The sequence below is a fragment of the Myodes glareolus genome, chromosome 9 (genome assembly GCF_982192425.1).
Source record: "Myodes glareolus chromosome 9, mMyoGla1.1, whole genome shotgun sequence".
Lineage (NCBI taxonomy): Eukaryota > Metazoa > Chordata > Mammalia > Rodentia > Cricetidae > Myodes > Myodes glareolus.
In genome coordinates, this window is record NC_142034.1 from 70689021 (window position 1) to 70743207 (window position 54187).

The window sequence follows — 54187 nt, forward strand, 5'->3', positions numbered from 1 at the left end:
GGAATACCACCCTTGATGCTGGAATGCAGGGCCTTCGAAGTAAACAATTCAGGCCCCTTGCTGTAAGGGAGGGGAAGGGGGCCTTTTGTCCTGTGACAGGATATGAGTCAGGGTATTTACAGCCAGCCATCGGGTCTCCAGCTAGGGAAGGAGGAAGAGATAAGAAAAACAGAAAGCCCCTAGACAACCCCCTCCTTGGTATTTAGGTGAAAGGTCAAGAATTTGCCACTCAGCGTGCGCTCTTAGCTTTATTTGAATTGTCCAATGGAATGAATCCCCATAACCACGCCTTTCGCTTCTGTACCTGCGCTTTTGCTCTCCTATAAGAACCCCTCACCCCAACCTGGGGGCGCGCAAGTCTTCCGAGAGACTTTGTTGCCCCAGGTACCTGTGTATCCGAATAAACCTCTTGCTGTTTGCATCCGTACGAGTGGTTTCGACTGGTCCGTGGGGCACGGGGTCTCTCCTGAAGGAAGACATCTCTCGGGAGTCTTTCATTTGGTGCATTGGCCGGGAAATTGAGACCCCCACCCAGGGACCACCGACCCACCATCGGGAGGTAAGCTGGCCTTTATATGTCTTATGTCTTTTGTTGTCTAAGTGTTGCGCTGCGAATCTATAATTCTGTTCGATTCAGCTGAGTCAGTCTGTATCTGGCGGGCCTCAGAAGGGAGTGACAGGTCCGAACTTCTCCCCTGCGACCCTGGAAGACGTTCCAAGGGTGTCTGGAGCCCGATCTTTCGGGGCTCATCTGTCTAGAGCCCGATTTTTCGGGGCTCATCTGTCGGAACCCACGACCAAAGTCGGACTCTTTGGGTCGCCGCCCTTGTCCGAGGGGTACATGGTTCTTCTGGGAGGCGAGGGATCCGGACCCTCTCCGAAGCCTCCATCCGAATTTTTTGCTTTTGGTTTTTCGCTGAAGCCGCGCAGCATGTCTGATTGTCGGTCTGTTCGTTCTATTGTTTATTTTTGTGGTTTGTCTGTTCGTTTATTGAAATACTAACATGAGACAGTCTCTAACTACCCCTTTAAGCCTTACTCTAGATCGGCACCTGGGAGAGTTTGGCTTATGATCCCCCCCCCGGTGGCCCCCTTTACCTCCTATCCGAAGATCCTCCTCCCTATAATCCCCAGGAGGAGCCCGGAGATCATGAAGCTGACCCTGTGGCAACCTCATCACAGGCCCCCCTGCCCCGCCTGTTGCCTCCCCCGTCGCGAGCAGGCTCCGGGGGGAAAATGTGAACCGTCCCCCCCCAGACTCAACCTCCCAAGCACTTCCCTTGGGACAGGGAAATAGCGGCCAACTTCAATACTGGCCCTTCTCCGCCTCTGCTGTGCCAATTGAATTCAGGTTCTGTATTTTCGGTTTTGCAGTCGCCCGTGTCTCGGGAGGAGACAGAGAGGGTGATCAGTAGCGCCTGGGAGATTCCCGTCTGGGTGCTGGTGAGGATGTGGAAGTTCTCCTGGATTGGAGGAACTATGTCCTCTCAGCCGTCTGTATTTCTGGAATGATTTTGTCTGTCTCAGTGGAGACGGACATCTGTTTGCGTGTCTTGTGTGCCTTTTTGTCTTACTTGTGACTTTGATGATTGGGACAGACTGTGACATTGACTCTTGAATCAGTGGTTTTGTCTTTCTAAAGCTTTGTTAGCCTTTGTGTATCTTCGGTCTCTGTTTTGTCCTACATGCAGGTAGCGTGTTCAGTTCTCTGGTGAGATACGCGGGTGGCGTTTCTCAGTTCTGTGGTATGATACATGAATGGTATGGTCAGTTCTCTGTAGAGACTGCATGGATAGCGGTCTCATTTCAAAAGTGGGGCTGGTCACACCCGTGAAGCAGCTTGAAGTCTTTGGTTTGTTTGGTGCCTTTGTCCTGTATGCCTGTGTAATGTGTGTTGTGCTTTTGTCCTGACTTAGACTGACGCTGACTACTCAAATAATGACTTAATGACTTCTTTGACTTTGATATTGTGACCACTTACAAGACTTTAGAGATATAGCCATAAGCATAGGGCTATATTTCATAAAAAAAAAAAAGAGTCAGCCTCAGCCCCAAGCACGTGGCTGCGGGGCAGCATGCTTGTATGGATGGCTGGGCCATTCAGCTTTGCTGTTACAAGGTATTGAGACTAACAGACACAGTTGTAGAAGATGGATGTACCCCAATAGGATTTCAAACACTAAACAAAAAAAAATCTGAGGGTAATCGCTATGATCTAAAGAGGTTAACAATCTTTTTTCCTCAGTGCTGTGTACCACCCTGCCCCCCCCATGCTGATGGATGAGTTCCCTCTGTCTGCCCTGGGAGCTGTGCACCTCAAACCTTTGGTCAAAGCTGACCAAGGCTTAACTCCACCTGTGAAGAACTCTTTCAGATCCTATGGGTTATAAGTATTATAAATATATGTCATCATTTATAGAGGCTGGTGACAAATTATTGTTGGTTAATGTTAAAAAAATTGCTAGTGTCAAATGCTTCACATTGGTACAGAATTTTATGTGCTGTTCTTGTTTAAAAATTATCATTGGTTAATGTTTTATGTTTTTACGGAAAAAAAAAAGGCCTATTGTTGATCTCAAATGTTTCACACTGGTATAGGATTTTATATGCTGCTCTTGTTTGAAATGTAGCCATACATCCCCACTGAGAAAAACCACAAGAAAGATTTTGGTAAAAGTTTTTATGTTGTCTAAAAAGCAAGAGAAATTTTTGCTGTGTTGTCTAAAAAGCAAGAAAAATTTTGGTTAAAAAAAAATGTATAAACAGGTACGGGCCTTATCTAGTTCCCAGTGTATGTTTTCAAGGTCAAACTTAAAGCAGCCCCCTAAATATCTCCTAATTCACCCACTTGTCTCTTCTGCAGATGCCAACTGTTCGGACCATGAGAAGCTCTTGCCTGTGCCTGTGTTCTACCTCCGCTTCCTCTCCAGTAGACCTGGTTTCCTTCCTGTCAGTTCCTCAGCTCAAAAGCACCCAAAGAGCCTCCCAGTCAGGATAAAACACACACACACACACACACACACACACACACACACACACACACACACACACCCTTGGAACTGTCTATGGGTACTCTTAGGTGGGTTTCACCTCCTGTCCTCATGTGTGACCTATGTCCCATACCAGCTCTCTTTGATTACTATGTTCCTGTCACACCTTGCGTTTGTGACTCAGACATTCCAGACGTCCCCTGCCTTCCAGTTGATCCCCACGCTGTTCCTCTGGTTGGTAACATTCTTCCACAGCCTTTACAGAAGCCAATCATTTTCTTTCTTGCTGCTCAGCTCAGACATCACCTTCTAGCACATGTTCCTTGCCTGCTCACTCTCAAGTAGTCACCACCAGGTGCTTCCTACCTCAGTATTCTCGTGCTCATTCTTGGTACCGACCACTCTGGGAAATTTCTCTTTTTCCCACCAGTGTATTGGAGGCCTCCCAAATGCAACTAAAGCATGAGTGTCCAGAGAATGAATATCACACTTCTCACCCAATCCCCTGAGCCCGTGTTTGGCATGTACCAGCCTATTCATTCCTTACCCTTGCCCGGTGAGAAACCAGAATACATCAGTGAGCCAGTGTCCCCGCCGTATCCAACAGACTCACCAAACTTTGGGGAAACTCATCTTTCTTTTTATTTATTTTTCCTTCGCCTTGTTCTGTTTTTTCTGTGTACATAAAAAAAGGATCCCTATATAAATCATGAAGGGAAGAAGACAAGATACGTCCACCCTTTAGTGAAGAGAAATGGGAAGGCAATAGGGTGAGCCTCATACGGAGGAGTAGGGCATGCCATTTAAAGCTTAAGTATTCTCTGGAAAAGCAAAAGCGAAAACAAAAAAACTGAAGGCATCTCCACAGCCTCAGAGGAAGGCAGAGGTGGCCTTTTCAGTAAATTTTCTCCACTCAAGTATCCAGAAGCAGGGAGAGGCAGCCGCTCTTTTTCTCACTCCGGGTCATCTTCTTCCTTGTGTGGACGCATGCTGCAGGGCTCGGAAGGCAGAGATTCGCTTGTGGGTTAAAAGTCAGCATCTTCTGCAGTTGCACTTTGAATTCCTCCATCTTAGGCCCTCTGAGGGAAGAGACTTTACCTCTGGAGGCCAGTCATCTTCTGGAGGCAATCCAATGAGAGCAAAGATTTTGCCCAACTGGCCAGCTTCAGAGTTTCCACAGAAGGGAGGTTTTCGACAAAACGCGTCTGCAAAGACACAACTGCAGGACAAGGTCAGCCAGCTGGACTGCCCCGTTACTTATCACCAGAACGTTCTCTGGTGTCTGGTCCCAGTGAACAATGCAATATGCATGAAGAAAATATGGGCTATTTAGAAACCGATCCATCAGATCCCTGATGGTCTCAACCGGCAAGCCTGGTGTGGGTGCTTGTCACGGTATGTCTTTAGGTCCTGGTCAATATGCTCAAACAGTAGGGTGACCTTGATGTCTGGATTAGCTCAGCATGTAGCTGCAACAACATTACAATGCTCGAAGGCCTCCAGCCTCCTCAGTAAGGTCACCTCATGAGCTGTGCTAATGGGAAAGCTCCTTCCAGTTCATTCTCCGTTAGGAACTCTCGCATTCCCGGGCATCACAAAGTGGCCCCTGAGGAGATCTCAGGCCTTGTACATCATCCCATAGACACCAACATCAATTTCAGCCTCTGGCTCATATCAAAAGGTAGCCATTCTCAGAGCAGGTGATCACCTTATGCCCAACCAAGAGCTGTGGAGGTGCCCCTTTATCAGGAGGGTGTCACACTGGGGATCCGTCCCGGACTGCTGAACACTATGGGCCAAACTATAGACACTCTTTATTTAAAATAATAATAATAATAATAATAATAATAATAATAATAAGGTCTCTTGATGTTCAGTTGCCCTTAAAGTAGCTGAATTTCTCCTCTGACTGATCAGCACGTACACTGGAAAACTGAATCTTCAGCACTAGTGTTGACATCTTTTCTGTGTATTCTAGAATCTGACAGCCTGTCTTCAAAGGGTAAAGGGAAAATTTCGCATTTTATGCAGAGCTAACCCAAAAGGAGTGAGCTCAAGTTACTACTGCTGTTAATACTATGGGATTTTTCTCTGTTCTTTCTTTGTGCATGTGTGTTTGTGCACGTAGGTGTGTGTATGTGGTATATGTGTATGTGTGTATAGGGTGTATGTGTGTGTGTATGGGAGGTGTGTGTATATATGGGGCATGAATGGGTATGCATATGCATGGGGTATATGTTTGTGTGTGCACATAAGGTATGGGGTATGTAAGGTAAATGTGTGTGTCCATCTATAGACATGGTGTGTGTATCTGTATGTGTGTGTATGTGTGCGTATGGTGCATGCATGTGAATATGCATATTTGGAGTGTTCATAGGCAGGAATTCAAGTGTCTCACTTTTCAATGCACTTCCTTAAGATAGGATCTTTTACCAAATCTGGATCTCCTTCTTATGGCTAGACTGGAACCTGGATCCTGGGAGGCTCCAAGATCCACCTGCTTCTGCTGCCCCTCCCAGCACTGGGATTATAAATTCATGCTGCCACACCCAGCTTTTACATGAGTCTTGAGAATCCAAATCCAGCCTCTCATGCTTCTGTGGCAAGCACGTTACCCACTGGACACCTCCCCAGCCCATACTGTTGTTTTTGACATTGAATGCCTTGGGACTGCTACAGAGTACTGCATCCCCACTGGCAATCAAAGCTCTGCTCCTCCACATCCCGCTAGTTCATTGCTGCTGTTTATTTAAAGGAGCTGCTTATTCATCTCAGCTGCCCAGAACTGAAATAATCACACAGAAACCGTATTAATTAAACCACTGCTTGGCCCATTAGTTCTAGCTTCTTATTGGCTAGCTCTTACATGTTAATTTAACCCATCTCCATTAATCTGTGCATCACCACGAGGTTGTGGTTTACCAGCAAAGTTTCAGTGTGTCTGTCTCCGAGAGCAGCTCCATGGCTTCTCTCTGACTCTAACTCCTTTCTCCCAGCATTCAGTTTAGTTTTCCCCGCCTATCTAAGTTCTGCTCTGCTATAGATCCAAAGTAGTCCTTTATTAACCAATGGTATTCACAGCATACAGAGGGGAATCCTACATTACCTCTCCTTTTCTGTTTAAATTAAAAGGAAGGTTTTAACTTTAACATAGTAAAATTACATATAACAAAACAGGTATCAAGCAAGAATTATAGTTACAATATTTATATCTACTTTATGTTTTATTATAACTAAGGAAAACTATAACTATAAATTCTTCAACTCCATCAGAGACTCCAGGGGGATATAATATTACCTAAGTAAACAGGAAGTACATTGTAAGCAGCTTCAAAAACTCTAGAAATGACAGAGACATCTCACTGCCTGGACAGTCACCCAAAGTTCTTCTGTACCATTGGGGCATCCATCTTCAGCCTACAGGCCCATAGTATCCGGCAGACTTTTTGAGGAAGCAGGAAATTTCAAAGACGATTCCACCTACATTGGCAGTTTGTCAGTCACTTTCTTCTGTGTCCTGTAAAATGTCTAGCAGACTCTTTCATGAAGTAGGAACCCCAAAGGACCATCTCATCTTCAGGCAAGTTCATCAGTCATTTCTCTGCAGGTGCTTCAAGTCCAGTTCATCAAGCAGTCCAGGCAAGAGCAGTTTCTTGTCCAAATGGCTAACCAACTCCATAAGGAGCCTCTTCGATTCCCATATTCCTCTTGAAGTAGATTGGAGCTGCCTATCTAAGTTCTGCCCTGCTATAGGTTCAAAGCAGTCCTTTATCAACCAATGGTATTCACAGCATACAGAAGGGAATCCCACATCAGCTATTTTCGGCCCAGAGCATCCACATGTAAGGTAGGATGACTTAGGATGCTGTCAGGTGAGATGGAGAAATATCTATTTCTCCAGTCTGATGTTTAGACCCAATGAAAACAATGTTTTACATTTGTCTGTGCAAAAAGCCACTGTGATACCTAATCTTGATTGGTTTGAGAAGCACCTAGGAGATTTGTAAAGCATACCTCCCAGTTTGTTCATGACGGAGCTTCCACAGATTAAATTGTGAGGGTTATTATCTAATTAGTAGGTCAATCCAGTGATAGACTCAACATTTGTATAGAGTGAGTAGAAGTTGGAGGGAGTGGATCACAGGGGTGGTGGAGGTGCCCTTGAAGGGTCTGCCTTGGCCCTGGCTCTGTCCTATGGCTCCTTTGCTTTTGTAACGGCCAAGAAGTGAGCATCTCTGCTTTGCCACACACTCTCCAGCATGATGATCTGCCTAGCCACAGCCCTGGAAGTAATGGAGCCAGCTGACCATGGGCTGAAGCCACCCCAACCATGAGCCAAAATAAACCCTTCCTCCTCTAAGTGGTTTCTCTCAGTATTTGTCATAGCCTCAGTGACAAAACCTGACTTACACAAACAGATACTTCAGAGTCCTTAAGGTTATTTTTATTATTTTTAATCATGTGTAGGGGAGTCTCAATATCACAGTAGAGAATGATGAGGTACTTCAGTGTTTCTCTGTGAAACACTGTTTCTCTGACTCATTTAAATTATAACAATGTCCTCCAGACCCATTACATCTTACCAGTTTGTAAATGAAGGATTTCATGATTCTCTTAATGACTGAATAGCTTTCCATTGTGTGTGTATCCATATATATGTGTGTGTGTGTATGTGTGTATGTATATTATACACACACACACCTACATGCATACACACCTGTCATATTCTCTCTTTCTCTCTCTCTCCCTCTCTCTCTCTCTCATTTTTATTGTCTATGACTCCAGCCATGGGATGGTGCAGCTAAGAGTTAAGATGGGTCTTCCCACCTCAGTGAACCCAATCTACAAGCTCTCTCTCAGGCATGCCCAGAGGCTTATCCCCTAGTTGACTTTAGACCTTGTCAAACTGGCAATATTAACTGTCACACGGACTGAATCATCTCCCCAGCCCAGATTCTGATCTTTTCTCCTATAGCCAGAGGCTGTGTTCTCAGTACACTGCACTCACTGTACATCTTGTATCTTGGGGATATAAGAAGGACTATAAGTGTGTTTGTTCTTCAGGATTTTAACATCTGACTTGACTCAAATAGTGCTAATTATCTATTGCCACAGAACATAATATCCCCAAACTCACAGCTGAAAACAGCAATGTTTGCCTTCTCACCACACTCAGTCTCTCACGAAGTTGAAGTCAATTTGTTACCAATCTCTCAAGACTCCAATGATGCTGAAGCAACCATGTCAAAGACTGTGAGTCCTAGTAGAGCGAAACACCTACACATAAAAAAATTTTTAAAGATTAATTTAAATCAATTTTATAACTGTTACCAGAGGCCTAACTCTGGGGATCTGAACAGACCAGGTTCTGCCAGATGTGTCTTCCAGGGTCCAAACATCAGAGAGAGATGAGCAGCGGTGAAACAGAAAGACAATTTCTCTGTGCCCAGCTTAGAGACTACTTTCCAGGTATTAACAATAGCTTCAGATTATAAACAGAAAGGAGACAAAAACAAACATACAAAGGGTAATATGCCTTGAGATCTCACTCAGGTTGATCCTGATCTCAGAGTTGTTTCTGTGAGTCCTGCTAGCATCAGAGAACCATAGAAACTGACTGGTTGACTAGTTCCCAGCAGTTGATTGGCTGCAGGGTTCACCGTTCCTGGAATTCAAAGTAAGTTGGTATGGTGGTTAGAATGAGAGGGGCCCCCATAGGTTCATAGATTTGAATGCTTGGTCACCAGGGAATGGCACTATTTGAAAGCCTTGTTGGAAAAAAAAAGTGTGTCACCAGGGCTTTGAGGTTTCAAAAGCCCATTCCAAAACCAGAGTCTCCCTCTTACTGCTGCCTGCAGATCTGAATGTAGAACTCTCAGCTACTTCTCCAACACCATGTCTGCCTGTGTGCAGCGATGCTTCCTGCCATGATGACAATAGACTAACCCTCTGAAACTGTAAGTGAGCCCCAATTAAACATTTTCCTTTATAAGAGTTACCATGGTCCCAAAGAAGAAAAAAACACACAAATTGACATCACCAATGATGAAAAATAAATTAACAGGAGATAGCAATCACTGGTCATTAATATCCCTTAATATAAATGCATTCAACTCACCTATAAAAAGGCACAGGCTAACAGATTGGATACAAAAACAGAATCCATCCTTCTTCTGCATACAAAAAACACATCTCAACCTCAAAGACAGACATCATCTCAGAGTAAAGGGTTGGGGAAAAAATATACCAATCAAATGGACCAAAAAAACATGTGAGTGTAGCTATCCTAATTAATATCTAACAAAATAGACTTCAAGCTAAAATCAGTTGAAAGAGACAAAGAAGGTCATTTCATATTAGTCACAGGAAAAATCCATCAAGAGGAAATTTCAATACTGAACATCTATGCCCCAAATACAAGAGTACCCTCATATGTGAAAGAAACACTTCTAAAGCTTAAATCATACATTAAACCCCACACAGTAATAGTAGGAGACTTCAACACTCCCCACTCACCACTGAACAGGTCAATCAGACAAAAAATGAACAGAGAAATAAGAGAATTAACAGATGTTATGACTCAAATGTATTTAACAGACATCTACAGAACATTCCATCCAAACAGAAAAGAATATACGTTCTTCTCAGCACCTCATGGAACCTTCTCAAATATTGACCACATACTCGGTAACAAAATAAACCTTAACAAATACAAAAAAATGGAATAACCTATGTACCTTATCAGATCACCATGGTACAAAACTAGAAGTCAACAGTCATACTAACTCAGAAAACCCACAAACACATGGAAATTAAACAATGCTCACCTGAATCATAAATGGGTAAAGAAAGAAAGGGGAAAATTAAAGACTTCCCAAAATTCAATGAAAATGACCACACAACATACCCAAATTTATGGGACACAATGAAAGCAGGGTTAAGAAGAAAGTTCATAGCAATAAATGCCTACATAAAGAAGCTGGAAAAATCCCACACTAGTGAATTAACAGAACATTGAAAACTTTAGAACAAAAAAAGAAAACTTATCCAAGAGAAGTAGATGACAGGAAATAAAGTGAGAGCTGAAATCAACAAAATAGAAACAAAGTAAACAATACAAACAATCAATGAGACAAAGAGCTGGTTCTTTGAGAAAATCAACAAAATAGATGAACTGTTATTCAAACTAACCGAAAGGCAGAGAGAGAATATCCAAATTAACAAAATCAGAAATGAAAAGGGGGACATAACAACAGACAAGGAGGAAATACAGCGAATCATCAGGTCATATTTCGAAAACCTGTACTCCACAAAATTGAAAAACTTAAAGGAAATGGACAATTTTCTGGATAAATATCACTTACCAAAATTAAATCAAGACAAGATAAGCAAATTAAACAGACCTATAACTGCTGAAGAAATAGAAGCAGTCATCAAAAGTCTCCCAATCAAAAAAAAAAAAAACCCGGACCAGATGGTTTCAGTTCAAAATTCTACAAGACGTTCAAAGAAGAACTAATACCAATACTCCTCGAATTATTTCACACAATAGAAGCAGAAAAAACATTGCCAAACTCTTTTTATCAGGCTACAATTACCCTGATACCCAAACCACAGAAAGACATTACTAAGGAAGAGAATTACAGACTAATTTTACTCATGAACATTGATGCAAAAATAATAAATAAAATACTGGCAAATCAACTCCAAGAACACATCAGAACCATCAAACACCATGACCAAGTCGGCTTCATCCCACGATGCAGGAATGGTTCAACATACGAAAATCTGTCAACGTAATCCACCATATAAACAAGCTGAAAAATAAAAACCACATGTCATCTCATTAGACGCTGAAAAAGCTTTTGACAAAATACATCCCTTCATGATAAAGGCCTTGGAGAGAGCAGGGATACCAGGAACATACCTAAATATAATTAAGGCAATATACAGCAAGCCAACAGCCAACATCAAACTAAATAAAGAGAAACTCCCAGCAATTCCACTGAAATCAGGAACAAGACAAGGTTCTCCACTCCCTCCATATCTATTCAATATAGTTCTTACGGTCCTAGCTAGAGCAATAAGACATCAAAAGGAGATTAAGGGGATACAAATTGGAAAAGAAGTCAAACTCTCACTGTTTGCTGATGATATGATAGTTTACATAAGTGATCCCAAAAATTCTACCAAGGAACTTCTACAACTCATAAACACTTTCAGCAATGTAGTAGGACAAAAGACTAACTCAAAAAAATCAGTAGCCCTCCTGTACACAGATGATAAAAGGCTAGGGAAGAAATCAGAGAATCAACACCCTTCTCAACTTCATATGGAAAAGCAAAAAACCCAGGATAGCCAAAACAATCCTGTACAATAAAAGAACTTCTGGAGGCATCACAATCCCTGACTTCAAACTCTACTACAGAGCTACAGTACTGAAAACAGCCTGGTATTGGCATAAGAACAGACAGGAGGACCAATGAAACTAAATAAAAGACCCGGATATCAATCCACACATCTTCGAACACCTGATCCTTCACAAGGAAGCAAAAAATATCAAATGGAAAAAAAGAAAGCATATTTAACAAGTGATGCTGGAATAACTGGATATCAACCAGTAGAAGAATGAAAATAGATCCATATCTATCACCATGCACAAAACTCAAGTCCAAATGGATCAAAGACCTCAACATCAAGCCAGCCGCACTGAACCTTATAGAAGAAAAAGTGGGAAGTACACTTGAACACAGTGGTACAGGGAACCACTTCCTAAATATAACCCTAGCAGCACAGACACTGAGAGAAACAATTAATAAATGGGACCTCCTGAAACTGAAAAGCTTCTGTAAAGCAAAGGACATGCTCAAAAAGACAAAACAACAGCCTACAGAATGGGAAAAAAAAATCTTCACTAACCCCACATAAGACAGAAGTCTGATCTCCAAAATATACAAAGAACTCAAGAAATGGACACCAAAAGAACACATAATCCAATACCAAAAAAAAGGAGTACAGTCCAAAATAGAGAACTCTTAACAGAGGAATCTAAAATTACTGAAAGACACGTAAGGAAATGTTCAACAACCTTAGTCATTAGAGAAATGCAAATCAAAACAACTTTGAGATTCCATCTTACACCTGTAAGAATGGTCAAGATCAAAAACACTGATGACAACTTATGCTGGAGAGGTTGTGGGGAAAAGGGAACACTTCTGCATTGCTGGTGGGAACACAAGCTGGTACAACCCCTTTGGATGTCAGTGTGGCGATTTCTCAGAAAATTAGGAAACAACCTTCCTCAAGACCCAGTAATACCACTTTTGTATATATACCCAAAGGATGCTCAATTGTGCCACAAGGACATGTGCTCAACTATGTTCACAGCAGCTTTATTTGTCATAGCCAGAACCTGAAAACAACCTAAATGCCCTCGATCAAAGAATGAATAAGAAAAATGTGGTACATTTACACAATGGAGTACTACACAGCAGAAAAAATAATGACATCTTGAATTTTGCAGGAAAATGGATGGAACTAGGAAACATTATTTTGAGTGAGGTAACCAAGACCCAGAAAGACAATTATCACATCTACTCACTCATAGGTGGTTTTTAAACATAAAGCAAAGAAAGCCAACCTACAAACCACAATCCCAGAGAACTTAGACAACAATACGGACACTAAGAGAGACTTACATAGATCTAATGTACATGGGAAGTAGAAAGTAGAAAAAGACAAGATCTCCTGAGTAAATTGGGAGCATGGGGACCTTGGGGGAGGGTTGAAGTGGGAGGGGAGGCAGGGAGGGAAGTAGAGAAAAATAAAAAGAGCTAGAATGGTCATGGCATATCTTCACAGCAATAGAACACTGACTCAGACAGTTGGGAAGGAGAAATAACTGGGAAAGGGAGAGCAGGGTAGAGGGTCAAGATAGAGTCCATTAAGACAAAGAGACCAAAGGACAGTTTCAAAGGAACCCCAGTCAGTTTCACCATTACTACCTTTTGCAGTTAGTTACAGACACCAACAGGATATAAGAGGGAAGACCTTTCTATAGGCTAGCAATACCAGGAAACCAGGACCATTGGCTGACATCTAGAAGGCCTGTTGTCATATCTATCCCTGTTTGAATCCATTTAAAATAAGCTTTTTGTATGTATTTATGTGTTTGCACATATATATGGATGTACTTGTGCACATATGCATGTGTAGTTGCCAGAGATTGACATTGGCATCTTTATTAGTTACTTTACACCTGAAATTTAATTTTTTAAAATTACACTTTATTTTGTAGTTGTGTGTATGTGTATTTGTGTGTGTGTGACACTGCCACTGCACACATGTGGAAAAGAAGAAGAAAATTTGCCAAGAGTCAATTCTTTTCTTCTACCATGTGGATTACAGGTGTGGTGGCTATTCTTGGTTGTCAACTTGATTGTATCTGGAATGAACTACAATCCAGAAATGGAGGACACACCTGTGATCCAGCTCTTGAGGGATGAAGACAACATGCCATTGGTCTAGATCTTAAGGCTGTAAGACATAGGTCTTTGATAGGAATCTTGAAGTAGAACGACACAATCCTTTAATACAGATCTTGAGGTGGGAAGACACACCTCTAATCTGGACCACATCTTCTGCTGGAAGTCTGTATAAAAACATGGAAGAAGGAAGGTTTTCTTCTTCTTTGACTGCTTGCCCTCTCCTTCCAGCACATCCATTCCTTCACCTGAATTGTAGCCTACTTCTTTGGGATTCCAGCATATACTGAAGACCAGCTGGTGTAGGAGGTCCTTCTGTCTTTGTGTTGCTTTCATTGGTTAATAAAGAAACTGCTTTGGGACTCTTGATAGGGCAGAACTTAGGTAGGTGGGGAAAATTAGATAGAATGCTGGGAGAAAGAAGGCAGAGTCAGAGAGACACCATGGATCCACCAGAGACAGATGCTGGGAATTTGACCTGGTAAGCCACTGCCACGTGGCAATACACAGATTAATAGAAATGGGTTAAATTTAGGTGTAAGAATTAACCAAAAAGAAACTAGAGCTAATGGGCTGAGCAGTGATTTAATTAATACAGTTTTTTGTGTGGTTATTTTGGGGCTAAGATAGTCGAGCAGCCAGGACAAACAAGTGGGCCCTTCCTGAAACAATTGGTGCTCTAATGTGGTCAACTAACTCCATATAAAACCTGGGAGGGCTTAAAAAGGAATTTTAGGAAAAAAATATACAGAGTTTAACACAGCTTCTTGCTGTTTGCTGGCAGTATGCCACAGCTCCTTTAAAAGATTTTTCTGGGGCTGGAGAGATGGCTCAGTGGTTAAGAGCACTGCCTGCTCTTCCCAAGGTCCTGAGTTCAATTCTCGGCAACCACATGGTGGCTCACAACCATCTGTAATGAGGTCTGCCGCCCTCTCCTGGCCTGCAGACATACACATAGACAGAATATTGTACACATAATAAATAAATATTTAAAAAAGAGAGAGAGAGATTTTCCTGACTCAGCAGCAGCAGCAGAAAAAAAGCCTTGTAGTTTTGAAATGCAGGCTTTCTGGGTCAAGCTACCAGTGTGACCTCTGACTCAGGCAAGAGGTCCAGCTACAGAGCATTTGACTGGGGTTTCTGAGCAGACTGCTGCAGCTTGCTTAACAGCAACATGGGCTATTGTGTGCCTGGAAGTGGGTTGATGTGCTTGACTTTCAGAGGGTAAGCAGCTCCCCCATGCTGGACTGGACCAGACTAGCAGGTAGTACCTAGGAATGTCACAGCTTAGGTTCTTAAGCACTTAGCATTTTAAAAAACGTTTCTGATCAGAAAATACAGAAACGCAATAAAGACAAATTCAGATGAAAAAGACCTCTAAATGGGTCACAGTGTCGGATAAATGTACTTGGGCTTGGGAGAGAGAAGAAAAAGAGTATAGAGAGTCATAAAATAAAGTTAATGCTTTAAAAAGTAGGGTAAAGTCTTTAAAGAGACAGAGTACAGACAGTTGTAGATTAAAGGAGTAAAGATAATAAAATAAATATTAAAAAGTAATAGAGTAAAGAAAAATAAGCCACAGAAAAATGGAAAATTCACAGAGAGTCTGGATTATGTATATTATTGTGTTATCTTTGAATTTTTTGACTGTGAAGGAGCTAAGTACAGAGAGACATTCCATTGTATGGGCTGCTAAGCTAAACCAGTATGTATATTATAAAGGTATCTTGACTTCAGAATTTGGGTCTAAGGATATGGTGTTTTGGAAAAGAGGTTTTTCTTTTGTTTCCACAGAAGATGAGAACCTGTGGAATATTTCCAGACAAATATGGTTTGATAGACCATGTCCCCCTCAAAGGTTGCCATGAACACAATCAAAAAATTACTTTACCCAACTACTGACTGAGATGAACCTAGCACACAGGATACACCATGAAAGACATGATTAACAGCACCTCCAAACAGCAGGAAGCAGTATGGACAAAACTACATCCATATTCCCTAATATTGTTTATATATGTTCTTTTACATTTAAAGGGGGATATGATATAGATGTGAATAATTTGCATTAGTATGGATCTTGGTTTATTGATACAAATTTAAGGTCAGTTTTGTTATATGTATATGTATTTCTGATCTTGATTAAAGTATTATACTTGTGTAGTTCATTTAAAAATATAATATATAATTAAGAAATATAGGTTAATAGATAATCATCTATAATAGTCAAGCTTGTAGTCATGTTAGTAAGACTTTCTAGATGTACAGAGCTCTATTTCAGTTAGGTAGGTATTCTTCATATCTTTCAAAGACTACAGAATATGGCATTTAAAATGTTTTAAGAACTTAGGACTTTTCATGACAGTGAGGCACATCTGCTCCTGGCAGCACCAATTACTTTGAGAGGAAGATGGACATCAAAGACGCTCCTTAGTCATTTGGACAAGAAACTGCTCTTGCCTAAACTGCTGAACTGGACATACAGTACCTGCAGAAAAATGACTGCTGAACTTGTCTAAAGGTGAGAAGATCCTTCAGGGTTCCTGCTTCATGAGAGACTCTGTGAGACTTTCTGCAGGATACAGAAGAAAGTGACTGAACTGTCTTTGAAATTTCTTACTTTACGGAAAAGTCTGCCAGATACTATGGGCCTGTAGGCTAAAGATGGATGCCCCAACGGTACAGAAAAACTTTGGATGACTATCCAGGCAGCAAGATATCTCTGCCAATTCTAGAGTTTTGGAAGTTGCTTACAATGTACTTCCTGTTTACTATGTAATATTATATCCTTCTGAAGTCTTTGATGGAGTTGAAGAATAGATAGTTATAGTTTTCCTTTGTTATGATAAAGATAAAGTAGATATAAATATTGTAACTGTAATTCTTGCTTGATACCTGCTTTGTTATATGCAGTTTTACTATGTTAAAGTTAAAGCCTTCCTTTTTGTTTAAACAGAAAAGGGGAAATGGTGTAGGAGATCCTTCTGTCTTTGTGTTGCTTTCAGTGGTTAATAAAGAAACTGCTTTGGGCCTCTTGTTAGGGCCGAACATAGGTAGGCAGGGAAAATTAAACAGAATGCTGGGAGAAAGAAGGCAGAGTCAGAGAGATGCCATGGATCTGCTGGAGACAGATGCTGGGAATTTTACCTGGAAAGCCACTGCCACTTGGCGATACACAGATTAATAGAAATGGGTTAAATTAAGATGTAAAAATTAACTAATAAGAACCTAGAGCTAATGGACCAAGCAGTGATTTAATTAATACAGTTTTTTGTGTGGTTATTTCAGAGCTAAGCTAGCCAGGTGGCCGGGACAAACAAGTGGGCCCTCACTGCAACAACCAGCTAAAACACCCAGTCTCCTTGGACTGAGCAACTACTAGATTGTTAGACTTTGCATTCACAGATAGCCTTGTGGGGCTGAAGCCTGTAAGTCATTCCAGTACATTCCCTTTATACACACCTACAAACAAACATACATACATACATACATACATACATACACATAGAGACAAAGACAGAGACAGAGACGGAGAATTTTTCCATAAGTTCTATGACTCTAGAGAACCCTGACTAACACACAAAGGATCAAACTCAGGTCATTGAACATGGGAACAAGCACTTTACCCACTGAGTCATCTTGCAAAACCCAATATTTTCTATTATAGTATAAACTAGCTTTTATCTATGGTAAAATAAGACTTATTTTTACATGGTTTTCTTTGGACAGGATTCAACATTCTTTTCAAAGAGGTTTTCAATTATTTTGAAATGCTTAATATTATTTTAGGATACAAGAAACTGTTTTATTACCAAGAAGTTGTGCTTTCTTTCTTGGTAATTTTAAATAAGGAACAATTATGATGTTAGCAAGGAACAAATTCTCTTTTAAAGGCATAGCCACGGAGATTCAGGCAGAAGGATGGCTGAACAGTCAGATGCAAAGAATGACCAGTGTTTTGATAAGACTTTTACCATTGCTTCCAAAGGGTCTCACTATGAGTTCCAAGCATGCATGTGTAGCCCAGGGTGGCCTCATATTTATGATCCTCTTGCTCTGCCACAAATGCTAGAATTATACATGTGCTATAACACCTGGCTCAGTGTAATTTATTTTAAAAATCTATGTGTTATGTAAATGTTTTCTGTAGTGGTCTGAAGAGGAATGGCCCATATAAACTCATGATTTGAATGCTTGGCCCAAAGAGAATAGCACTATTAGGAGGTGTGACCTTGTTGGAGTAGGTGTAGCCTTGGGGGAGGAAGTGTGTCACGTAGAGATGGGCTTTGAGGTCTTATATTCTCAAAGTACATTCAGTGTGATACTCAGACTCCTTCCTGCCACCTGCAGATCAAGATGTAGAACCCTCAGCTTTTTCTCCATCACTATGTCTGCCTGCATGCTGCCATGCTTCTCACCATGACAATAACTGACTAAACCTCTGAAACTATATGCCAGTCCCAATTAAATGTTTTCCTTTATAAGAGTTGCTGTGGGGGGCTGGAGAGATTACTCAGCAGTTAAGAGCATTGCCTGTTCTTCCAAAGGTCCTGAGTTCAATTCCCAGCAACCACATGGTGGCTAACAACCACCTGAAATGAAATTTGATGCCCTCTTCTGGCCTGCAGGCAGACACACAGACAGAATACTGTATACATAATTAATAAATAAATAAATAAATAATTTTTTTTTAAAAAAAGAGTTACTGTGGTCGTGGTGTCTCTTCTAGCAATAGAAACCCTTACTAAGACATGCATATTTTCTTGTCTAAGAACTGGTGGCAATGTTAGATTCCCTTCTATATTTTTGTTTTCAGTTTAGCCTGTATTAAATACTATCATGATTGTATTGTTTTGTTCTATTTTAAACAGACAAGCATGCAAAGGCCCTAGGTTCAACCCCAGGACCACAGAAACAAATAAGTAAAACAAAATAAAAGCAAGAGAAAACACAAAATGTTAAAAGGCATTTTCACAAAATAAGAATATCTTACAATATTTAAATTATTACTAGCAGCCAAAATTCTTAAAGTCCTTAAAATAGTACAACCCAATATGGTAGCCATTAACTAAATGTAGTTGTTAAGTATTTAAAGGTGTGCCACCAGATCCAATTGAAGTGAGCCTCAAGTACACATTGGACTACTCAGACTTAGCATGAGAAATGGGATTCATGACTTCTAGTAAGAATCAAATGCACTTATAATCTCCTTATCAATTTTATAATGAAATAATAATGTTTCTGATACATTAGGTTAAGTATATTACAATTTGTTTCATACATTTTAAAGAAAGTTTTTCTTACAATGGTGGAATCAAACTCGGGGCCTGGTGCATGCTAGGCAAGCATTCACCCACTGAGCCCCAATATGCAGCACTGTCAGGTAGAGCACAGGACACCTGCTGACAACTCAGTTTCACACATCCCTCCCTTCAGGGGACATAATTATAATTAAAATTGCTTCTTGTTCATCTAAAATTTGAGTTTAACCTGGTAGATTTTTAAGTTATTAAATCTGGAAATTGTATTAATACGGTTAATTTTAATTGTGATGGTTAATGTTGTCAACCTTACGGCATCTAGAATCATCTAAGAGAGATACCTCTAGGCGTACCTGTGAGGACGTTTCTAGACTGGGTTAGCTGAGCCGGAAAGACAAACCCTAACAGTGGGCAGCATCCGTTCCATGGCCTGGGGTCCAGGACTAAATAAAAAGGAGAAGACAAGCTGAGCACCAGGATTTGTCACTCCTGGCTTCCTGACTGAGGACAAGTGACAAGCAGCCTCATACTCCTGCCACCATGCCTCCCCAGAGTGACTGACTCCACCCCCAACCATGAGCCTTCCTTCGATTAGTTTTCTCCAGCATTTTGTCTCAGCAATAGGAAATGTAACTAATACAACAGCTACCCAATTTCATTTATACAGTTTTAATTATAATGTACACCTGTTGCGCACACCTGTTGTTCCAGCTACTGATGTGGAAGGCAGATCATTTGATGACAAAGCTGCTATCAAGCCAGGGCCATATAGCAAGACCTATCTCAAAAAAATAAATACAAATAAAATTACAAATGGAACGTCTCATTTTATTAGGCAATGTTGCTTTAGAATCATACAGTTGCTGTTTTATGCCTTTATTATTAGAATACATTACTTAGACAAAATATTGGGTTTCCTAGTAAGGTTTTGTGTTTGTTTGTTTTGAGATAAGAGTTTCACTGTGTAGCCCTTATCACTGGCTGGCCTGGAAAGGTGTCTGCTACAAACCCAGGCAGGTTTTTGATGTTGTTGCTGTATGTTTTGTTTTTGTTTTAACTAAATGACTTCTGAGTTAACAGTAAAGATTACAAATCTGAGAATCCAAGACTAAGCTCATTAATCTTGAAGTTAAATTTTTTTCCATTCCTTAAATCAACTGAGAAAATAACAAAATTATTTAAGAACACAAAACAGAGTGGGAGTCTGGGAATTAAAATTCATTGCATACTTTCTCATGGCCAGTCTCAAAATCCATCCCTTTTTAATATGCATACTACTATTATTTTAAATTTATGTGTTTTGCCTGCAAGTCTGTCTTGTCTATGCACCCAGTACATGTCTGTTGCCATGGGAGCTGCCCTATGACTGTTGGGAAGAGAGCCCAGGTCGTCTGGAGAAACAATCTGGGCACACACACACACACACACACACCACAGAAAGGGGAGTTACTCTGGCTGTCCTGGAACTCAGTAGACCAGAACAGCCTCGAACTCACAGAGATCTGCTTGCCTCTGCCTCCCAAGTGCTGGAATTAAAGGCAGGCACCTTCACGCCAGGTTGCAATCTAGTCTCTTAAATACTGAGCTATCTCTGCATCCCTGAAAGATGCGGCTCTTTTCAGGAAAAACTGGGACAAAGACGGTTGTCAATTCTCAGATGATCACAATACCTTCTGACCCACAACAAAAAGTTGAGAGGATAGGCGACTCCACCCTTAAATTCTAAGACTCTCTCCAGTAAATGCCCAGGTTGGCCATGGAAAAAAGGCCTTCAGAGTCACCCTTTCCCAAAGTAATCCAGGGAATCTAGTCCCTATCACTATCTGGGGAGACCCTAACCAACCCCCTCAAGCCTACCTGCTCGGGGCGTGGTCCACAAACGCCCCGCCCCAAGACCCGAAGCCGAACAGTCAGGGCGGAACTAGAAGACACCACCCCAGCCAGGCCCCCTCCTTGACCAGCAAAGGGGGCGGGGCCATATTAGGCCACACCTTCCCCCTCTCCCAGTTCGGAAGCAAGGCTCAGCCCCGCCTTCCGCACCGCCCAGCCAGTTCGCAGTCCTTGCTCGGCTCCGCCTCAGGCGCACGCGCGGCCGGCGCCCACCGTGCGTCACTCAGCCCCCTGCCCCGCCTCCGCCGCGCCGTGCCTCCGAGCCGGGACGGCGGGGCGGGCCTTGCGGCCCAGGCCCAGAGACCGCCCCGGCCTCAGGCCCTATGTAAAGTTGTGTGTGACCAAGTCTGAGGCTCCCGGGGAACTCACAAGTCTGTTCCTTGTTCACTCGCATACACCCGCAGCGCCCGGTCTCCTGCGCCGCGGTGTCCCCCAGGTCCCCGGCCGGGCGCCCTGGGCTGCTGAGGACAGCATGCGGGACTACGACGAGGTGACCGCCTTCTTGGGAGATTGGGGACCCTTTCAACGCCTCATCTTCTTCCTCCTCAGCTCCAGCATCATCCCCAATGGCTTCAATGGTATGTCAATCGTGTTCCTGGCGGGGACCCCGGAGCACCGTTGCCTGGTGCCTGACACGGTGAACCTGAGCAGCGCGTGGCGCAACCACAGTATCCCGTTGGAGACGAAGGACGGACGACAGGTGCCCCAGAAATGTCGCCGCTACCGACTAGCTACTATCGCCAACTTCTCTGCGCTAGGACTGGAGCCGGGACTGGATGTGGACTTGGAGCAGCTGGAGCAGGAGAGTTGTCTGGATGGCTGGGAGTACAGCAAGGACATCTTCCTGTCCACCATCGTGACCGAGGTAGGTGGCAGGCCCCTGTCAGCATCTGGTAATAACCGCGGTCGTCGGTTGCAGTCCTTCGTCCAACGCACAGGCTCCCTGGTGATGGGCATCCTCCAGTAAGGACGCCCAGGAACACAGATTTATGAAATGACTTTTAGCCGCGGTATGTCCCTCGGAGCACAAGTGTCAGGCTGGCCATCCGTCCTTAGAGCCACATTGAAGATGAAGTCCAGAAGGTCCTGCTTCTAGGAGAAGCCCTAAGGCTCTGAGTGGTGCGACTTTCTCTAGTGATGTGATCCAGAGGAGCCCAGGACTTGGTCCAGGGAAGTGCCTCCGTCTCAGCTTCTGTGTTCAGAAAGGGATGCTCGGCAGGACTTTTCTAAGTTAAGGAAGCATGTGTCCCAAACTCTCTTCCTTTTCTCTAGTTACTCTCCCTCCTTCACCCATCCTCACCCCAAATGAAGTCTTATCCTGCCCCATAAGTAACGCCTCATGAGAGATGCCCCATGAGGGATGCCCCATGAGAGATGCCCCATGAGAGATGCCCCGTGAGAGGTGCTCCATGAGAGATGCCCCATGAGAGATGCCCCGTGAGAGATGCTCCATGAGAGATGCCTCGTGAGGGATGCCCCGTGAGAGATGCCCCATGAGAGATGCCCCATGAGAGATGCCTCGTGAGGGATGCCCCATGAGAGAAGCCCCATGAGGGATGCCCTATGAGAGATGCCCCTTGAGAGATGCCCCATGAGAGATGCCTCGTGAGGGATCCCCTGTGAGAGATGCTCCATGAGAGATGCCCCATGAGAGAAGCCCCATGAGGGATGCCCTATGAGAGATGCCCCTTGAGAGATGCCCCATGAGAGATGACTCATGAAAGAGGAAAGATGCCGTATGAGAAATTGTTTTGTTTCGCTTCAGTGGTTTGTTATTTCTTAAGGACCCCTGGGTCTGAAGATCTATTCAGGGTGACTTTCTATGGAGTCTTTTCCACAGTATTCTGAGACAGGAGCTCTGGTGGGGTTTGATGATGGGATGTAGCCTTCATGTGGAGAATGATGGAAACCTAAGTCCTATCCCCTTGCTCTCTATTCTTTGGTGACTCTGTCCGACCCCCTGCAGTCTCTCAGCTGGAGATGTGACATGCTGTTTAATGGTGCATGTGGATGTGTTTTGAGGACTTAGGCACCAGTTGTCATTTCCTGGGCTCTCAGCAGTACTGAGTATGCAGAACAATGAAAGAGCCTTATGTGATAACCATTGGGCAACAGGGTCACTGAATGTCAGGGATAGGGATTGATCAGTTAGGCCTCTGAAGGAGATAACTTCTTGGTGAACCTAACCATTAGGTCCAGATCCAAGAGCAAGAAATGGTTACAGGAGGATGCATAGCAATAGCAATAAGGAGAAGCTAGGGGTCTATGTGTGGCATCTAAGCCTCCTGGAGGCCGAGACTGAGCTTCCCTCCTTACAGAGGCTCCCAGGTATGTTGCTACAGGGGGTTGTCACCCTTCAAGGGTAGAGTCTGAGAGCATCCCTGCAAAAATCACTGCCTGCTTTCTTTGGATGTTTGAGGTTTAGTGTCTCCAAAACCTATGCCTACCTGCTACCTAAGTAAGTAGAGTGAAAGTTAAAGGCCGTGCTGGCACATGCCTTTAATTCCAGCACTCGGGAGGTAGAGGCAGGTGGATCTCTGTGAGTCCCGGGACATCCAGGACTACACAAAGCAAAAACAAAACAAAAAACCAGTACTGACTAAGTTAGTTAGTGCCTTTGATATGTGAGTCCACAGAGAAGAGATTCTCAGTTGCTCCACATCCTGGTCTCCAAACTCACAGTGCTTGGAGGCAAGTGGAATCCGACAGAAGCTACTGGGTGACACCCGTTCCTCAGATCTGTTTCTGGCTGCCCAGAGACGGAGCAGTTGAAATCTGAAGGGACATACTGACATCTCTTGAACTTTTACCTGATCTTGAGGGTACTGGGCTTGCCCTGTGTCACTTGCCCTCACTCACTGTCATGCTGCTTGCTGCTTAGGGTGGACGCAGTATTGGTGAGCTCCCCAGAGGAAAACTAAGCAGCAAAAGTTCAGATCCTTTTGACCTACCACTGCTGCCAATGTCATAGTGTCTTTTTTTTCCCCAATGGATCTGGATGTTATTGAGCTGCCTTAGCAGTTTCGTAAGAGCTGTATGCCCTTTCACCTACTTACAGGTCAGCAGTTTTTGCAGGAGGCGAGTTTAATACTTTACTTAGCTCTTTTGTTTGGGAATACTGGAATGCCTGATTTGAAGTTCAAGGCTTGTCGTCTTAGATGAGCAACTGCTATTGAAAGCTGCTGCATTAACATTCTGATGACTTTTTCCAAGACAACCCACACCTAGCCTGCTGACCACAGCTAGTCAGTCCCCTGCCTGCTAAATGTCTCTAAGCCTGCCTTCAACCCCAAATCAAAGTAGGGGTCTTTTAAGTACACTGGTTTTGAATAATAATAATCATCATCATCTTCTTCTTTCTCTTCTTCTTCCTCTTCTTCTTCCTCTTCTTCCTCCTCTTCTTCTTCCTCCTCCTCCTCTTCCTCTTTCTCTTCTTTCACTTTCAAGTTAAATTACATGCATGAAGTACTAAACTTTGCAATAGATTAGATTTCTGTGTCTCCCTGAATCTTGACATGATGCTAGATGAGGGAGGTTTTTTTTGTTTGTTTGTTTTTTGGTTTTTTTTTTTTTTTTGGTTTTTCTGTGGGCTTTTGATAGGGTTTCTCTGTGACTTTGGAGCTTGTCCTGAAACTAGCGCTTGTAGACTAGGCTGGCCTCGAACTCACAGATCTGCCTGCCTCTGCCTCCCAAACTCTGGGGTTAAAGGTGTGCACCATCACAGCCCAGCTTGAAGGAGATTTCTTTTAATTGAAATTGGGTGATTGGGAAAATAATTTATGAGCCTTTATAGAAAGTTTAAGAACTAACTGACAGACAAAAGAGAAACTTGAGAAACTACAAACTGACTGGAATGCTTTAAGGGAAATGTGATTCTCCCCTCCCCACCCCACACACACACACTGACTGAAGCTTGGCTCTGTGTGCATTGAAAACCAGGCAGTGGGGTTGGCCAAAAGAAAGAGATCCTTTCTGTGAGGTCAGAGAGCTTTGTGAGCCCACGTTTCAGGAAAGCTTGGTGAGGTACATGCTTGTAGGCTGGCCCCTCTTCCTGCCCCTTGCTCATCTCTGGGGCACCTGGCAACTCCTACCCACCATGCTGTGCTTCTGATCCAGGACTACCCCTTCTTCTGAGAACCTGCCTGTTTTTTACATTGCTGTGCCACCTGCTCTGTGGTTTCACGGAAACGCTGCCAAGCCTGCAGGCAGAAACATTTCTGTATGGCTTTCTGGTGCCTATGAGTTCGGGCTCCTTCAGCTGAAGTCTGGCATGGCTCTGCATTGTCCTACACTATACCCATCTCTGCTTTCCATGAGTATCTTGTCAAGGCATCAGCAGGACTCCAACTTGTTCTCTGGTGCTCTCTGGTGTTCCAGACTAGATTTTTCATCAGTCTTGCCTAGGTCATCTTGGAAAATGGGAATTCTTCCCACTGTTATCCACAACCCACTGGATGAAAACTCTTAGCACCCTAGTTGGTGGGTTTGGCATGAGTCTGAAAAATAGAGACCAAAGAACCTTGGAGCCAGGACCTTACTGCTTACCTGTGTTAGCCACCCCCTCGTCCACGCCCTGACCACTTCTGAGACTCACAGACACTCATCTTTGCCTTGGTAGCTAAATGGCAAACCAAAGCCACTTGCTGGCCCTAACTCCTTATGCACGCACAGCCATAGTAGACACAGCTGATGGGAGCAGTCACACTGAGCCCTCTCTTACTGAGAACCAGCACTCTGGGTCAGGGTTCGATAGTGACACAGTCAGGAGTCATAGAGCAAAGGAAAGAATTCATCCTACAGATGAAAGTCTGGAGTTCATCTGGACTCTGTGCAGATGGGCCCAACACCATAAAGGAAATGATGGTGTTGAAGGGCAGTGGCCCTTTTATCCATTGAGCCACTCAGCCATGTATCATTTAGTTCCCAGGTCATTGCTCTGTTCAGGGCACGGTGGGCATGACAGAGGTTATTAGAGCAGGTACTACTTCTCTTTCCTGAAAGCCCTGAAGCAAGGATCCACTATATTTTTTTTCTTCAATTTTATTTTGTGAAATTGATTCTTGCTAAGTTGACTAGGCTGACCACAAGTGGTCTTCCTGCTTCAGATTCCTGATTGTTGGGACTGCAAACTCTCATAGCTTGAATTCACCATTAATTGTAGTTGGGGCAGAACAATGTTTTAGGGATTAATGGCTGTCAATAGGAAGTGAGACCTGCTAGTGTGCTTGCTCACTGATGCAGACACACTAGGTACATCTCAGGGAGACTTGTGCCTCTTGGACATAGATCCTATCACTTTTCTCTTCCAGCTGGTTCATGGGTGCAAGAACATTTAGTCCCAGAAGACTGTATTCTCTCTTTCTCCCTCCCTCACTCCGTCCCTCTCTTCCTCTCTCTTTCTCCTACCCTTTTCTTCCCATTGTTGAAAGGAATGTTCATTATATATGAGGTAGAGAAGTGCTTATTTAGGCTGAAAGATAACTCAGGGTAAGTATGCTTGCTGACACTGGATCCCAGCTCCCACACTGAAAAAAAGGAAGGGGGGGTGAGAGGAGAGAAGGAAAAAATGGAGGAAGGAAGTTAGGGAGGGAGGGAGGAAGAAAGGAAGGAAAGAGGTGTGGGACTTATGAGATGTCTAAGTGTTAAATAGCATTTTGTGCTCATCCAGAGGACCTGAGTACAGTTTCTAGCACACATGGGCAATTCACAACCACCTGTTATTCTGGGTCCAGAGGATTCAACACTTTTCTTCTGGTGTTGTATACACAGGCAAGTATACACATGTGACATACACTCACATAAACACATAAAGTTTAAGAAGTCATACACAATTTTTTAAATCATTTTTAAAAAGAAAAATAGAAAGCTGTGTGTGGTGGGGCACACCTTTAGTATCAGCACTCCAAGAGGTAGAGGCGGTGGCTCTCAGAGTTTGAGACCACAGCCAAGCCCTGTCTCAGAAAGCGAAAGTGTGGAGGGAGTCAAGCATAGCTATGCTCTTTAGTGAGAGAGCCCATCTCAAAGGAATAAAGCAGGACACCCAACTTACTCCTCTAGTCTCCATGTATGTACATATAAAGGCCTGTACAGACATGCATACACATATACTACATATGCATTACATAATAATAATAAATAATAAAAATAAAAGTAAAAGATGTGATTTTTCTTTTAAAATATCTGAACAGTTGTTTTTTTTCTTAAAGATTTATCTTTGTGAGTGTTTTGCATGCATGTGTTTGAAGTACCACATGCATGAAGTGCCAAAAGAGGGCATGGGATTCTCTGGAAAAAAATTCTCTGGTGATTGAGACATAAATGAGATAGAGTCTATCTAAGTGGACAGTTTGGAGAGCGCTAGCACCTATGTTAATATACCCTTGAACCCACTACTACTAGAGAGACACATTTCTGACTAGAAAGAAGTGTGGACCCTGGTCATAGCTATTCTCGATTCTCTAAGTTTGGGTCCCCTCTTCCAGTTCTCCATCTATGAAGCTTGATGCATGGCCAGTACTACAGAGCCACCTACCAAGTAGAAGAAGCATTGATGGCCTAGCCTTCGGGTGCCTTAGTTATAGCTGAGTAGCCAGATGAGTACAGAAATACTAGGTTCGTGTGTGAGCTCATCAAGCTGGAATGTGTAACTTTGACTATGATCCCACCCCTCCAACAAGAATTCAGGCCAACTCCAAATGCTTACTGCACTGGATATAAAGGTTGGCAGGTGAATGAATAGGTGGGACTCACCCTGTGCTTTTGAGAACTCTTGTCCTTAACTGACTATTCACAGGCTCCCTATAGCCAGTAGGAGACAAATGTTAATGTAAGCCAGGCCCTGAGAGGTATCAGGGACTGTCAGTGGTAGGTAACAGAATACTCACTTCAGTGAATTAAGCTCATGCCTAGACTAAGGACAAGATAAATCAAGCAGATGGGGTGAAGGCCTGAAAGATGCTACAAACCGTAAGAACAATTTCATCTGCTTTCACTTGGCATCCAACCTTGCAGTGTCTGGTTCCCAGAAGCCTGTTTTGGGTAAACTTACTAAGATCCACTGTTGTAGGAGGAGCGGTGGGCTGCATCCTGCCACCCGGCTAGCTTAACCCCTAAAATAACCACACAGAAATTGTATTAATTAAATTACTGCCTGGCACATTAGCTCTAGCCTCTTATTGGCTAACTCTCACATCTCGATCTAACCATTTCTAATAATTTGTGTAGCACCACAGGTCGTGGCTTACCAGGAAAGATTCTAACCTACGTCTGTCTCGGTCTGGAGATTCATGGTGTCTGCCACACTTCCCTTCTTCCCAGCATTCTGTTCTGTCTACTCCGCCCACTTAAGGGCTGCTCTATCAAAAGGCCAAGGCAGTCTCTTTATTCAACCAATGAAAGGAACACACAAACAGAAGAATCTCCTACACCAATCCACAACTCAAGAACTTAGCTATAGAATCCTGTGTGCATTTCTTTTTCCTTTATCTTCTTTTCCAACTCCTCATTTTTTTTCTAAAAGGCATCGTCTAATCTAGCCCAGATTAACCTTGACAATACCATGTATCTGAGAATGACCTTGAATGTTGACTTTCCGATCCTTCTCTCTAAGAGTAGGTACTAGATATTGAAGCAAGGGCTTCATGTATGCTAGGCAAGCACTCTACCAACTCAACTTCATCGCAACCTTCTGAATGGATTTCTTGTCTAGCATGGATTTATCAGTTCCAAACCATCACAATGGATGTGGTGATAAACAGCTTCCAGCAACTTACCCTCATTTCATCTTTGTTTTAGCAGAAGTAATACATTTTATCATATTTGAGAATGACAGTAGCCATAATGTAGTCTATAACAAACAGCTTCACAGAAGCTCAGACGCTGCCTGCCATCATTGACTTCTTCAGCTTTAGGACACACACCATTCATATGGCTTTAGCAGTCACATATGGATGGTGGTCACTATAGGAATATTTATCCACCTACCCAGTATCTGGGTGCTAGCACCACCAAGGCAGGTGGAACCTGGAGGAGCGAGAGCATCTAGGTCCTGATGCTCAGCATGCTTGACTCCTGGTGGTCTCTGCTTGCTCTTTGACTTGGAGATCAGCTATCCACAATTATCCCCTGGGTTGGGGATCACCACCCATCTTAACTCATCCTAAAGTACGTCTTACTCCAAAGTGGAGAGCTCGTAGTATGCCTGAGGCAGCAGTGGAGGTTCTTTATGTGCAACTAGCTTGGTGCCCTCCACACCCAGGTATAGGTGACTGCATGAACCCAGGACAGCAGAGAGGCCCTGCTGCTTATTCCTCTGCCACCAGCCTAGAAGACATTCTTTGTGAGAGCAGCACTCTCCCAGCCTCTGCTGAGTACTGGGGAGGCAGCAGGCTCTGTGGAAGGCAGACTATAGTTTATGCCAGCAGAGGGAGCTCTAGTTGCCATGAGGGTGGCTGTACTTATAAGGTCTACTGAGGTTCCTACTGCACATCGTCTCTAACAAAGCAATATCTTTCTGGGAAACACCAAAGTCTCTGTTTGGACTTTCTTTCAGTCTTCCTGCTCTATATTAGGGTGAGACAGCTAGATGTCTAAGTGTCACTGTTTTCCATGTACCCCACTCCTCCCTGTATACTTTATTTTCTAGTTGTGGTAACTGTGGATGGAACCACATTTTGAATGTTAGGAACTCAAGCAGTGAATTCTGTTTCCTACCCTAATCTCTGCTTTTCTAGACAAGGAAATTAAAGCACTGTTCAGTATGATGGACAGGGCTTATGTGAGGTTGGAAATCTAGTTAACACTTGAGTAGGTATTTATCTTACTCAGTGTTCTATTGGAGTGAAGACACCGTGGCAACTCTTAGAAAGAAAAGCATTTAATTGAGGCTTGCTTACAGTTTCAGAGATTTAGTCCACTGTCATGGCTGGGAGCATGGTGACACACAGGCAGACATGGTGCTAGAGAAGTAGCTGAGAATTCTATGTCCAGAAGAAGACAGCCACTAGGCCTGGCTTGGGCTTTTGAAAACCTCAAAGTCCATTCCCAATGACACACTTCCTCCAACAAGTCCACACTTCCTAATCCTTTCAAATAGTGCCACTCCCTGGTGACCAAACATTCAAATCTATTAACTTCTAGGGGCATTCTCATTCAAACCACTACACAGTTAAAACCATTTTCAGAATCCTCATCTATAGCTCTTAGGCACAACTGGGCTTCGTCCTGATGATGTGTGGAACCAGATATTCCAGACCAGGATATCACAGGGACTGAGGGACCATTGGCGTTGGTGGGAACCCAACAGAGCCAAAGGAGCAGGTCTGCACAGAACACCCAAGGACCTTTGGCCTGGATCTTCTACTGGCTGCTTTGACTCTTGACTCTCATAGCTCCAGTGGCCTAAAGTATATTAAGCAAAGATACCTTGCCTCTTCTACAGCCTGTGGTCCACTCTGGATTCTTAGTAGTAAGTACACCAGGACTTGCTGACCATAGGTCAGTGTCTGGGTAGAATGATGATGCTTTCTTCAATCCCCTCCCCAAATGAAGCAATGCATGGGAGTTTGTGCTATAAGAGACAAGATAGAGGGGGAGAGGCTCCTGCTTTCTCTACATTGCTGCCCAGATGAGCCATTGCTTGCATTAGTGAGCGCATATACTCAGAACATTCAGGGATGCAGGGTATTCCAGTTCATTTAGCAAGAAGCCTTATATTTCAGAAAAGAAGTGATGGATGCATCCCTTTGCTTTTCCTACAGTGGAACCTGGTGTGTAACGATGACTGGAAAGGCCCTCTCACCATCTCCTTGTTTTTCGTGGGTGTGCTCTTAGGCTCCTTCATTTCGGGACAGCTCTCAGACAGGTAAGGTGTCTGGTACTGATCCAGGAGTATATACCTTTCCTTCAGCTGATGGTGTTCTCTTAGACCATGGCCATTAATTTCAGAAGCAGCAGCATCTATGTGTAGCATAGACTTCCAACAACTTCCAAATGGGCCAACAACCTCACATAATTTCCCAGTTTTTGTTGAACAGAGAAACCTGAGCTTGCTAAGTCATGTGTACCCATGGTCCAATGACCAGTTGCCTTGCCATGATTCACTTCTACATATGTGTGGCCTCCTTTCCCTGGGAGATTATAGCACTCTCCTATTTCTGAGAAAGGGAGAGAGAGGTTGACGCTGTACATGTGTGAATGAGCTGTATTGTAGAGCACTAGGCAATACCATGGTGCCCACATCTGTATTCTAAAGATAGGGTTTTTTCTCCCTGAGCAAGGTAAGAGAAGATTGAGATCTCACTGGTCAGTTAGTGGTGTGAGGAGCAGAACTCTGGTGTCCCTTAGCTAAGTGGCCTGTGGTTATGGCACTTACTGTATGACCAAGATAATAATTGTTAGTTGTACAATTTCAAAGATTTTATCTAAGTTACATTAATGACTATCAGACATGAATTTTAAAAAAGAATTTGACAGTCTAGTATTGATGGAAGGAAAATAAGAGAGACCTTTTTTCTTACACACACACACTCTCTCTTCTTTTAGTTTTTGGTGTTTTGTTTTTTCAATACAAGGTTTCTTTTTTTTTTTTTGAAAGTAATTTTATTAAATTATAAAAGTTTCCATTTACACCCCTCTTCCCAACACCCTCCCACTCCCCCCCCTCCTCCTCCCTCTTTGCCCCTAAGGGCAGTCAGGGTTTCCAGCCCTGTGGGAAGTTCAAGTTCGTCCCCCCTCCCTCCAGGTCCAGGAAGGTGAGTATCCAAACCGACTGGATCCCAAAAATCCAGTATATGCAGAGGAAACTAGTCCCAGTGTCATTGTCCATGGCTTCTCAGAAAGACTCCGGGCCAGCCACATTCAGAGAATCCGGCCACATTCAGAGAATCTGGTTGGATCACGTGCTCGTTCAGTCGCAGTCCAACTGCCCTTGGTAAACTCTCATTAGATCCGACCCCTTGTATCAGTGGGTGATAGCATCCCTCGCAGTCCTTCGTCATTTTCTTCGTCTCAATACAAGGTTTCTCTGTGGGACAGCACTGGTTATCTGGAACTCCCTTAGTAAATCAGGCCAGCCTTGAACTCACAGAGATCTATCTGCTCTGCCTCCTGTGTCCTGGGATTAAAGGCGTGCACTGCCACACCCAGTTTACAAGAGAGAACTTAAAGGGATCAATTAAAATATTTTCAGTGGTTCTTGCAGATGATGATAGGGGCTGAGCATAGGACCAAGGCTGGAGAGGTGAGATGAAATCAGGAAGACTTGCTGACTGGTCACATGTGGAGAGTGCAGACAGAAAAGGCCTCTGGCCTCCATAGCTAAGACAAAGAACCACATTTGCAGGGGAGACATTGGATACAATAGGAAGGTATTGAATCTGGGGTGATTACAAGACCCCTAATTGGACCTGGTCTACAAGAGCTAGTTCCAGGACAGGCACCAAAAACTACAGAGAAACCCTGTCTCAAAAATCAAAAAAAAAAAAAAAAAACCCTAATTGGAGAGATTCAGTGTGTTGTTAGATGTATAGCCACTCCGTGAGAGGTTCCTGTAGGTGTAATGACAGAGGAGGGGCAGGAGCAGGCTGAGAGGTTCTTCAAGTAGAAGTGAGGAATTTAAGGGTAGAATGACCACTGAATCTCAAAGGAATTAATTTGATGTCAAAAGCAAGGAGGAAGTGCCCAAGCTGAGTGTAGAAACCACGCCAGTTGTTTGCTAGGTTAAATAGATCTTTATGAGCCATCTTAAGAACCATGCATGGGGGGCTGGAGAGATGGCTCAGAGGGTAAGAGCATTGCCTGCTCTTCCAAAGGTCCTGAGTTTCAATTCCCAGCAATCATATGGTGGCTCACAGCCATCTGTAATGAGGTCTGGTGCCCTCTTCTGGCCTGCAGGCATACATAGATGGAATGCTGTATACATAATAAATAAATAAATTTTTTAAAAAAAAAAAAACCCATACATGGAACACTATGATCACCTAAGGAAATGGGAAGTCCCACACTAAAGGGTTTTCTCCCAAAGAAACAATGGAAACAAAATTCATGAGCATGCTAGGCATCACCTTCCCTACAGAGGGGGGATGGAGTCAGGGAGCTAGGAATGTAGCCCAGTTGGTGAAGTGTTTGGCTAGCATGCATGAAACCCTAGGTTTGATCTACACACCAGGTGTGTAGAATAAACCAGGTGTGGTGGTGCACCCCTGTAACCCCAGCACTTAGAAGACAGAGGCAGGAGGATTACGAGTTTAAGGTCATGTTCAGTTACATAGTGATTTACAGGCCAGCCTGGGATACATGACACCCCTCTCTGAGTGTGTGTGTGTGTATGTGTGTGTGTGTGTGTGTGTGTGTGTGTGTGTATGTGTGTGTGTGTGTGTTGGCTTTTGCACCTGAAATCTCTCTTAAGCAAGCTTGCTCACCCTGGAAATGCTCAGCCTGTAAATGAAAGCACTGAGTGCTGGGTTCTGCCTGCGTCCTTGCCTGCAGCACCCAGCACTGCCACAGCCTGTTGCACAGCCAGAGATGTGCTGGGGCTTGTGAGGACGGCTCTGCACTTCACTACTTCTGAGTACCAGGCTGACAATCAAACCAGATTATGGCCTCAGTTGGTGTTCAGAGGAGCAGCAGTAACTTTTTTTCTTTTCTTATGTTTTTGTTTTTGTTTTTGTTTTTCCAGACAGGGTTTCACTATGTAGCCCTAGCTGTCCTGGAAACTGCTGTGTAGACCAGGCTCACCTGGAACTTACAGAGATCCACCTGCCTCTACATCCCAAGTACTGGGATTAAAGGCTTGCACCATCACCACTGGGCTCAACAGTAACTTTTTATGTTGGACAAATGTTGATCTTTCTTCCTAGCATATTACTAAGTCTAAAGTTCAAGTTCGGTTAAAATAACCCTATTGCCGTAGCTTTATGTGACATTATCAGACTATCTTTTTGTATTATGATACAGGTTCAACACTGGGAAGAAGTAGATTAATAGTTCCTGGTTTTGTAAATATGTATGTTTGCCATTTTGTTGACAGCCTTTAAAAGTGAGGTCTGTGGGTGGGAGAGATGGCTCTGGGTAATGGTACTTGCCAAGCTCAGCCACTTGATTTCTGTCATAGGGACCCATGTGGTAGAAGGAGAGAACCAACTCCAACCAATTGTTCTCGGACTACCGCATGTACCCTGCCACCACCCCGTCCAGAAATATAACAAATTAAAAATAAAGTTCGCAGTGAGGTTTTCTGGTCTAAGTATGGTTGTGCATGCCTATAATCCAGGCCCTAGAGGCTAAGCAGGAAGATAGACTTTGAGAGTAACCTGAGCTATATGGTACGACTTGGTTTAGCCCAGCAAAATTCTTCAAAGATCTCGAAAGAACAGTACTCAACTTCATTTAGAAAAGCAAAAAACTCAGGATAGCCAAAACAATCCTGTACAATAAAAGAACTTCTGGAGGCATCACAATCCCTGACTTCAAACTCTACTACAGAGCTACAGTACTGAAAACAGCCTGGTATTGGCCTAAGAACAGACAGGAGGACCAATGGAACTGAATAGAAGACCCAGATATCAATCCACACATCTTCAAACACCTGATATTTGATAAAGAAGCAAAAAATATCAAATGGAAAAAATCAAATTTAACAAGTGGTGCTGGCATAACTGGATATCAGCATATAGCAAAATGAAAATAGATCCATATCTATCACCATGCACAAAACTCAAGTCCAAATGGATCAAAGACCTCAACATAAAGCCAGCCACACTGAACCTTATAGAAGAGAAAGTGGGAAGTACACTTGAATGCATTGGCACAGGCACAGGGAACCACTTCCTAAATATAACCCTAGCAGCACAGACACTGAGAGAAACAATTAAATGGGACCTCTTGAAACTGAAAAGCTTCTGTAAAGCAAAGGACACGGTCAACAAGACAAAGCGACAGCCTACAGAATGGGGAAAAAATCTTCACTAACTCCACATCAGACAGAGGTCTGATCTCCAAAATACATAAAGAACTCAAGAAATTGGACACCAATAGAACACATAATTCAATTTAAAAAAATGGAGTACAGACCTAAACAGAGAATTCTCAACAGTCTAAAATGGCTGAAAGACACTTAAGGAAATGTTCAATATCCTTAGTTATCAGAGAAATGCAAATCAAAACAACTTTGAGATTCCATCTTACACCTGTAAGAATGGCCAAGATCAAAAACACTGATGACAACTTATGCTGGAGAGGTTGTGGGGAAAAGGGAACACTTCTGCATTGCTGGTGGGAACGCAAGCTGGTCCAACCCCTTTGGATATCAGTGTGGCGATTTCTCAGAAAAATTAGGAAACAACTTTCCTCAAGACCCAGTAATACCACTTTTGGGTATATACCCAAAGGATGCTCAATCATGCCACAAAGACATGTGCTCAACCATGTTCATAGCAGCTTTGTTTGTCATAGCCAAAACCTGAAAACGACCTAAATGTCCCTTGACCGAAGAATGGATAAGAAAAATGTGGTACATTTACACAATGGAGTACTACACAGCAGAAAAAAATAACGACAGCTTGAATTTTGCAGGAAAATGGATGGAGCTAGAAAACATTATTTTGAGTGAGATAACCCAGACACAGAAAGACAGTTATCACATGTACTCACTCATAGGTGGTTTTTAAACATAAAGCAAAGAAAGCCAGCCTACAAACCACAATCCCAGAGAACTTAGACAACAATACGGACACTAAGAGAGACTTACATAGATATAATCTACATAGGAAGTAGAAAGTATAAAAAGACAGGATCTCCTGCATAAATTGGCAGCTTGGGGACTTGAGGGAAGATTGAAGAGGGGAGGGGAGAAACAGGGAGGGGGCAGAGAAAAATGTAGAGCTCAATAAATATCAATATAAAAAAAGACTTAGTTTAAAAACAACAAAAGCAAGTTTCTTTTCTTCACAACCTCCAGCTGCCAAAGAGTAGTGGCATGAGAGGGTTCCCTAGGTCTCTCTCATCCTGAGCAGCCATTGGAAGGAAAGGGGTAGAGTTTGTACTAGTCTGCCTTGTACCTGTGCCATGCCTTCCTTACAGAACAGTGCATGCAAATGAGAGTCTCCTTGACCAGAATTTCTCAATTTCCTCTTTAATAACATTTTGAGCAATTTAATTTTGTTGCTATGGGGCATTTTAGAATATTTATCTATATCTCTGGCTTCATCCAATAGAAACCAATTACACGCCTGCCTGGATTATGATAACCCAAAGATAAACACCTAAAACTATTCTACTGAAGAAAAGTAGCAAACCCTCTTTCATAGCCACAAAGCCTTATACAGTTTTAGTTCAGTCTTTCCACCAAAGGCTTCTTCTGCTGGGCAATTCATGCCTGCCACTCAAGCTTTGGGTTCAGGAAACCCACCAACCCCACTCCCCACCTAATGCTTTTTCTTCTCAGCAGGTGGCTCAAGGTGGCAATTTCCATTACCTCAATTCCTAGACTTCCTTCATAGCACCAGTGAGAAATTCATGAATGGAAAGTGTATCATAAGATTAATGATCTCTCCCTCTAGACCAGTGGTTCTCAACATGGGTTTGTGACCTCTTTGGGGATCAAACAGTCATTTAACAGGGGTCACATATCAGATATTTAGGTTACGATTCATAATAGTAACAAAATTACCATTATTAAGTAGCAACAAAAATAATTTTATGGTTGAGGGTCACCACAACATGAAAAACTGTATTAAAGGGTATCAGCATTAGGAAGGTTGGGAAGCATTGCCTAGGCTGAATGCTCCCCAACTACCACCAGTTTCTTTTCCTTTGGACCTTGCCATTGCCCCATTGTCAGGGAGATCATCTCAGGATGCCCAATCCCTGCCCTTAGAGTCTGAGTTCCTTTGTTGTGTCTCCATGGACCTGGGGACCATTCCTTTTATGCCCTTGTCTCAGTGTGTAATGGTGTGTCCAGTAGCATGGTTGATTAAAGTGTGATTGATATTGTCTCACCAATCAGACAGTAGCCTCTTGAGGGCAGAGGTGGCATTCTTTTAAAGCAGAAATATTCCCAGTTCTAATATAAGAAAGTAAGCATTCATTGAATGCACATGGTATGAGCCAGCTCAGATCAGACTCAAACAGAATTTGCTGCTTTCCCCAGATTGACTTGTTCCTTCCTTTTTTGGAACCCACTTTAGCATCAATAAACCAACAAACACATTTGTTTGTTTGTTTGATTGGTTAGTTGGTTGGTTTCAGGTTTTTGTTTTATTTTGTTTTGTTCTTGTTTTTTTTGTTTGTTGTTGTTGTTGTTGTTGTTGTTTTCAAGAGAGGGTTTCTCTGTGTAGCCCTAGCTGTCCTGGAACTTGATTTTGTAGACCAGGCCTCAACTCACAGAGATCCGCCTGTCTCTGCCTCCTAATTATTGGCCTTAAAGGTGTGTGCCACCACCACCTAGCTACAAATTTGTTTTTTAAAGTAAGATACAGAAAGTGTCATAGAATAATTGTGTGGTTTGATGAATTATTCCAGGAAATAAACTGAAAGGTTTTTGCATTTGTAGGTCAAGGTGGGAAGTGATTGAGGTACATTGTTCTTTTGGGATAGGAGATTTATTAAAGTAGTTATTAATATAGCAGAGTTTGGAAAAGAGTTCAGGCGTGATATTCAGACGTGCATAGTGGCGGTCTCTTCTACACTTTTCATAGCAAGGGATCTGGGAAGGAGATTGAAAAAAATTCCTTTTTAGCCCAGCAGTGGTGGTGCACACCTTCAATCCCAGTGCTTGGAAGGCAGAGGCGGGCAGATCTCCAAGTTTGAGGCCAGCCTGGTCTACAAAGTGAGTTCCGTGACAACCTGGACTACTTAGAGAAACACTTTCTCAAAAATACAAAGGAAAAGAAAGAAAGAAAAAAAAGAAAAGTTTCTTTTTTAGTTCATAGTTGACTGTTGCTAGGAATAATCAGAATGTGATCATGGATCAACATCTCCCTTTATGGGTCATGACTGGGGGAGTCTTTAAGGATGGGGACAGTAAGAATCTAGAGAAATATTTACTTCAGTTCTGGAAACCAAATTACTTTAGATTTGGTCATTGTCACAGTTCAACCAAAATGGAGGTTGTCTGACAACTACCAGCAAGTCAAGCGGTAGAACTTTGTGCCTCAGAAGCCCATCCAGTGTCTGCCCCACCCAAGTTAGCACCCGTGAGTAACCACTTCCAGGCCTGGAGACACACTCAGCAGTGAGTGCTCACTGCTCTTGCAGAGGCCCAGAGTTCCATTCCCAGTTCCCACATTAGGCGGCTCCCAGCTGGCTCCAGCTCCAGCTCCAGCTGTGGGAAATCTCATTTTCTGGTCTCTATGAGCACCTGTACTGACACATGTATGTACCCCTACCCCACAAACATATATGTACACATTATTCAAAACAAAAATCGCAAAAAAGCTTTCACTGAATAAGGTTATAGAAGAACCACTTCCATGTAAACAGCTGGGTGACTTTGCTTTATAATCCCAGGGATGGAAAAGCAGGAGGCTCCCTGGAGCCTATTTTCCAGCCACCCTAAGCTAATGGGTGAGTTCTAGATGCCAGTGAGAAACCCTGTCTTAAAATGAGGCGGACAGATCCAAGTAATGACACTGAGATTGACCTCTGATCTCTACATGCATATACATACACACATGTGCACATGAAAACACATACACACGCATACACGCACATATGCATATGATACTACTCAGGAAAACTGCAACACAGTAAGCAGATGGACACCTACAAACCTGAGAAAGCATTGTTTTGGGTGTATCCGAGGGTGTTTCCCATAGTGTGTGAGTCTGCATGGACTAAGGAGAAGGTCCTCCATGCAGACAGTGTGGGTGAATGTATTCTCCAAAAAGAGCCATGACCAAAAGAAAACAGAAGCATGCTAATCTAAGAAAGACAGCAGTCTGCACTGTCGATAATGATGCAAGTCTCCTGCTTCTCTGGCCGCCTTCATGCAGTTGCCTGTAATCTGTCCCTGTAATAAACGGTTTTGTATGTTGGGTTGTTTTTGTTTTCATTTGTGCTGGAAGTTGAATCCAGGTCCTGGTGCTTGCTAGGCATGCCCTCTGCCTAGCCCATATCCTCCCCTTATTTTGAATTACAAATAGCATTTTCTGTAATTCATCACACTAAATATTTCGTATTTGTTTCGTCTCCAATAGATACTGTTGTGCTGATCTGTGGAAACTTCCGCAATAAATGAAGAGATGGATTTTTTTGTACATCTGCACTTGAGAAAGATAAAAATTTCTCCAGATCTCAGCCCCTTGGGAGACCCATGGAGGGTTTTTTGTTTGAGGTTTTTTTTTTTTTTTTTTTTTTTAATCTCATCAAGAGTTAGACTGGGGACTGGAGAGACAATTCAGACATTGAGAGCACTGGGTGGTCTTCTAGAGGAACTGGGTTTTATTCCCAGAACCCACATAGAGCTCACAAGCATCTGTAACTCCAGTTCCAAGATATCTTGACACTTTCTTCTAGTCTCTGGCATCAGGCATACACATGACGCACAGACACACATACAAGCAAAAATACCTATACATACAAAATAAAGTTAGTTTTTCCAAAATTCTCTTTTTAGAATTTTGAAATTTTAGATCTTTCAGAGTTTCAGCATTCAAGATTATGGAGTTCAGGATTTTGTCTTTCAATTTTAGTGCTCAAACTCATTTTTTGTGTGATTTCTTTGGGGGAGGATAGTTTTTTCTCAAAAATAATTTTCTTTAAACCCTGTCTCAAAAAAAAAAAAGTGTTCTTACTCTGTAACCCTGGCTGGCTTAGAACCATACAGATTCACATGCCTTTTCTCTCAAATGTCTTGAGTGCTAGGATTGAAGGCATTTGCCACCACACCAGGCCCCTAATGTACACCCTTAAATACAAGTTTTGCCTTGTCCATTTGCAAATTTTAGTATGTCTTAGGGCTGTAGAGATAGCCAAGCAGTTAAGTGCATTGACTGTTCTTCCAAAGGACATGTATTCAAGTCCCAGCCCACATATGGCAGCTTACAACCATCTGTAACTCTAGACCCAGGAGATCTGATACCCTCTTCTGACCTCTACCTGTACTCGGGATGCATGTACATCAGGCACCAGGCACACACACATGCACATAAAATAATAAAATTACATTTGAATTGAGTATGTCTTCTAGTCTACTTTATTCTGTTTTTTCCCTTTATCCTTTTCTTTGCCATGAGGTTTATCTATTGAAGAGCCATGAGCAGTTCCATTGTAGAATTGCCCTGTCTAGGTCTGAGTGATCTTATATTCCCTAAACCTCTTCCTTAGTCTTCTGCTTTTTTTTGCAGATAGGCAGCTGCATTCAGAGACTCAGATCAGGGTCAGTCCCTCTGGCAGGATTATAGGACAGCATCATGAGGTTGTCAGTCATTCACACATAGTGCCCATATCACTTCATGGCACTTTTTTTTCCCTTTGTTGCAGCATTTTTATAAACAATTCTCCACCCACCACCACCTTTTTCTGGTTATTCATGTCACAGACAATGGGAAGTCAGGATAAATGATCAGTCTTCATTTACCATGAATTACGACTTTTCTTTCTTTAAAATTCATTATAATTACATGAATTTAAACATGACAAATGCCTTTCCATCCCCTGCAGACATTAGCATCATTGTGGTGCTGCCCTTGGAGCAGCCTGAGTGTCCAGGCTACAAATTCATCCTGGAAAGTGTGGAATTCAGTGACAGCATGGGGACCGAGAGGGTGGAACTACCCTGATACCAATCATTGTGACAGGAGAAAGCCCCTCTCAGTGGATCCAGTTGCTGCTGCCTCCTCTCCCAACTGCTTCTCTGTGAACTTCCTCTCCTCCCCAGGTTTGGTCGGAAGAATGTGCTGTTTTGGACCATGGCCATGCAGACTGGCTTCAGCTTCCTGCAAGTCTTCTCTGTGAACTTCGAGATGTTTACTGTGCTCTTTGTCCTTGTTGGCATGGGTCAGATCTCCAACTACGTGGCAGCATTTGTCCTGGGTATGGACATCAGGTTGGAGTTGAGTACTTGATACTGTGTTTCACTTTTCTGGAGACAAGTTGTGATGTCCCTCAGGGAAAACTGGCTAGAATTCCCCAGTAAATAAACCTAGCTTACCAGCTGGGAAATTGAGCCTGACAATGGTTTCTGACTTCTGATGTCCAGTTCTCTTCTGGCCTCTGACTTGTGGCCCCTTGGCCTTATTAGTACTTAAGCCATTAACTAGGATTCACCACGGGGCATCCATTCTTAAAGACTTGCAAGACAAGGGCCTAGGTAGCCAAGGAAAGAAGGAGGCACACCAGCAGGGGGATGGGCCATGATGGGCAGCTCCCCAGGAAAGGGAGATGCCAAAGAGCATTGGTGGCTGTCAGTGTCTGCCAAGGACAGTGAGCTGAGAGGTCCAGTTGAGGTTCTGTCAGAGTCCACCCTTCAAGGCTCTGACTCAGACAAGCCACCTTGTTCCCACTGGAAAGCTTCTGGTCTCCCTGTTTGAAAGAACCTTGCTGAACCAATCAGATCACTGGGTTCCTTGGGTTGTATTGTGGAAAGGATTATTACTTTTCACATTTCCTAGAACATCCTATTTTCCTCGAAGGATAATGGTTAGCATGTGTGGCTGGGGATGATGATGATGATGTTTTCATGAGAGCACTGTTGCCCAGGGACCTCAGAGAAACACCCAGGAGCAAAATCAAAACAGACATAGTTCAGATGCAACCCTTCCCAGGGCCTCAGAACACAGCTGACTCTGGCTCCCTCCTTGTCTCTGCACTGAAAATGATAAGAAAATCATAAGAAAATAGCCCTAATTAATGGTTAACTTGACTCCTCCCTTGTTTTGAACAGGAACAGAAATTCTCTCCAAGTCAATTCGAATTATATTCGCCACTTTAGGAGTGTGCATATTTTATGCATTTGGCTTCATGGTGCTGCCGCTGTTTGCATACTTCATCAGAGACTGGCGGATGCTGCTGCTGGCGCTCACTGTGCCAGGGGTGTTGTGTGGTCTTCTCTGGTGGTAAGTGTGGCCCCACCCCTTGGGCTGCCTACCTTTGGGGAGGCTTCTGTCTCATGCCCAGTAGAGGGCAGCAGTAGTTCCCAAACCCCAATTCTAGATCTGAGAAAAAGGTAGTGAATATTATTTATAAATCAGGTCAGGAAGTCTTTCCATACTCAGAAAAGCCTGCTTGTCCTGTGCCCTGTTCTAGGCTGAACTAAGAATTTGCTGCATGCAGATAGGGGCCAACCTAACCTCTGGGGAATTCTCAGATCTCAGGGCAAGACAGCAAGACCTGGGCTGTAGATGCCTGATGCTGAGGCCCCAGGCATGGGTGTCTGGAGGTAAAGAAAGGGAGGCTTCAGAAGGAGCTCCCTTGATGGCTCTGCAGAGGGGTGCAGGCTCCAGCTGTGCTTCCAACAGAGAGCCCAGGCCTCAGAAATCAGCCATGGAACTTGACAGCAGAACCAGGCACCAGGAGCCCATCCTGTGCTTGTCTCCTTAAAGCCCACAAGGGGGCAGCACTGCTGCAGACAGGCAGGTGCCAGCCAGAGTAGGGAACCCCTTGGGATGTGCAGGATGCTTGAGTTTTCCTCACTATAGTCAGTGTTCAGCAGAACTCATAGCTTAGGGAGTACTGGGCTATCTCTGTTTCTAGCTTATGAAAACACCTGATACTCCACTCACTCACTCTGCACTGAAACCTCATTTCCTATCTGTAGTTAAGCATGCCCAGCCTCTGGGAAAGCAAACGAACAGGAGGGCTCACTAGAATGCACTGTACTTTCAGGTTTATTCCTGAGTCCCCCCGATGGCTCATCTCTCAAGGCCGAATTAATGAGGCAGAGGTGATCATCCGCAAAGCTGCCAAAATCAATGGAATTGTTGCACCTTCCCCTATCTTTGATCCAAATGAGGTAAATTTGTGTGGAAGGTGGTGGGGAGACTCACACTTGTCATTTTAGGTCAGCACCATACAGCACAGCTCACGGGAGCTTAGTCCTTTCTCTACCCAAACCCTAGCCGTCCGTAGAGCAAGGTCTGTTAAAATGCAGAAGTTAAAGGCATAGAGAGATGATTCAGTCTGTAAAGTGTTTACCACATAAGTATGAGGACCTCAGTTCAGATCCCAGCAACCAACCAAAGAGCCAGGCATGGCAGAGTGCACCTGTAATCCCAACACTGGGGAAGCAGGGGCAGAAGGATCCCAGGGACTTAGTCAGGGCTGGCTGGTCCAGCCAGCTAACCAGTCGAGGAGAGATCCTGTCTCTAGTGTAATATAGAAAAGTGATTGAGGATGACACCCTAAGTCAACCTCTAGCCTACACACACACACATTCCTGTGGTCCATACACATATACACCTTTGAACATGTGTTGAACATGTGTACACGCATGCCTCAGAGGATGAAGAATGGGGTCTAGCTACCTAATTCTTCTCCATGGACTTTTCCCCCCATGCTTCCTTTACTTCTTTCCAAGTATCAGTTTTTAACCATTTCTTTTTCTTCCTTTTTTTTCTAAGAGTCTCACTGTGTAACCCTAGCTAATCTAGAAATCTCTGTGTAGACTAGGCTGGCCTCACACTCACAAAGATCTAACTGTCTCTGCCTCCCAAGTTTTGTGATTAAAGGGACATGCTGCTGTACCTAGCTTAATTATTACTTTTAACAGTAAAGACCTTTCATGGGAAATAGGCTTTTATCATCTTCATCATTTTTGGAAGTCTTTGTTTTTTGTGCCTCAGGGGCTGCCGTCTGAAGATTATTGGAACACTGTTAGATTTGCACTCAGCAGTATTCTGTCTCTTTTCACTCTCCGTTACCCATCGTCCAGGAGCCAGATTCTTTCTGATGACCACCTCTTCCCTGTTCTTAGGTACACTGAGTAATTTTTTTGGTTTTGCATGGTTCCTGGTTCTTGCTTCTTGTTCCCTTTCCTGCCTTCTTTATAGCAAGCAGTTTCTTCAGATTCGTGATAGGCACCGTAGATGTTGGCAGACATGGGTCTTGGTATGTTTTTGGTTTGAGAAGACAAGGGACTTGCTGAAGGACCACTGCCCATAGCAATGCTGAAGGGTGAGCCACAGGCATGTTTGAGATGTTCTGGGCTCACAATGAAGACTTGGGGCTTTTGAGAGAGGAAGCAGTTGTTATAAGCAACTGAGAGGCTGTTGACCACCAACAGCCCTGCTGGCGTCTCCCTTAAGTGGTGGCCCGGCAGTGGCAGTCACTCAGCATACTTTAGAAGGCCTCTGAAGCACAGAAGTCAGGGCTGAGGGCATTTTAAGTGAGGTGCTTTGGTAGCATTTAAGTAAGAGGTCAGTCCGGATAAACCCTAGCCTCATTGGCATCCCTGAGGAAACTGGACTGTTTCAGGATTTCTTTGAACCTCAAGTTGACCTTTCACTGAACTGCTGAGTTGGTAAAATCAAGCTAGGTTAGCTTAAAAAAAAGCATCGGTGTGTTTAGACATGTGGTTTAGTGATGGCCTTGGCTCTGCAGAATCTCATAGGAAGTTACTCTGGGTTAAGGGTGGGTCAGTTTTCCTGTTTTCAATTTGAATATTTTTTTTCCTCCTGGAAGTAGACCAATAACAACACAGAATGAGGACTTAAAACATTCATTCCACTTAAATAACAGTTTAGCAAAAATACAGTCATCTTTTTTCTTTGACTGAGATAACAGGGAGTCAGCCTTGCATAGGAAGCCTCAAAGGCCTTCTGAGAGGCAGCAGTGAGCGTGATGGGCAGGGTAATCCAGTGAGGTGGCTGTCACCTTGCACCTCTGCCTTTGCTGTGCTCCTCTCTTTTTCAAAACCCCATTCTCTTTTACTGCAGTTTTTCATTGATTAAGCCTGCAGGGGCCTTGGACATCTCCCTTGAGTCACTGTGCTTCTGTCTTTTCAAAGAGCCTTAGGATTCTCCTCATTCTTGAGAAGTAGATGGTGAAAATGATGGGTTCCAAGTCTCTCAACTTTTTCTCCTTCTATACCATTAACTGTATTCTTCCTGCAGTTACAAGACCTAAATACCAAGACACCTCAGTCACACCACATTTATGATCTGATCCGAACCCGGAATATCAGGATCCTCACCATCATGTCCATAATCCTGTGGTGCGTAAGTGAGACCTGCCTGAGCCTTCCCCACTCTCAGGACTCTTTGTCTACAGGCATGCTCAGACCGAAGCTGGAAACCTCTGTCCTCACATGATGCAAGGTTGTCCTTGTGATGGATGGCAGCCACAGGGACATAACAGTTCTTTTGTAGTGGAAGCCCAGGAAAGGAGAAAGTGATCAGGAGAAAATGTTAGGATCTAGGGATCCCACAAGGGAATCCCACAGGTCCCTGCTTAGCTGTTCCTGTCCCTTGTCCCCCCCCCTCAGTAGATTCTGTGTGGTAAATAGGCAGGAAGAGACTGATAGCAGCTCTGCTACGCTCATGGAGACAGAGAGAGCTCCCTACAGTGGGGCCACGGTGTCTGTCATTTGCACACACACCCTGCACATCCCCATGCCTGGCTGTTTCCTCTTAAAAGTGTTCTCTATTGATGACCCACACTCTGGCTGGGACAGTTAGGGGTTTGAAGAAGGGTCTCAGTGAAGACACTTTATCCTTTAGGTTCCAGGGGCTGCTAAGAGCTTTCTGGAAACATGAAAGTGGGATATGGCCCTTCTGGGGTGTTCATAGACTGTCCTAAAGTCAAGACCATGGCCTGGATGTGTCCTGCAGGTTTCTTATGACAAGGTGTTACAGTTATCGGAAGGAATCTCTGAATTACCAGGGAGAAGTACAAGGCTGAGTGCCAACATAGCTCCTGCCAGCCACTTGGGATATCAGAGATCCTCGATTATGCTGAATGAGTGTGATGAGATAGTGAGGAGGGGAGACTTTACCTCAGAGACCTTACTGATGGACTCAGCCAGCTTTGGACCAGTAAACTAGTTTGCTTCTTAGTTTGGGGTAGGGTTGCTCTGTGAGTCATCCATTTCCAAGGAATTGTCCAGGATGCCTCAAAGGCATCCTGAATCCATGGAGACTGTACGTCAGACTTCAAGTCTGAGACCTCTCACCTACTCTGAATCACTCACACTCTAATCATGCTCTGAAGTTTCCTGTGGCATGTAAGTCTTTCTTCACCATGCCAGCTATGTTCTCAACCTGTACATGAGTCAAAGACAGTCTGGTGCCAAAGAATACAGCTCATCAACAGAGAAATCTATTGGGACCAGAGCTAGACACGGGAGTGGTGTAAATGAGGGACAGTGAGGCCTCACCATTGGGAGCTCCCTGTTCTAGAGAACAGTGGGGTTGCTGTCAGCCTCTTCCTGGCTGACTACAGATAGTCTCCTGAGGGCCTTTTTCTCCATGTCTGTCACACCTTACCCAGTCCATCGCTCATTCTCTAGCTCCTTGTACATTTGCTGTGTTTGGAGAAGCATGTAGAGCAGGGAATTGGGGTTTCACTTCAGAGTACGATTTTAATGTTGAAATACAGGTTGAGACTTTCCCCCTAGTGATAAAGTCAATGTGAATCATGTAAGCTCTTTTGATGAGACATGTTTTTATGGAATGTTCTGAAGGTGAACCAACAAAAGATTTACACTGGTCGCTGGGGCTAGGAAAAGTTAACTGTGCTAGGAAGTAAGGCACAAGATGAAATCTACTACTACCCTCCCATTCCCTGCATCGGGAACAGTTCAGAACTTGTCAAGATGAATTGTTTCACAGTATATGATCTGGAGAGGTTGGTGCCACTTCTCCAGGTCTCTTCTGTACCTGTTGCAGGCTGACCATATCAGTGGGCTATTTCGGACTTTCTCTCGACACTCCTAACTTGCATGGAAACATCTATATGAACAGCTTCCTTTCAGCGGCTGTTGAAGTCCCAGCCTATGTGTTGGCCTGGCTGTTGCTGCAGTACTTGCCCCGGAGATATTCCATCTCTGCTGCCCTCTTCCTGGGTGGCAGTGTACTTCTCTTCATGCAGCTGGTGCCCTCAGGTATGGATGGTGTTTATTTGCAGACCTGCATTTTTCATGTGTCACTTGCTTTGAACCAGGCTGTTTACCAAAAGAATGCAGTCAGGCCGATCACATACGTGCCTTATGTATGCATTGCTGTCTTAAAAATCAAGAGATAACACTTCACAAAAACCAGGAGGGGGTTCTTCATGTTCTGGGCTGTGTGCAGTGTGAAGAGAGCGTTGGGCTTATTGGTTCATTATGCCCTAGACCCAAGTTAACATGTTTATATCTGCTTTCCTCAGAATAAAAAGGAAGAAGGAAAGCCATCCTACTAAGTTCTGTTTTATTTATTTATTTATTTATTTATTTATTTATTTATTTAAGCAGTAGGAAGAATTGGTCTTGGTGGAGTCTCTTTCTAGTAGAGAAGAAACAAGTTAATAAATGCTTGTTACTCTTCAGATGTTGTTACCTTCTGTGTAGAAAGAAAGGGAATTGGAACTCTAAAGAGCAGTCATGAACAAGAGGTATACAGCAGAATTTAAATGAGGTTAACAGAACACCATAAGAAAGTCACTGAGAACATTCCAGGAAGATAAGAGAAAAGAAAGCTGGGCAAGATGGCTCGCACCTGTAATCCCAGCACCTGGGAGGTGGGTGCAGGAGAATTAGATGTTCAAGCTCATCCTTGACTGTCTGGGGAGTCTGAGGCCAACCTAAGTTACATGAGACCCTATTTAAAAATAAATAAATAAATAAATATAAACAGTGCTCTGGCAGGAGGTTAGCCCAGTGTGTTTCAGGGTAGCAATCCATAAAAAGAGAGAGAAGAAAGGTCTTGGGGGCTATGGAAAGGACTGTGCTGGTAAAACTGCCTTCATATTCCACTAACAGACAGGAGGAACCCTTTCTGACAACCTGGGGAACAGATGACACAACTTATTTGTTGTCCATCCCTTGCCAGAATCTTTGATGCCCCTGTGGCTTTTGGGACCTCTGGTGGTAACTGTGAGGCTGTACAGGGACAACCCGGTGTGTGGCAGAAGGAACCTGGGAGTGATTGCAGTGCCCTCACCTGAGCTCAGAGTGACCTGTGGGTCACAGTAAAGTCGATTGGAAGATCATCCCTAAGTTCAGATGACTTATAGATATTTTCAATGACTTTATTATACTTATTTATTGGGAGCAGGGAGACATGCTTCCCAACAGACATGTAGAGGTCAAAGGAGAGCTTGCAGGAAGTGGAAAGAGTCAGTTCTCCCCTTGCACTGTGTGGGTCCTGAGAATCACAAGTACTCAGGCTTGGCTGAAAATGCCCTTACCCGCTGAGTCACCTCAAAGCCCAGATCTGTGAACTTGTTGAGTAGACTGTGAGCATGAACTGAGCTAGAGCTGGACTCCCCATTCATATCCAGGTCCTGGTTAATTCCACAGTGCCCTCAGTGTGAGCTTCTATGGAAGCAGCTCATCCCTAACACAGGAAGACTTCTGGAAGGGAGGCAGATTGGGATGAGGGGCACATACTGTCTGGGCCTCTAGGTTGAGGAACACATTTACCCTCACATAGCTACAGTGCCCAGTCTCTTTGTAGGAATCCCCTTAGAAAGAAATTTAAGCCATAGTGTTTTCTCCCAATAGGAAGGTATAGAAATTACCCAACTCTCTCCACCCTGAGTCAGGGAGAAAGTAAGTTCATTTTAGACTTAAAGGGAAGAGAACTTCTCCAGGGCAACCCTTACACTGGTCCCTCTTGCCTTTGCTATCTTTCCTTTCTCTCCAGAATTGTTTTATTTGTCTACTGCCCTGGTGATGGTGGGCAAGTTTGGAATCACCTCTGCCTATTCCATGGTCTACGTGTACACAGCTGAGCTGTACCCCACTGTGGTCAGAAACATGGGTGTGGGGGTCAGCTCCACAGCATCCCGCCTTGGCAGCATCCTGTCTCCCTACTTTGTTTACCTTGGTAAGTACCATGAAGCACTGGAGCGATGGATGGGACAGATGCTCTAAGTACCTTATATGTGAGCTGGACACAAGCACCTATAATTAGCAGGACACATCTGTACTGGGACCCTGGATGGAGAAGGTGCTTTTCAAGTGTAGTAGAGAGAAGACACCCATTTCAAATGGAAAATATCTCATAGACCAGCTAGATGGGATTGAGAGAGTGTTGGTGTTTCTATTTCGATCTCCCCAGACCCTCCATCACCAACTAGATTTCTTCATCCTAAGAAATTCTTTAGGGAGCCAGTTTACTTCAGTAGAGGAATTTCTTCTTGGAGTTAGGAACATGAAGAGTAACCTGTCCATCCAAGAGGTCTGAGTGATGGACTGACAGATGCCATGGCTTAGAACACTTCATTTCTTTATTGTGTATGTTGAGATCAGAGGACTAAGTTGTGTGAGCTGGACTTGAACTTGCTCTGTGGCCCAAACAGCCCTTGAACTTTAGCTCCTCTTGCCTCAGCCTCCCAGTAGGTGGCACACAGGCCTTCATTGGCACACATGACAGGGTGTTTATGCCCTGTGAAGATCTGCCTTCTGACATTATACAGCAGGACTCCTTCCTGGACGCTGCTGCTCCTTTGCACATCCCTAGCTCTGGGGAGGACCTGCCAGTGTCCTGAGAGTAGCAGGTACTCCGAAGGCTTGGTACATGGCTCTAAAGGGCTGTAGCACCTTGTCTAACCTGCAGGCAAATCAAACTGGGACACATCTGCACAGGTGGGAAGTTACTCCTGTCCTAGACAAGTACCTTGTGTTCCTTGGGAACCCTGCAGCGTGGTGACTCTGCTTCCCTGTACCTCTCCCTTGTCCATTGGACACTGCTGGACCTCTGGGCACATTTGTGCCAGGACTGGGTTCTGAGACTCTCTAGATGCCAGCCTTCACTCTAGCAGTCTAGGCTTTGGGAAACACTGAAACCAACAGTAAGGTGAGTCCTATGTAAAGCCCCAAGGAAATATAAGGGTAAAATGAAACCAGTGTCACTGTAACCTGGGTCCTCTGCTTGACCACAGGTGCCTATGACCGCTTCCTTCCTTACATCCTTATGGGAAGTCTGACCATCCTCACAGCTATCCTCACCTTGTTCTTCCCAGAGAGTTTTGGTATCCCTCTCCCAGACACCATCGACCAGATGCTAAGGGTCAAAGGGTAAGAGACCTTCCCCCTAGAACTATGGATGCATTCGTCTGGGCCTGACCAGGTCTTCGGGGTGTGCTCCTTAAACTAGTGCTTCCTGCACACTGTCTCACAAATAACTGGACTACTTTAACCATGGTGCTGTAAGGGCAAGGGCCTGATCCTGTGTGAACAAGTGTCCATGTGCATGACCATAGAAGCAGCCACTCTAGTTTAGTGCAAAGACTACGGGAAACTTAGAATCTGCCATGTCTTTGGTTTTTCTCCAGATCTGGTTTGTTTCTTTTGAGACTGATAAGTATTTTTATAAGATCTGTAAGTAACATTGCTTTCCTTATATTAATAGAATAAAACAATGGCAAGCCCAAAGCCAGACAAGGATGCTAAAAGATGGTGAAGAAAGCCCAACAGTCCTAAAAAGCACAGCCTTTTAACACTCCTCCAGAAGGTGAAAAACTAAACAGACAGCCTGCATGTTGTCAAAAATGCTGTCAATTACCAAGGACTTTTCGGTTCTGTTGACGTTGTGTCTAATGTGCTCATGGATGGGTGCATCTGTCCAGAGAGCCACCTTCCTCCAGGGACACCAAGGCTAACTGCAGACAGCTTGCCCATCCCATTCCAGTGGTGGACTTGGCCCTTCCTAAGAAGTCAATGAGTCTCTTGAATCAGTGGGACTTGGAAGACTATGCGAAACTTTGTAAGACGGGTAAGGTTGCACAGATAGAAATGCAGGTCCGTTTTCCCTCCTCTCCCTAACTGACAAACTCGCAGAAAAGGGAATAGGTGTTGCTAGGTGGCAGTGTGCTTGGCTAGGATACACAGGGCCCTGAGTTCCATATGAAAAACCAGAAGGAAACAAAACTTCTTCAGAAAATAAATGATTCCATGGGGAGTTTGATTTCTCGTCTTTCCTTACTGTGATTGCTTTAACTCACAGCAGGAGAACACAAGACCTAGGGCACCCTAGAGGAAATGAAGGTGGGAGCAGGTACATAACATCAGCAGTGTGTGGGCAGTGACTGCTCAGTCCCACAGCCAGCTGTGCTGTGTATGTCTGGTCAGAGTCCTGGGCTTGTCCGGGCCATAAGAAATCCACTGTTGAGGCCACGGCTTGGCGCCCACTGCTGTGTAAATCAGAATCCCTGGCAACCAGACACTTACCTGTGCCTTGAAGGGCATGTATGGGTGACAGAGTGTCCCTTTCTTTTCTCAGCACTGTCATGGGGATTGTTTTGTCGTCTGTTGTTGTGTCTCAAGTTATTCACTCTTCAGCAGAGACTTGGGAACAGTGTTTCTCAGCTCTGAATTACCCTGGCTGGTGTGCAGTTGCCGCCACGGAAGTACAGTTGCACCTCCCAGCCTTAACCACTGTCACTGCTCTGAGCACCCAAACAATAGCACTACACTTGTTCCTTTTACGATGTGTAATCATGGGGAAAGTCAAGAAAGAAATGTAAATTGTGTTGACAGTCTCTCAGAGTTGCTGGCTGTAGCCGTGTGACATCAGTGGGTATTTTGTGTTCAGTTTGATTGTCTCTATTGATTATGTTGCCATGGTACTCCTAATGCACTCACTTCACCTACTTTTTAAAAAAGAATGTATTTTGTGAAGCTACTGAGTGCCTTGGACAATGAGATGGTTTTAATAAACAATGATTTTTTTAAATAACAGCAACTGACTATAATCTTTATTCCTAGTATTTGATGGGCCCTTCTCAAACCAGCATTCAACTCTTCTGTAGGCTAACTGTAGCAGTGCTCAAGGTTAAGATTTTATTTGTACTATGCTATATAATAGGCATCTACCCAATATTGACCATGATTTGCACCAGCCTGGTGCACTTAGCCTGGGTCTCCCTGGAAACAGCCTGAGCTAGGAGCTTCTGTACAGTTCTGTACTCTACCTGGGAATAAGACTCTGAGGAACAGGAGTACAGAACAGGGAAGGAGGGAGGCCCATTCCTAGGATGCTTACTGTGTTGGGCAACACCTAAGAAACTGCAGGGTCCTGAGTCTCTGAGGAAGCCTGGGAGATGCATCTCAAAACCGTCTTGCACCATGGAGAAAAGTGGGGAGCATTTGCATCATCACCCATTTAAAAAGACAACACTGGGGTGTCTGTTCCCTATACACACAGGGATCCTGTCCTTTGGGTGAAATGCATGAAACTCAACACTGCTGACCCAAATGAAGCCCTTTAGGCTGTACCGCATCAAAGCTGCCCAAAGCCTGCTTGAACTGGCCTTGGAGCTCCTGAGTAAGGGGTAGAGCAGAGAGCACTGGGCTGGAGTGGTGTACAAGACACACGTCGATGACCAGTGTTTGCCAGGGTGACCTGTGCTGGAAAATACGATGGGACCTAAGTCCAAAGCTCAGCTATTGTTTGAACAACTGAAGGCCATGTCACATGCCAAGCAGGGGCTTCTGGCTCAGGAGTAATACAGAGCAGCATATCTGGAAGATTCAGTTTCCTCCCCTCAAACCAGGTCCTGAGCTGACTTTCTGGTGTAGGAGAATTGTCTGTATTTTTGTCAATCATGTTTTAAATAAATGCTGATTGGCCAGGCAGCGAGTTTGGGTGGGTCAACCAGACAGGAAGTAGAGGCAGGGAGATGAGAACAGGAGTATTCTGGGAAGAAGGAAGCTTTTTCCCCAGTCCAGCCCAGACCACCGAAGAAGCAACATGTGACCTGCCCTGCTTTGAAAGGTGCCAAGCCATGTGGCTAGTATAGATAAGAACAATGAATTAATATAAGCTACAAGAGCTAATATTAAGGCTGAGCTAATGGGCCAATCAGATTATAACCTAATGTAGACTCTGTGTGATTTTCTTTAGAGCTTGCTGGCTGTGGGGAACTGGGCAGGGCAGAAACCCCAACGAGTAGGCCTTCATGTTACAACTTTCCAATAGCATGCCTTCCCAGGAATCCCAGATTTTAATTGTAGTTCTTCCTACCATGTCTCCTGCTGTGAGTGAACAGTTCCTACACTGGTTTTTATTCTTGGTGTCTGGTTCCAGACATTCAGGGCCTCCTGAAGCAAATACTGAGCTGCCTGAATGCCCTGAGCTATCTCTGTGGGCAGCGACAACACTCCAAGGTTCTTCTCCTGAAAACCCTCACCGTCTACACAAGCCTGCTGTACTTATATAGTCTGTTTCCATTGGAGCGATGACCTCAGAAGGACCATCTTCAGGAGAGAGGCATGTGAGCAATGAGGCCCTGAATGCCTGTGGTCATTGGAGCTGGTATACACATAGACACCAGGAATGAGGAAAGATGGAGAACAAAATCTTTTAAAAAAAAAAAAAACAAACTCACCACCATCCAAGGTGAAGGCAAGGATCTCAGTATGGTGGTACATATCCGCTACCGCAGAATTTAGGATGCTGAGACAGAATTACAAGTTCAATCTGATGTCTTCTTCTGGCCTCCACAGGGAACAGACATATATGCATGGAGACAAATATTCACATACATCACATTAAATTAGTTTTGGTTTTTGGTTTTGGTTTTTGTTTGTTTCTTTGTTTTGTTTTTTGAGACAGGGTTTCCCTGTGTAACAATCTTAGTTGTCCTGGAAATTACTCTATAGACCAGGCTAGCCTAGAACACACAGAGATCTACCTGCCCCTACCTCCTATGTGCTGGGATTAAAGGTATGAGCCACTGCCACCTGGCCCCTTTTTTGCTTTTTGAGACAGGGTCTCTCTGTATCTTTGTAGCTGTCCTGGAACTCCCTATGTAAACCAGGCTGGTCTCGAGCTCAAAGATCTGCCTCTGCCTCCCTAGTGCTGAGATTAAAGATGTGAGCCACCATACCCAACTCAAAAATAAAATTTAACAACACAAAATTTAAAAGATAAATTATTCATCTAGTATATAGATTCTAGTGATCAATTTCAGGTACCCAGGCTCACACACAAACAAGAGCCTTTACCCACTGAGCTGTGTCATTGCCCATGGCCAATACTTTAGTAATTTATCCTTTATTGAGAAAGATATTGTGTGCTGCTTGTGTTGTTGAGAGTGAAGCCTGGGCCTCAAGCATGTTGTGCAGGTGCCTTACCAGGGACTGTGTCCCCACTCCTAGTAAATAGTACAAAAATACAGAAATACTTATTTTATGTCAAACTAAAATACATTAAATAAATTAAATAAACATGGTTTTTAATCCTTCATATAGCCCAAATGTATTCTTTTTGTGTTTCAGTCCAAGCTTTCTAAGGGGACCTAGAGTCCCTGACCATGTGACATCCTAGAGAATCAGTGTCCCAGCTCAGGTAGTCAAGGCCCATGAGTGCTCAAGCTTCTGTAGGAAGAGCCTGTGGGGTCTGAAGAGCTCTGTCTGCACAGGTGATTCTGTCACTCGGCCAAGCTGACAGAGCTCAGGGACAGGGCCACCCTGCAGCTTTCC

The 54187-nt window shown here is 43.8% G+C and overlaps 1 protein-coding gene and 1 pseudogene across 4 annotated transcripts; one reads left to right on the top strand and one right to left on the bottom strand.

The window, feature by feature from the left end:
* Positions 1–3632: 3632 nt before the first annotated feature.
* Positions 3633–20748, bottom strand: LOC125402758 (cyclin-dependent kinase 4 pseudogene; annotated as a pseudogene). The gene is made up of 4 exons (XR_015738874.1): positions 20593–20748; positions 19435–19513; positions 19089–19178; positions 3633–8267 (listed from the first exon to the last, which is right to left on the bottom strand). The product of XR_015738874.1 is annotated as a cyclin-dependent kinase 4 pseudogene (transcript).
* A 126-nt stretch (positions 20749–20874) lies between these two features.
* Positions 20875–51442, top strand: LOC146892919 (organic cation/carnitine transporter 2). Of its 3 annotated transcripts, XM_087910634.1 has the most exons (10): positions 20875–21490; positions 30384–30487; positions 40502–40656; positions 41507–41678; positions 42448–42574; positions 44673–44773; positions 46446–46660; positions 48405–48587; positions 49645–49780; positions 50115–51442. In XM_087910634.1, the coding sequence occupies exons 1-10, from the start codon at positions 21098–21100 to the stop codon at positions 50200–50202; spliced, it is 1674 nt and encodes a 557-aa protein (XP_087766760.1). In that variant the 5' UTR covers positions 20875–21097; the 3' UTR covers positions 50203–51442. The 3 variants fall into 3 exon arrangements, with proteins under 3 accessions (XP_087766760.1, XP_087766762.1, XP_087766761.1); XM_087910636.1 differs by lacking the exons at positions 20875–21490; positions 30384–30487 and having other exon boundaries at positions 40556–40669; XM_087910635.1 differs by lacking the exons at positions 20875–21490; positions 30384–30487 and having other exon boundaries at positions 40656–40675.
* The last annotated feature ends 2745 nt before the right edge of the window (positions 51443–54187 follow it).

Bases quoted from the DNA above. Each gene is read 5' to 3' on its own strand.
- LOC146892919 (XM_087910634.1), top strand. From the start codon at position 21,098: ATGCGGGACTACGACGAGGTGACCGCCTTCTTGGGAGATTGGGGACCC. The intron at 41,679-42,447 runs GTAAGTGTGGCC...CTGTACTTTCAG, and splicing joins TTGTGTGGTCTTCTCTGGTG to GTTTATTCCTGAGTCCCCCC. The intron at 48,588-49,644 runs GTAAGTACCATG...GCTTGACCACAG, and splicing joins TCCCTACTTTGTTTACCTTG to GTGCCTATGACCGCTTCCTT.